Source organism: Arachis hypogaea, chromosome 12, assembly GCF_003086295.3.
Source record: "Arachis hypogaea cultivar Tifrunner chromosome 12, arahy.Tifrunner.gnm2.J5K5, whole genome shotgun sequence".
In the NCBI taxonomy this organism is placed as follows: Eukaryota; Viridiplantae; Streptophyta; class Magnoliopsida; order Fabales; family Fabaceae; genus Arachis; species Arachis hypogaea.
The window spans coordinates 73863358-73935446 of record NC_092047.1 but is presented as its reverse complement, the minus strand read 5'-3'; the positions used below and the strand labels follow the sequence as shown (position 1 = coordinate 73935446).

Here is a 72089-nt window from a genome sequence, read left to right as displayed (position 1 = left end):
CACATCTTTTATCAAGGTTCTTTTCTTTCTTTCCTTACTTTTTACTCTTCTTTTATTATTTTTATTTATGTTTTCTTCTTCTTTTTCTGTTCACTTTCATTATCTATATTTTCTTTTTCTTTCTTTTTCTTTTCTTTTTATTCCTTTAATTGGTGTTAGAAATTTAATTGGGTGATTATTTTCTTTTACATTTTGCTTGTGAGTTATTGTGAAATTGTTTGACAATTAATATTACTTCTTAAAGGGTTGCTTGCATGTCCAATTTAATACTTTCAATAACATATTCACCATGCATACTATGTGTTTGTGAAAAAGCCCGTATGGTATTGTGCATTATTTTTTTATATTTCTCTATTCTACTACTCTAATGCCTATTTTTCACAAAATCCCTTTTCACATTTTATTGATTAAATATAATTGTTAATACAAACAGATTGTTAGTTTGAAAGAGTTGATAATCTAACTTGGACATTTAATGCTTGATCTATGCTACTCATGCCTTTGCCAGCATGCCAATAAACATCTTGCATTAAATAGCCATCAAATGCACTTGCTATATTTCCATTGATGAACTTTTCACATGTAGTCATGACCATGTGCCAACGACATTCTTCTTTACCGTGTATTGATTATCACATATACCATTGATGAGCGGATAATTTATACGCTTTTTGGCATTGTTTTTAGTATGTTTTTAGTAGGATCTACTCACTTTTAGGGATGTTTTCATTAGTTTTTATGTTAAATTTACATTTCTGGACTTTACTATGAGTTTGTGTGTTTTTCTGTGATTTCAGGTATTTTCTGGCTGAAATTGAGGGACTTGAGCAGAAATCAGATTCAGAGGTTGAAAAAGGACTGCTGATGCTGTTGGATTCTGACCTCCCTGCCCTCAAAGTGCATTTTCTGGAGTTACAGAACTCGAAATGGCGCGCTTCCAATTGCGTTGGAAAGTAGACATCCAGAGCTTTCCAGAAATATATAATAGTCCATACTTTGGCCAAGAATAGACGACGTAAACTGGCGTTCAACGCCAGCTTTCTACCCAAATCTGGCGTCCAGCGCCAGAAAAGGATCCAAAACCAGAGTTGAACGCCCAAACTGGCACAAATACTGGCGTTCAACTCCACAAATGGCCTCTGCACGTGCAACACTCAGGCTCAGCCCAAACACACACCAAGTGGGCCCAGGAAGTGGATTTATGCATCAATTACTTACTCATGTAAACCCTAGTAGCTAGTTTATTATAAATAGGACCTTTTACTATTGTATTAGGTATCTTTGATCAGTTGTATGCTATCTTAGATCACGTTTGAGGGCTGGCCATCTCGGCCATGCCTGGACCCTTCACTTATGTATTTTCAACGGTAGAGTTTCTACACTCCATAGATTAAGGTGTGGAGCTCTGCTGTTCCTCAAAGATTAATGCAAAGTACTACTGTTTTCTATTCAATTCATCTTATTTCGCTTCTAAGATATCCATTCGCACCCAAGAACGTGATGAAGGTGATGATTATGTGTGACGCTCATCACCATCTCCCCTATGAACACGTGCCTGACAAACACTTCCGTTCTACATGAAATAAGCTAGAATAAATATCTCTTAGATCTCTTAACCGGAATCTTCGTGGCGTAAGCTAGAATGATGGCGGCATTCAAGAGAATCCGGAAAGTCTAAATCTTGTCTGTGGTATTCCGAGTAGGATTCAATGATTGAATGACTGTGACGAGCTTCAAACTCGCGATTGTTGGGCGTTAGTGACAGACGCAAAAGGAGGGTGAATCCTATTCCAGCATGATCGAGAACCGACAGATGAATAGCCGTGCCGTGACAGGGTGCGTGAGCATATTATTCACTGAGAGGAGGGGATGTAGCCACTGACAACGGTGATGCCCTTGCATAAAGCCAGCCATGGAAAGGAGTAAGACTGATTGGATGAAGATAGCAGGAAAGCAGAGGTTCAGAGGAACGAAAGCATCTCTATTCGCTTATCTGAAACTCTCACCAATGATTTACATAAGTATTTCTATCCCTATTCTATTAATTATTATTCGAAAACACCATAATTATTTTATATCCGCCTGACTGAGATTTACAAGGTGACCATAGCTTGCTTCATACCAACAATCTCCGTGGGATTCGACCCTTACTCACGTAAGGTATTACTTGGACGACCTAGTGCACTTGCTGGTTAGTTGTATCGAAGTTGTGAACCATGGTATTGGCATCATATTTTTGGCGCCATTACCAGGGAAAGAAAGAGCCATGAATTTTGCATAATTAAAGTGTAATCACGATTACGCGTACCAAGTTGCTCACGTTGCCAGGGATTGTTCGAGCCTGGACATCACAATTTCGTGCACCAACCATCCTCTTCCTTGCTCAAACCCTTAGCTTCACATATTACTTTCTTTTTCCTTTTTCAGGATGGCCACCAAGAAAGGTAAAGAGAAAGCTACTCCCAAACCACCAGCAAGGAAAGGAACCAAAAGAGCACTAGTGGCAGAGCCATCTTCAACAGCAGTAAAGCCCTCAACAAAACAAATCAAGAGGATCATCAAGGTCGATGAAAAAGAGAAAGCTTTTCCAACAAAGGACACTGCGCGATTCACTAACCGCTACTGTGAGTAGATGTTCCCCATCCTGGCTGAGAGAAACTATAACAATGAGCACCTTCTCATCCTCCCGACCAACATTGTTGAATTTGTTGAGCCGTGAATTAAACGAAGACAATGGGGATTCCTACAGAGACAGTCACGGCAGGTTAATCTTTCAAGGGTAGTTGAATTCTACTCCAATTTTCACATGCCAACCATGCAGTCTGTCTATGTCCGTCAGAAGCAAGTTCCCATAATAGAAGAGGCCATTCAACGAGCTTTAGATCTTCCCCCTGCGCCAGAAGGATTGGACGCATTCCAAGAAGCCTCATTCAAACGCCAGACATACCAATTTGACTGGGACACCGTTCTCAGAATTATAGCACAACCTGGCAACAGATGGATCTATAGATACCATCGATCTCGACCTAAGAGCATATTGGCTTCATCACTCACCTAGGAGGCTCGAGTTTGGGCACAGATTATGTCCCATTTACATCTTTCCGAGCACTCACGAGTCCTCCTTCACTGCAGACATGGCTGTTCTACTCCGGTGTATCCTTACAGACCAGCACCTCAATTTACCAAGACACATTCGGTATGCTATGGGACACATACAGATTGCGGGCAACCTACATTTTCCCGCCTTGGTTTCAGATCTAGTCTCAGCAGTCGGAATCTCCTACAGAGCTGGAGACACCAAGGCCATGATTCCACGGGATGATCAAGTCGTCCCTAATGGGAAATATATCAGACCTCCAGCAGCCACTACTAGCTGGCCTGCAGAACCGGCCGAAAATATTCCTACCCCTTCCACATCACAAGCACCTTCAACAAACTAACTGCTCCATCAGATAATTGAGAGATTAGACCGGCTTGACCGGAAAGAAAAGCAAAGAGAGCGCCGTAACAAGCGCCGATTCACATACCTCAAGGAGCTGCTTGTTGGTAACCACCCACCTCAAGATGACCCAGACACCCCGGACTCCACTTCATTTACCAGCACAGGGAGCCATGACGGTCCCGATTGTGGAGATGCTGCTACCAGCCCCCCTTTGTTCCTGACTAATGGCACTGAGGACAATGCCAAGCTTTAAGTGGTGGGAGGTCGGTCAGTACCTGACTTCCGGAGGTAATTTCTCTTTCTTAGCACCAATAGAATAGGATATCTATTTAATTTTTCTTTTGTTAGGATAGGATAAAATTATATAGTAATGGGTTATTTGCATGCATGTTCTAATTAGTTAAAAATCAATAAGCTTCTTTTTAAGACCCTATTTTTGAAAATTTTCACTAATTTAAAACTCTTGTGTTAAACTTGTTTGAAAGTTGTATTTGGAACATAGTTAAAAGCTAGAACACATAACCTGTGAGATTTGAGCCTAATGACATGGTTACATTATTTAACCATAAAATTTTATTCTTGTGTATTTGCTTCTCTATGATTGTGATCTATATTTTGTTCCATCCTATATGTCCAATGTTTAATGTGTTATATGCATACATATGATTGAGGCCATTATTTTATTAACTCACTTACCCCAAATAGCCTACCCTTCCATTTACCTTTGTTAGCCACTTTGAGCCTTTTAACCCCATTTATTCTATATTTTACCATATTACTAGCCTTAAGCAGAAAAACAAGTAATACCCCAAATTGAATCTTTGGTTAGCTTAAGATAGAAATTGTGTATCAATTAAGTATGGGAAATTGTGGGAACATTGGTTAACAAGGGAATGTGTTATGTTTTTAATTTGATAAAATGTTAGGAATTTGGGTACCTACTCATGTGAAACTAGAAAAATTATAAAATCCATGTACATTGATGAGTTATGTTTATTTAAAAAAATCCAAAAATATTCAAATAAATAAGTGATTAGATAAATGAATAAGGGGACAAAATTACCCCAATGCTAAGTTAAGTTTAATGAAAAATCAATGCATGTGTGATACAAGTTAAGAGAAAAGTTGATGCATGAGTATGTAATACAAAAGTGGGAAAAATTTTGGGTAGCTAAGGATGATTTAAGAAGAAAATAGAGTATGTATGTTAGGTGATAGCTTAGGATAATCAAGGATTCAATTTATAGCTCACTCAGTTATATATATATACCCTCACCTTTACCTTGGCCACATTACAACCTTGAAAAGACCTCATGATGTTTGCATTCGTACATTAAATACTTGTTTGATTGGTTAGGTGAAGAACAAGGTTAGAAAGCATGATTAGAGAAGAATAGAGTGATTACCCTATACACTAGAGAGACTAGAGTGCACATACACTATCAGTGAGGGTTCAATACTTAATTCTATGTTCCCTGCTTTCATGAGCTGTCTTCCTACAAGTTTACTTGTTTTTACTGTACAATTTAAATTAGTGAAATTTGAGTTATTTTTGTCTTGAAGAACTTGTTTATTTTGACTAAGTAGACAAAATCATTTTATCATATAATTGCATTCATATATATAGGTTGCATTGCATTGCATGAGTCTTACTTTTCCCTACTCATTTGAATTATCTCCTTAAGCTAAGCATGAGGACATGCTAATGTTTAAGTGTGGGGAGGTTGATAAACCACTATTTTATGGTTTATCTTGTGTTTTATTGAGTGGTTTCATCAAGTCTTCACCCACTTATTCATACTAATTGCATGATTTTACATTTTCCTTCCTAGTATTGTTTTATGGTTGAAAACTTGCTTCCTAAAGAACTTTAATTTATGTATTTTAATTCTCCTTTATACCATTTGATGCCGTGATCTGTGTGTTAAGTGTTTCAGGCTTCATAGTGCAGGAATGGCTTAGAGAATGGAGAGGAAGCTTGCAAAAATGGAAGGAATACAAGAAACTAAGGAGATGACTAGCGAACACTGACGTGCGCGCATGGCTCACGCGAGCGAGCAGAATGGAGAAAATTGCAGCGATGCTTGCGTGTGCCTGACGCGTACGCGTGAATTGGAGTCTTCACAAATGACGCGAACGCGTGGACGACGCGTATGCGTGACAAGAAAAATCGCTGAATTACGCGAACGCGTGGACGACGCGTACGCATGACTTGCGCGATCTGCAGAATTAATAGAAAACGCTGGGGGCAATTTCGGGCCGCGTTTTGACCCAGTTTTCGGCCCAGAAACACAAAATAAAACCAGGGAACATGTAGAGACTCAACACACAACTTTACACCTCTTTACCCAATTCTAGATACATTGATACATTCTCATTAGGATAGTTTTTAGGTTTTTAGATTTGAAACCTAGAGTGAATTACTCTTCCTCTAGGTTCTCTTTTCACATTCCCAGTTTATCGCTTTTGCTTTTGGATATTGAAGAGTCATTACCTCCGTTGAAGATACTATTCTAGTTTTTTTTCTTACTTACTCTTTTATTTATTCTATATTCTTAATTCTTGTTTAAAGTAGTAATTGGATTATTTTCATGAATTGTTAGTGCGAAGGTTTACTTTTATTTTTAATTAATTTTGAATCCCTATTTTATTTAATTTATCATGTCTTCTTCTATTATTTTTATGAGCGTTATATTCATGTCAATGGAGTAGACTCCATACTTGACATGGGGGTTGATTAAAAGGAGACACTTGAGTTGGAAGGCTTAAGTGCTGTTTAAACTGGAAATTGTTGGCTAGTTTTGTATTTACTAACGCTAGATCTTCCCAAGGAAGAGGACTAGGATTTGCGAATAAGAGTTAGCTCAATCACTTGACTTTCCTTTATTTAGTAAGGGTTAACTAAGTGAAAACAACAACCTTTTTAATACTACACTTAAGAGATCCCAACAAGGATATAACTTCCAATTAACCATTCCCCCAGTCAAGGCTTTTTATCTAGAATATTAATAATCATTCTTAGTTTTTGTTGCTTTAATTTACAATTATTTAATTGCTCCTTATTCAACTCTCAAAACTCTTGAAAATTCCTAATTAATAAAATAACATCCTTTCTCGCAACTCGTTGGGAGACGACCTGGGACTCATACTCCCAGTATTTTTCTATTCTAAATTTTTGTGACACTCTTCTAAATTGGTGAGGCGGATTTTAGCTGGTTAAGAGCTATACTTGCAACGCTGTTCTATTATATTATAATCTCTTAATTGGCCTAACTTCTGCCGCGCACCATAGCTGTACCTGGTATTTTTCATCCAAGATGAAAAATCCAATAGTTGATTAGCCGTGCAGAAATTGTACCTGGTATTTTTAATCCGAGAGGATCATACAGCTTACCATGGAAGGGAGCACGCATGCTTAGGAAGAAGACAATAGGAAAGCAGAGGTTCAGAAGCAACAAAGCATCTCCAAACGCTTATCTGAAATTCCCACCAATGAATTACATAAGTATCTTATTTTATTTTATGTTTTACTTATCTTTTAATTATCAAAACTCATAACCAATCGAATCCGCCTGACTAAGATTTACAAGATGACCATAGCTTGCTTCAAGCCGACAATCTCTGTGGGATCGACCCTTACTCACGTAAGGTATTACTTGGACAACCCAGTGCACTTGCTGGTTAGTTGTGCGGAGTTGTGAAAAGTGTGATCATAATTTCGTGCACCAAGAATCAAACACGGATTGAAGATAGAACAGTAATACTTTATTAATTCATAAAACTCAGCAGGAGCTCCTCCCCTCAACCTAGGAGGTTTAGAGACTCATACTGATAGAAAATACAATGTGTAATTCGAAAATATGTTGTGTTTCTCCTTAGAATGTAAAATTTCTCAAATAAATACTAAACTAATGAGTAAGGATTACATAGGAAGGGTAAAACAGTCTTTTAGTGCTAAAATCCACTTCTGGGTCCCACTTGGTGCATGTTTGGGCTGAGCTTGATTGAGATCCACATGCTAGGAGGCCTCTAAGACATTGAACAATGGCTAGGGGGTCCTTTTTGGGCATTGGACGCTGGTCTCTTCTCCTTTGGCCGTTGGACGCCAGAATAGCATAGGAAGCTAGCGTTGAACGCCAGTTTTAGGCCTTTAATTCTGAAGCAAAGTATGAACTATTATATATTTCTGGAAAGCTCTAGATATTAGCTTTCCATAGCCGTTGAGAACACTCCATTTGTATGTTTGTAGTTCCAAAAAAGCTCTTTCGAGTGAAAGGAGGTCAAATCCTAACAGCATCTGGAGTGCTTTCTCCACCTCTAAATCAGACTTTTGCTCCAGGTCCTCAATTTCAGCCAGAAAATACCTAAAATTGCATAAAAATGCACAAACTCAAAGTAGAATCCAAAAATGTAAATTTTGCACTAAAACCTATGAAAATATAATAAAACTTAAACAAAACATACTAAAAACTATATGAAAATGATGGCAAAAAGCGTATAAAATATCCGCTCATCGGTGGTGCGTGCTTCTAGGTACCCTGACCATTAGATTGCCATGTCAATTAAAGCTGGTTTTTGAAGGGCTGACCGGCTGAGATTTTGAAGATGCTTTGTTGATAATCGTTTGATCTTTCTTCGCGTGTATTAACTATGTTGTGATCCTTGCCTTAATTTTACACATTGTAGATTCCTGTGTGACTCCTTGGTTTGTCATAGAATGACTAAAAAAGGTGAGTGCTAATCTTTTCCTTTGTGCTTTTTGCTTTAGTTCTTTGTGTTTGAAAAATGGAAGAAAGTAAAGTAGTGATTGATGAAAGTGACCCGCATAACTGGGTTGATCCGAGAGTGAAAAGTTGTGTTTCTCAATTTGATGATGAGGAGTCCGTCAAAATGTTAGGTTTGGATATATGAATTTAAATCCTCTAAATTTTGAATTTTACTTTAGAGAGTAAAGTATGATCTCTCACCATTTATTTCATAGGTGGGACTAAGAGTAAATATGAGAGAGAAACTATTCAAGGGTAGAAGATCACACTTTACCCTCTAAAGTAAAAATTCAAAATTTAGAGGATCCAAATTCCGGATATATGGGCTAGGAAGGGGAGTCAACTTCGAATAGAGCTATTACCTTGTACAAAGGATGATCGTGTTTGTGAGCGTTCGTGTGATTGGTCTTACTTTTACATGTATAGTTGCATATTTACAAAGTTAGGAGTTAGACTTCCTTTTACGGATTATGAGTGTGGTGTGTTGTATGGTGCGAAATTTAGAATATCCACAACTGAACCGGCAAGTGCACCGAGTTGTACCAAGTAATACCTCAGGTTAGTGAGGGTTGATCCCATGAGGATTGATAGACTGAGCAACAATGGTCGAATAATTGGCTTAATTAGGCAGGAAGAAAATGGTGTGTTGAAGTTCAAAGCATTAAACAATAATTCAAAGAGAATAAGAAACGCAAATAGTAGGTTTAGTGTGAAATCAATGAGAGAAAACAGTTAAGGTATCGGAGATGTTTACTTTTTCGGATTAAGTTTTCTTACCAACTATTTTAATCATGCAAGATTCATTTCATGGCAAACTGTAATTGACTAAACCCTAATGTCTTAGTGATTTGTCTCCTCTAACCTTCATTAACCGCCAATGTTTTGGTCACTTAATTCCAATTAGAGAGTTAAGTTCAATTCTAGTTTATGGCCACAAAAATCTTAATTACCCAAAGCTAAGAGGATTATATGTCGCGTATCCTAATTAGTTCAAGTAATTAGCAATTTAGGAGGAATTTACTTTCAAGCTGTTGTTCAGGTGAGAGACCTTTTCCAAGGATCACAAGAACGCATATAAAATAAGGATCATACTTTCATTCCACCCAGATTCATAAAATGAAGAACGAAAGTAATCATTGAAACTGAATCAATACATTAATTAAAATAGAAAAGTAATAATCTTAATCCATAGAAATAAACAGAGCTCCTAACTTTAATCGAGGAGGTTTAGTGGCTCATGACTTATAGAGAAAACAAGGGGTTCTGAAAAGTGTGAAAGTGCGGAAGAGAGAGAAGTTCCCCTTCCGGGAGAAGTGAGCCCCCCAAGAGCTAAATCTTTTCCCTTTTATATCCAACCTAATTTTGATTTGAAACTAAAATAAAATAATAAATTCTAAACCTAAAAGATTTTGTTTGTAAATAAAAATTACAAAAAAAAAAAAGATAAGATAACAATTAAAAGTAAAGTTGGCTTTCCAACGTCGTTAGAACCGTGTCAATTGGACTTTTGTAACTCAAGTTATGCTCGTTGGAGTGCGGAAGGTCAGGGTTGACAGCATCATCCACTTTTTTCCCTTTTTTGCACAAAATTCTGCCAAATTGCTCCAAACTTCACCTGAAATAATCAAAACACTAAAACAACTCAAAGTAGCATTCAAAGAGGATTTTAACACTAAAATACTATAAAACTTAATAATTCTAACTTAAAATAAGTAGAAAATAAGAGAAAATAGGGTAAAGATACTCACACATCACAACACCAAACTTAAACAATTGCTTGTCCTTAAGCAACTGAAAATAATATAGGACTGAGAAGAGAAAATGCTTAAGACTTGAGTGTCCATTTAAGCTCATGTCCAATTACTGAGTGGGGCTAATGACACTCTAACTCTGAATAGGTTCGGCATCTCACTATCATTTGACGCTCAGAAGTGTTGATATCTCTCAGAACTAGAACCCGAATGATATTATAGATTCTCTTCTTTAGGCTCTGATTGATTCTTGATCACAACTTTTTCTTTTATTTTCTTTTGGTGCTTTGCACCTTGAGCCTAGCCGTAACTTTAAGTGTTTTGTCTTCAAACTTAACTTGATACAACAACACCACAAGCACTTAACTGGGGAACTCTTTGAGTTCTAATTTTTCTTTTTATTTCTCCCAGACAGTGGTGTTCAGAGCCTTTGGCATACTCTATAGTTACATTTGGTCACGACTCTTAGTACTCTGTCTCAAGGGTTACTTGACACATTCACACCACATGCATATGGTTTAGGAAAAACCACTCTTTTTGAGCTTTTGATCAAATTTGACCCTCCTAATCATTGATGCACAAAGCCTTGGACCTTCCTTTTTATTTTTCTTATATTTTTTTTTTGCTGTTTGTTTTGCTTCAAGGATCAATGCGTTACTTATTTCAAAGAATCCATAATACTTCTCTAAGTTCTTGTACCTCAAGAACTAACACTATTAACTTCAAGATCAAATATGCATTGTTCAATTCATACATTCAAAATCAAAGATAATACCACCACATCAGAGTAATCAGAACAACTCATAATATATAACTCATGCCTCATGTATTTTACTACTTCTTTTCTTTTTCTTTTGATTTTTTAGGCTCAGTGAGCAATACATGAGATATCTTTCAAAATAAGTATAAAATATCAAAATAAATAACTAAACTAGAAAGCAATAAAAGACTACTAATGATCATGCAAAGGACTTAAAGTAAATAACAGAAAATAGGAATTAATAAAATAAGAATGGAAAAGGGAAATAGAATGAAAGGAAGCTAAACCACCTCAGTCATCTTGGTGGCCATCTCCCTCCTCAGGCTGTGCTCCTCTGTGAAGATGATTCACCTCCCTTTGGTGCCATTGATGATAATATAAACAAAGGGCTCGCTCTGCAACACCAAACTTAAATGTTTGCTTGTCCCTAAGCAAAGAAAAAATGAAAACGGGGAGGGACATAAAAAGCACACGGATGAGTAAAAACAACCATAATATGCAAAGGAAGATAAGAGTGATACAAGGAAAAAACTGAATGCGAGGGCTCGGCGCTAAACGCCCAAGTCCACGTTTAGTGCCAAGTAAACGGAAATCTTTCACCAAATTGTGCCATCTTGGGCGCTTAGCGCCTGAGTATTCAAGCCAATTCCTCTCCAGAGTGTTCTGTTTTCCCTTCTGATTCCTCTTGTTCCTGTTCCAAACACTTTTTATGACCACAAACATAAATAAACCAAGAAAAACTATGAATAAATATTATAATTAAATAAAAATAAAAATGAACACAAAATCAAAGGATACTAAGGATTGGGTTGCCTCCCAATAAGCACTTCTTTAACGTCATTAGCTTGACACTTGATTGTCGAATTTTCTTCCTCTTCTTCCAGTTGATTAAAAGAAATAACTTCAAAGGAAGAGAGGAGAAAATTAGTGCCCCCAGACTTGAATTCCTCCTAAGAAGTTTTCTTTTATTGTTATTAGCTTGATTCACCTTACTTGTTGGGGTAGGGGTTGGATTGTTTTTTGCTGACCTTCTCTATTTCATGGATATTGTCTTTTGTTTCTTGATCATAATTTCCTTTTCAGTGCTTTTCTTGATTGCCTTCACCTCTCTGATTTCAAGACTTTGGTGTTGTGTGATGGGTGGAATGTACCCTTCATCAAGAACTTCTTGAATTGGTAGTTCAATGAACTCATCCTTTATGCCACTCTCTGCTTCATTGGAGTATAAATTTCCATAACTGTTTTTCTCCCTTACAACCTCCTTCTTCATTAGAATTTCACTTGATACATGGGCCTCTTGATCTTGCTCTTACACTTCTAACTCCTCCCTTGTCGCCTCAAGTTGACCTTCATTGTTCGTGCTCAGTACTATTCCACTCTTCAAGCTCACGGTCTTTCTCTCAGCAAGAGATTGTGTCATCTTAATCATTTGCACTTCTAGATTTCTTGTTCTGGACTCTTGAATGAAGATGTTGACATCTTGAGAGAATTGTTCTATGATTAGCTCTAGAGATGAAGGTTTAGAAGGATTTTGTGGATATGTGGATGCTGTGGTGAGAGTGAATTAGGAGGTATGAAAGGAGTTTTATGGGTTATGAAATAGATTTTGTGAATTTTAATAGAGTTGTGCTAAGGCAAGCTCATGTGGTGAAGATTTTTTATATGAGTAAGCAGGGGGGTGAGTTTGGAAATTTTTGCAAAATTTTATCTATTGTTTGCTATAGTTTTTGGTAGAAAAGATCAAAAGACGATGGTTCTTGGTACGAATAAGGAGGTGACGGGTCCTGATATGAACAAAAAGATAATGGTTCTTGATATGGATAGAGAGGTGGTGGTTCTTGGTGTGAATATAGAGAGAGTGGTTCTTGATAGATAGGATATGAGATATTGAAGTCTCTTTACTCTTGACCTTGCCAACCAAAATCCGAGTATTTCCTCCATCCACAAGAATATGAACACTTCTTGGGTGTGAGTAGTAACCCATGTGATTTCTCTCCATTATTTTTTCTCAACACTAAACACCAAACAAAATTAAATGCATCATGTGATAAATAGAAAAGCAAAGAAAAAAGAACAGAAAGAATTTTATATTTTTTTAAAAAAATAAAATAAAAAATAAAGATAATAAAAAAACAAAAATAAAATAACATATAAAGAAAAACAAAAATAAAAAAAATAAAATAAGGAAAATAAACTGTATAATTAGAAAAATAAAACAATTAATAAGCAAAAAGGATTATAAAATTCGAACTCAATAAATAAAATAACTAGGAAGAATAAGAACAGACACACACATAACAACGGCGTATCACTCATCAGCCTCGTCTCCGCGCCTCTGCTAGCAACTGTGCCTCGTCTCCCCGCCGCCAGTCGTTGTTCGCTACCTCTGTCTCCTCTGTCTGTGTTGAAGATACCATATTAGTTCCGTCGTGGTTCGCTTCTGCTTCTACGTGTCATGCCTCTTCTATTTCTAGTTCTCTTCTTCTGGCCTTGTTTGACTCCGCCTCTTGCTTCAATGGTGTTTTGTGTTGCATTTTATTTTATTTTATTTTTTAGTTATTGTACATGAATCTGTTTGTTTTCTCTTTTAGTGATCTTTATTTTTATTAATCTTTTAGAATTATAAATTAATCTTCAAATTTGGGACAACTCATAGTTGAAATTGCGAGAAAGTGTATTGGGAGATCCTTCGCTGAATTAGGGTTTAAGGGGGGTTTTCAAGTTTGGGACAACTCATGATCAAAAGTGTATTTTCCAGGTTGGATTGGGTTGTTTAATTAAAAATTACAAGGTATGTACATTAACAAGGCTGCGTAAAATACAGTGACCAACTCAGTAGCATTCTCGTCGGAGATGTGCTCAGAAACACACTTATCAAATTTTAAGTTTTTTTAAGAATTATTTTGTCAATAACAAAAATCAGATACTATTTTATTAGCGCCAAAATTTTTTGGTACCAATTTAATAATTACCTCTAAAAAGAAATGATAAGCATTAAAATCTAAAAATAAATATTATATATATATATATATATATATATATATATATATATATATATATATATAAAAGGATGAAATATTTCTTTAACTTAAAGTTGGTGTCAGCCCCGTCCTCGCAATCGTACAGCTTGGTTTGGTAAAGCTTTTTGAAGAAGTTCTTGTGCTTTTTAAAAGTTCAAGTTTTTTTTTTGTGTTTGGTAAATCCAAAAGACCATGTGCTTGTACTTACAGCTTTTAAAATATTAGGATACTTTTGAAAGTACCTAAGATAGAATTTTTCAAAGTCAACTTGTATTTTTTAAAATTTAAAAGTATAATATAACATCATATGTTAACTAATTTTCAAATTTAATGTTTATATTTATGTCTATTATAGTATTTTTAAATTTTTAAAAGTTATTTTACCAAACGCAATTGTTGTTGCTTGTGTTTATTGAAAGTTATTTTTAATTTAATTTACTAAATATAAATTCTATAATTTTTAAAAACCATCTTTTAAAAATTAACTTTTATAAACTATTTTTGAAAAATAAAAGCTTTACCAAACTAAGGCTTAGGCCCAGTTTGGGTAACCAACTTAATTAAGCTCCTTTTGATAAAATAACTGAAACAATAAATGACTCTGTTAAAAGTAACTTATAAATAAGTTATTTTGTGTTTGGATTTTTAACTCTAGAAGTACTTATTTTATAGAAATGTGATGAAAAGTAGAAGTATTATGAGAGAAGTCATTTTTTTAACTTCTCTATAAGCTCCAAAATAGCTTCTTAGAAAGTTACAATTTGGTTTTGAAAATTGCACCAGACATTAATACTACTACTTTTCATAAGTCAAAAGTTAAAAAAAGTTACTTCTAAAGTTTCCCAAACGGGCCCTTAGTTTGGTAAAGCTTTTATTTTTCAAAAGTAGCTTATAAAAGTTAATTTTTAAAAGTTGTAACATTTATGTTTAGTAAATCAAATTAAAAATAGCTTTTAATAAACACAAACAACATTAATTGCATTTGATAAAATAGCTTTTAAAATTTAAAAATACTATAATAAATATAAATGTAAGCATTCAATTTAAAAATTAATTAATATATAAAGTTATATTAGATTTTTAAAAACACAATCCAACTTTAAAAAGTTCTATTGTAAGTACTTTTAATAGTACTCCAATCTTTTAAAAACTGCTGCACATAGATCGGATAATATCCGCATATCTGCGGTAATTATCCGTATCCAATCCAAATTTTGCGGATATTATCCGATCTGCAGAACCATCGGATCGGATCAAATCCGATCCGCACTATGGTAGGATCGGATTGCGGATTCAGCAGTGATATCCGCGGATCCGATCCGCAAATCCGCATATCTGCACATCACATATAAATAGCATAGTTTAAGAAAGTAAACCTTAATGTGATATGAATTTTAATGTGTTATTTTATGAATTTTATGATATTTTGTTTTTAATTTTTTATGTTGTACTTTAACTTAGAATAATTAAACTTAAATCTTGTGTTATTATTTTGTTTTTGTTATTCAAAAGAACTATTATTGATAATATTTTAAGAATAAATAGGCTTAATCAGATAAAAAATGAATTTTTTGGATATTTTTTTGTAAAAACAGCCCAATAAAATCTTAAAATAATTTTTTTTAAATTATGCAGATATATCCGATATCCGATATCCGATCCACAAGTATGCAGATCGGATCGAATCCAACTTAAAAAAATACAGATATCGTATTTTATCCGATCCGATAATTACAGTGCAGATCAAAAAAAATTTTAGGATATATCCGATCCGATTCGATATGTGTGCAGCCTTAAAAACTGCAAACACAAAGCATAGTCTTTTACTCAACCAAAAACTTTGTCAAACCAAGCCTAAGCCATACTCAGCTAGCTTCGTTCTTCCACGGCAGACGTAAAAGCTAAAAGCCGTAATCCCAGTATACACCTCTCGCTTTCTCTCAGACTCTCGGTCGCATGCTCACATCTGTTATTGAAACAGTTATTTTATTTCCCCTTAGTTTTGAATCTTTCTTCTTTTATACTCTCAGCTTGAGTTCGTTGTGCCTGCTAGCTACGCTTCCACAGGAAGCTTCATTTCTCCATTGTTTTGTGGCTTTTCCAACTTCGATGGCTTCTGCAAAGCGATTCATCTAGAATTCCTACGGGTACAATTTCGAATTCATTATAATTCTTACTCTTCTCTTCGCACTCATTCTTGTGTAGTTCTGTATTCGAATTTTATTGAAGGATGTGACAATTATGCAAAAAGGTTCTCGCAATGAAAATGCTTTATTTATTTATTTAGTGACTAAGAAAAAGAGAAAATAAAATGGAAGGTTGAATGTTCTTAATTCTGCATTCAGTTTCTGATCTTTCCGAAGTAAATTATTTGCTTCTTTTTTTTTTTTTTTGTCTTGTTTATGCTGCAGGAGCTGTCGAGTGATAGATACACTTTCTTAGTTGAACATAAGCATTTGATTAAGATTTTACCCACTCTTTGCATATTTAGGGTTTTGAAATCTTAGTAGACTCGTGGGGTTTTTCTCTGCCTGTTTTGATTGTTTAGTTTCGTTTTGTTCAGGCGTTAGCCCCTTTTTATACAAAAAGAGAAGCAGATATGGATAATTCCCAAGGCCAGCCGCTCCCTCCAGGGGTTAATTCTTGGCCTAACTATTCATCGAACGTGCCTCAAAAAGTTATTTCGCAACCTGTTCCAGGAACTCAGTACCATTCAAGCTATTCTGGACCACAGTATCAGTTTCCTCTCAATGTTCCAGTTACATCTGATAATAACTTCCAAGAAGGATCCCTCCCCCAATATGGTGTTGTCACCGGTCAAGTCCTTACCTCAGAGGTCCCTCCTTTGGCCAAACAAAATAAGTTTTCAAACCCTGTTGCTGGAGGATATCAGATTGTTGAGATTGCTCCTTCATTAGTATCACAAGAATCCGGGTTTGCACAGAAAGTTGGTGATGTCATGGTAGATGTCTCTAATGTGTCTGCCACATGCTCCAATGTACAAATACAATTAAGCAGTGCCAGTGACATAGATGCTACTGCTCAGGATGCTATCTTACGAGAACAAGTATGTATCTCGACTCTTGTATTCAATTTTTCTTGTATTCTTCACATTTTTATTTAGTTGTTCTCAGTATTTTGGATTTTATCTTTGCTGTTAGGAAATTGCAACCCAAAATATCATAAGGAGCCAAAGGTATGGACTGTTTTCTCTTGAGTGATATACTTTCTTGATTCTGAAATATGTATTACTTGTTAAATACTCTGTTCTGTTCAAAATAAATGTTTTAAAACAAAAAACACACAGACTGACTAAGGAAAACAAACAAAAAAAATCTTCGTAATAATAGAATACTTATTCTAAAAGAGAGAAAGAGTATTTTAGGAATCTAAAATCACAAAGTTAAATATATTTATTATGTTGATGTAGAGAGGGAAAAATTGAGACTTCACCTGCCAAAGATAATTTGGACATATTCTCAGAACGCCGTGATCCCAATGCTTTGAAGGTGCGTGATAAACACATGATTTGAAATAATTTTATCCCTTTCAATATAATGAAATGAGTTCCATTTTTCGATTCATTAATTTTGTACTTTCCTTTTTACTAAACAGGAACATCTACTGAAGATGGCCACAGAGCACAGGGCTGAAATAGCTGTTAAGCGTGGGAAAGCTTCACATCCAGAAGAAGGTCTGTAGTTTAGTTACTTTAACCAAATATCATCTTATAACCTTTTTTTGTCTTGTACATTTTCTCATGCTCAATGATATATGTTGTTACGTTAATGGTTGATGTCGTTGGTGGAGTGATTATATTACTCTATTCTTACCTTTTCCATTCTCTTTAACTTGCTTTCTTTGTATATTGCTGTCTATTGTTGATTTGTTTCAGCATTTGTGACTGATGATACTGAAGGTTATGAGACTTTTATTTTCTTTTGTGGTGATTTTTGGATATGTTTACTCGCTATGGATGCCTTTTCGTTTGCAGTTTATTTACTGACTCTGCCATTTTGAATAGTCATATGATTTTAATATACTTGTCTATCAAATAAAGATGACAGTAAGGCTTTCTTGATACATATGTTGCAAAATCCGAGAAGGCTGTTTGGAGCGCTTTCACTTGTATACTTCTGTATTATTGGTGTAGTTTGGAGACAATTATGTAGTTTATTGTTGCTTGTTGGCTTCGTCCTTGTGGTATTAGTTGTTTACTGTATGTAGAGTCTAGAGAGGTTTTGTTTCTGAGAAATACTGATTCTTGTGAACTTCTTACTTCAGGCAAAAGGAAAACAAAGATTGCTAGTTAATGGATAAAAAATATGTTCTGATGAGATAAAAAGGGCAAACAAAAACCCAATTGAAAGAACTTTATGAGAAAGTTGCTTGGGTACTTTACACCTAGTGGTGGTATATATACGGGGAATAAATACATGTCATACTCTCATAACGGTTTCTATTCCGTAATTGTCTAATGTTGCCAATGGCACACATATTTATCATATAGCAGTTAGTTACTCGAATCGTATTTACCAGTTTTTCTCAAGATGAAGTTTACTAAGCGTTAAGCTTGTTATAAGCAAGCACTTAATAAGAAAAAGATGGAAAGAGATCTGCAAAAAAGATGGCTTGCAATAAAACTCATGGATGTTGGAGATGTCAGATTGGATACACCATAGAATTGAAGTGCTTAATAACAAGCACAAACTAGGTGAAGCAACTATGTATGACAGTGGCAGCATTGCTTGTATACTTGTATAGGCATCCAGTTGCACTAGATATATTTATTAGATATTAGACACATGTTTTCAGGAAAAAGGTAATTAAGAACTAGCTGTTGATTCTAATGTTCACCATGCTACATGTACTAGTGGCATGGTAGTTATACAATAGTCACAGGCATTATTTCATAAATGGTCCACAATGGGTTTGTCCGTTTGTCTAACCAATTAATCCGTCTGTCCTTGATCCTTGATTAGTCATGGGTTTGATTCTTTGATTTTCCTACTTATTTGTATGTGCTTGTTGATTCATGGGGCTTGCCCTGATCTTGGATTGGAGTGACTTTTTCTCGTCATCCTCTTTTTTATTAACATTTACCGATGATCCAAAATATCCTAACACTACACCGCAACTGTTCTAAAATTTTATTATATCTATGACGAACCCATATGCTTTCGTTGAAATCAATTTGGCTTTACTTTTATCAGGTAATTCAGAAATAGGTAATGGATATGGTGTACCTGGTGGAGGTGCCTATTATGATGCTCCCAAGCTTAATGCAACTGCAGGTATCATACATTTAATTTCGGAATTAGTTGAGTCATGCTGCATCACCCATTCACCCTTAGTTGGTTCTTGAATTCTGGAGCAGGTTATTCTGAATTAAAAGCTGATGGAGGTTCTGAGCAGAAACATGCAGCTAGAGAATTGCCTGAATACCTCAAGCAGAAGTTGAGAGCTAGGGGTATTCTTAAAGATGATACACATACTGAAGATAATGTAAGAATATTGATTTCATTTTATCTTTGTTACGATGAAACATTGCCCCTTCTCTTTTTTTAACTTGTTTCCATGGATTTCTGTTTTCGTTTTTTGTTTTGTTTCTTTTTGTTTCTCTCCTTTTTTTTTTGTTTGGGGCCATTATAGTAAAGTTTATTTTGCTGCAATCGTAATTTAGAATTCAATTTTCACTAATGTTCTTGGGTATTTTATGGTACATTATTTTCTGTCTGTTACTCTGTTCTGACAGACTGCCTGTTCTCAAATTTCAGAAAGTTACATCAGCTAAACCCATGGAGAATGAAAAGTTGCCCCCTGGATGGGTATGTATCATGCATAAGTTACTATAAATGTATACCTTTCATATAAATTTCTGCATATGATTTTTAACGTGGTTGATCTCCTTATTTTCATGGGACTTCCATAAATGAGATCCGGGATTTGATATGAGAAGAAAAAATTGGAATGATTCTTAGGTGATCATATCTAATGCATATTAGTAATCACTATAAGTTATATGTTCAGAAAATATTAGAAGAGTTAGCAATTCATAAGGGCTGCGAAAATCCTGGTACTTAGTATATGAATTACAGAACAATATAGCCAATATACCTATCTTATGTTTGAAAGATGGCTAGTTAGATGCCTTTCACTCTGATAATGTAATAACCTTTGTTTATAGATAGAGAAGTTCATGACTAGGTGTCTGGGTCTAAAGATATATAATTAATCACTTTCATTCTAAGCTCAAATGATTAGCAGACTTCCATCACTTATTTTTTTGTTCAGATCTGAATCACTTATTTTCATTTAGGTTTATATTTTCCATCGATTTCTAACTATTATTTAATACTACATTTTCCTTGTAGGTGGAGGCAAAAGATCCAGGAAGTGGTGCATGTTATTATTATAATGAAACCACTGGGAAGAGTCAATGGGAAAAACCCCATGAAGCAGCATTAAGTTTGCAATCGTCATCATCTTTACGTCTTCCAGAGAATTGGATAGAGGCATTGGATGAAACATCAGGTTCAGCAAAATATCACTTATTTGTGTTTGATCTTTCTATGGTTTTTACTATTATGTATTTCTAACTTCAAAAGGAGTTTGTGCCATGTAGTTGTTGGCAAGGAAGAAGTCTGACAAATGTTATATTTTTTTAGTAGTTTTGTTAGAGTTCATGCCTCCAAGATTTGTCAAAGCTTTTGGTTGCTTTTTTATTTTTTATTTTATTTTTTATATAGGACATTCTACAATAGTTATCATTATAAATCTCTGCTCCAGATTTGAGTGCCAATGCATTAATGTTGCAATTGCCTATGCCACTGTGAGCTGTTTGGTGAAGGACACAACAGCTGCAAATAAACACCATGCTTTAGCAACTTTTACTCCTTAGCACTTTAAAAACATCAAAAGTTAGTTAGGAAAAGATGCATGACAGATGTAGCATCCTTTCAATTCCTAATGCATTCTTGCTAGAATAGAATCTCATTCTTCCTTGATAGTTGATAAACCTTTTGGCAGTATATGTTCTGTCTAAGGTTAAGTGCTTTATTTGGACAGCGGTACTTGACAATATTAAGACCAATGATATATTGCCTAGCCACATAAGGCTTGATTTAGTTGTCTTATTCACCATTCATCATTAGAAGCCATTTAAAAAGTCACGTGTGTGTGTTATTTATGTTTGGTCCCATTTTATGAATCATAAAAGTCATTACATTTAATTCCTCCTTTATGTTGAAGGCCATAGGTATTACTACAATACAAAAACTCATGTCTCACAATGGGAGCGCCCTAATTCAAAACTGGAAGCTATGTCATATCACTCAGACTTGCACGCTGATGGCGGGGATGGCCAATCATCTAATTTTCCAAAATGCATGGCATGCGGTGGTTGGGGAGTTGGCCTTGTGCAGTCATGGGGTTACTGCAAACACTGCACTAGGTATAGCAATTACTCTTGCTTGTTTACGGCTTTATTTTCGGGATTTCTTCAAAGAATGCTTTTGCTGTTGAAATGTATACCTTATTACCTTGCTATGGCTTAATGATTTTGTTTTTAACTTTGTTTATTCTGAATATACATAGATTTACATTAGCCGTTGTATCTTAAAACAAGTAGAATGTGATATCACACATTTATATCAATATTGTGACCCGGTTTTGTATGGGGTCTCAACTTCTTATCTTGCAACGGGGTTATTCAGTGATAGCAATAAATGATTTTTCTCTAATGCTTTCTTGTTTTGGCCTTTTCTTGAAATGAACAAATGCAGAGTTCTGAATCTTCCACAATGTCAGTATCTGAATAATCAGCAAAGTAGTGCTGCGCACCCCAGTGAAACTTCTGATCATAAGGCTAGCAAACAGAGGTATATTTTATCTTTGTAAACATCCATAGTGCTGCCTCTCACAACTGAATTTGTTGTTTCTGTACCTGTTACATGATATCACTCAGATTGTCTCTTTGTCTACGTTGTAGTCTCTATTGAAAATTTTATGTGCTTGGATTTTAATCTGGTGTGAGAAGTATACGTTTTATTCTATAGTTCTCTTATGTCTGGGAAAATAGTGTGTAGAATAACAATTGTGGAATCTGCATTCCTGTTGAAAAGAGTTGGTGAAGATGAAGAAGCAGTTATCTTTTGAAGAGAAGCGCATAATGTCTGTTAAGTTCTCATCAGAGACAGAGGATAATGCAGATAACCAACTGCAGTCTGTGAAATGAAAATTGGACTGCAGTTACTCTGTATCTAAGTAATTTGAACTATTGGTTGAACTGCTATGCCACAAAATGATGAAAATCGAGTTATTTATTATTTCTTTATTTTTGTTTAAGATATGGCTTTGGATTTTATTATGGGTTTTCACAAAGCCATAATGGATATATCGATCTCAATTTCCCTCCAGGTCCAGTTGGAAACCTCCTTTTGATAAAGGAGGTAAAAAAGGGGGCAAGAAGCGTGCCTATGCAGAGGATGATGAGTTAGATCCCATGGATCCAAGCTCCTATTCGGATGCTCCTCGTGGTGGATGGTATGCTTTCCTTTTGAAATAAAAAAAAAAAATTAATCCCTTTTAAAATCCTGTTGCTGTTTGAATGGTTGTTTTATTGTTTATAAACTTTGTTTTTAGTTAGAAAAGCATGATTGATGAATTTGATTTTAATTTATGATCAATTTCAGGGTTGTTGGTTTGAAAGGTGTGCAGCCACGAGCAGCTGACACAACAGCAACTGTATGTACCTTCTTATTTGCTTCCTTTTCCTCCAAGCTCTTTTGCTCCTTGCTTCTTCTTTAGTTGCTTTTCTTATCTGTTCATTTGATATCTATTCAATTTTAGGCATTTTCAATAAAAAAGGTTTTCTTGAACCTGGTATCCTTGGATGTCTTAATACTCTAAACACCATTTTGTTTATTGGTCTGTTATTTTAAAGCTGGCCAAACTTATGGATTGTGGGTAAAATATTATGCCTAGAATTGGTGGATGAGGTGGTTGCATTTGATAAACAAAACTACCTCAAGTGTTGATATCAAGTGGAAGTGTTGCTCAGTGATGCCTGCATGAAGGAACAGAGGAAATGCATAGTGAAAGATACATACCAATCATAATTGTGATTGTAATTATAGGTTCAGCTTTGTTTGTGACCTTGGCCAAGACGCAAATTCAATTACAAATGTCTTTCGTGGTTTATTTCAGGGTCCTCTCTTTCAACAACGACCTTATCCATCTCCTGGAGCTGTTTTACGGAAGAATGCTGAAATTGCTTCCCAGAAAAAGAAACCAGCTTCTCATTTTACTCCCATATCCAAGAGGGGTGATGGGAGTGATGGGCTTGGTGATGCAGACTAAGACTCTCTTATCGACATTTGCTTTGTGCCAAGTGTATCAGCATCAGATCTGTTTCTCTAACAACTGAATTATCTAATGATGCCTTTCATTTGGCATAACCAGCTGTGTTTCCGTGCTATGCGCTTTTATTGCATATATCAAGGAAACTGGCATCAATGCTTTTGGCAAATGACTGCAGAAGCTATCTTTACAGTGCAAAATTGGAGTCAATATACTTGAAGTAGTATGACAAGTGAAGGTGAAACTTGCAGTTGAGCTTGACAGCAGTTGCCGGCAGAAACTACAGAACCTTAAATGATTTTTGCATCAAGGAAAGTTTCCGCAGAACCTGAGGATTAGAAAAGAACGGAAGTTCTGTCCGTTCCTGCATTTTGTACGCTTGTTTTTTCATGCAGAGCTTTTACAGTTGGGCCACTGTGCAATAACTGTAATCAATTTTAATTGTGGATTTGGAGGATTTTATTATGCCAGAAGAGTTTGTTTCTTTTTGGCATTTTTGAAATATATGTATACCCATGTATATGGATTGTAATTATTTGGTGGTGGTTCGTCTTGATTTAGTTTTCTAATCTAGGAGCAAAATCTCCCACATCACAATACGAAAAAGCATGTTATAAACTCTCCCTAGCTGCTGTTCCCTGTTATATCCGTTCCAGATTATTCCTCAAGCAACCTTAAAAATATACACGAAATGTCCCCACAGTACCGTATTATTAATCTAGTATTCCAAAGACGTTAATGATTATGAGTATAGGGGAAATTTGAGGGAGAAATATTTATGGAGTAAAAGTTAATCAGGTAAAAACTTATCCACTGTTGTTGAATTACTGTTAAACTCTAAGAAATAAAATTTACGAAGAGGTTCTGGTATGGCACTGTACGGAGCGGGACGTGATGTTTCAGTTTGTTTTGACCATGAAGATATAAATTAAAAGAGAAAGTATAGGGAGCCAATGGAATATTTGTACAATGTGTACAATGAAGGTTTAGGGATGTCTGATTCAGTATTAGAGATATAACCATTAGTGTTACCTTTTCCCATCAGCTGAAATTTTTGGGATGTATCATGACATGTTATCAGAGCTCTAGATCCGAAAAGCCAAGAGTTCGATCCTTGGTGAGCTCTAGATCCGAAAAGCCAAGAGTTCGATTCTTGGTGAACCCCAAGGAATAAGATTTACGAAAGACCTGGGTTTCCGCAGGTGTAAAATTTAGTTTAGCTGAGATGAAGGCGAGCTAAGCTGATTTATTGCTAGGCTTTTTCCTGTTTTTCCTTTTTGGTTATCATTTCCTGGCTTAGTTTGATTGTTCTATGAAGAAAGGATCCAAATTAGGCTGACGAAAATTGTTTTTATTAAGTGGCCTAATTTTTTAGAATGAGTTTAAGTAATAATTCCTGTAAAAAAGAAATAGTAATAATTTGTTATGTGAAATTATTATATATTTTATGTTGTTATGTGAAATTATTATATATTTTATGATAAATTAAGAGTAATGAATCCAAAAATTTTAAATTGTGAGAGTAAATATGTAATATATAAAAATAATAAAAAAAATTGTATAAATATATTAAAATATATAAAAATAAATAATATGGAAATATTAAATATTAAATAATTATTTATTTATTTATTATCAATATTGATATATTAATAAGTAATAATGTAGTTATTAAGTTAACTTTTTATAAATTAAATAATAATAATAATAATAATAATAATAATAATAATAATAATAATAATAAAAAAGTTGAGTAAAAAAAAACTCAAGGATATATATAAACTTTAACTAAATAAATTCATTAATTTATAATGGTATAGTAATGTTTTGTTTTTTGTTAAATCGACTTAATATTTATTTTTATCTTATACTTTTAGATATAAATTAGAGTTTAATTTTGATGTATTGATGGTAAAATATTTTATACAATTATTTAATTGTCAGTTAGTTTGGATGATCATTCATATAATCAACGTAAAAAATAGTTATTTTTTATGACATGATATTACGTAATTAGATGCACATGTAAATTTATTTGTATCAAAATTTAATTTTAAAAATGAATATATATATATATATATATATATATATATATATAAAATAAAAAAATTAGCTAATTTGTACTTTAAAAAAATATATTAAGAGAACAATAACAAAATATTTTTAAAATTTTTAATATATTTAATATATTAAAAATTAAAAAAAATAATCTTTCAATAATTTTTTGTCAAACCTTCCTTTTTTTTGGTGTTTTTAAAAGTACCCTTATGGCATAGGTTAGCAAAATTTTTAAAATATTTTGACAAAAAATTTAATAAATAATTTTTTAATATGAAAATAAATACAATTTTTCAGTGAGGATATATATATATATATATATTTAAAATATTAGTAGGAACACATATCCCAGTTTTTAAGGTAAATTCATCATGTGAATTAAGTTAACAATATTAGTTAAAACTATGTAAAATAAGCCTTTCTAGAATAAAAAATATTGTGTGTTATATTACTTTAGCTTATAGGAGCATAAAACTTAAGAAATAAAAATCCACAAAATAACAAAGTTTGAGAAAATTAAATAAAGGATGAATATTATAATATATATAACAGAATTTATATTAATATAGTTTATTTCAATTTCGAAATACACAATACCATAATATTGGTTATAGAGAAAAAGAAAGACTTAGAGGTCCTCACCACGCTATTAAATATAAGAATTTGTTTAACATTGATTTGTTTAATGTTTCGCAACCAAGGCTAATTTGGTCTTTTCCCAGTCACTAGCGGACAAATTAATATCAGGCTAAGTATCTATCTATTAATATATAATAGGAGAGTAGTAGTAGGTTAATTGTTTGACACGTGCAGCTGTTTACATTCGACAAGTGGTATATCTCATTAAGTGACATATGGCACTAAATTTCTACTGCCTATTTTGTGAGTAAACAACTAGTATATAACCCGTGCGGACCATTTGATGATTCAAACATAAAATCTGATATTTACTTTTTTCATAATAATCATTTTTCTTATTTCAAACTGATAAAATAATTTAGTGTAAGCAACGGATATACCAAAAATTTCTTTATTCCATCAGGAGACATATAATTATTGGATGAAGTCATCAAGTAATTAAAAAAATATATTTATATATGAAATAAAGTTTACACAATAAAATTTTAAACTAATTTAAGTTAATAAATTAAATTCTACGATGTGTTTTATTTAAATTTTGTGTTTTTTATTTTAAATCCACAAAATGCACAAGTTGATTGTTTTGTTAACAAAAAATCATATGGTTGTTACGTGATATTTGACAATTAATTAATTAACATCGAATAATTTAATATTTTATTTTATTATTTGTTTTTAAATCTTACAAAATAAAATTGATTAGATTACGTAAGCACAAAAAAATATACTAAAACATTACGATATAACAAATTATATAATTGGAGACTAAATTAAATTAATAAAACTAATATCCTCTCCATTAGTAATTAATATTAAATTTAAGAGCAAGACTTTTAAGGTGCACCAACCAATGAGAAAGAGTCATTTAAAGTCTACCAACCAATCAGAAGACATTTAGGTGCAATTAAAAAAACAGTATGTTTCTTTCCCAAAAAAGAGTATGAGTAATTCAAATTCTCAATGCCAAAACCATTTTTGCCCCAAAATAAGCTAAACCCGATTTATCTAAACTTGGTGTGCTGCAGCTACTGTTTGGTATCCAGTTCAACAGTGAAAAGAGGAGGGCTAAAGTATTAATCAATTATCATAGTAAGTATTTCACATATTAAAAATCTCAGACCTTGGCTAAGTTTAATTGTAAATTGCAATGTGCTCTCCTTATTCAGTTAACCAACGCTTGTTTAAATGACAATGTATTTGTTGTGTGATAAGGTGAGTATTAAAGTGCTGATTAACACATGTTGGCGCTGAAAAATTTTCATCCTTTGGATATTACTTCTAAAGTGCCCAGCCTAAAGCTTCATCCAGCATGAACAGACCAAGAAAATGGAGCATCTATATTGAAAGCTCTTTCTGCAGTTATGCTTTCAACCCAAGGGTATTCTATTATATGCTTTGTGATTTAGTTTATTGTAGTAGACAATGTTGTACCATATGGTTATCTATTCTTCATTTTGATATTAGAAAAACTTTTTTGTTTGTTAATTGATGCCTTTGCCTGGGATATTTCTCTCAAACAATTTTGAACTTTAGTTTCAAAAGAACCATACTTTGCAATTAATGGTTACTTCTTTCGTAACTGCAGAATGCTTTGTGGTGTGTAAATGATGTGGTATATTTATATGCTTACATTGTTTTATATTCTGTCTATAAGAAACAAAGAATATTATGGCATGTATTTATTCTAGAAATGTGTTTCTTCATCTGATTTCAGATATAAATTTAAAACCAATTATGAAGATTGGGTCAAATCCATCAAACCCGAATTAGGCCATGATGTTTTTGAGTGTGTTATTGGTGTTATTGCTGCTATTAATAGCTTAATGCTACTCATAATAATATAAAAACCTTGTATAAAGTCTGGACTGAGATGCGAGCTGCATTTCAAAGTCTACTAAATGTACTATAAAATGTGTATTTATTCTTTATTTATATCCATTGTGCTCTGTATTTAGTGTTATCAATATTGAAGGTTATAGTGATGTTAATGTTAATTCTATCATAGGAGACAGAAAATAAAATAATGTAGTAAGCAGTTCTTGTTATTTAATTTTTTGAATAAGTGGAATGACTTGTCATGGAATTTCATTATTTATGCCAAAATTACTTAGATCACTGATTTTTACAACGAAATGACCAAAAAATTTTGGCAAGTCTACTTTCCATCCCATCCAATTAAACACATCCTGATTTTGGTTAGTTGTCCATCAAGATGATGGAATACTCGTTATTCCTTCTGTAGCAAACTGTCCATTTAAGCTTAATACAAAGTAAGGGTTGTCTTCTGAGTTTCATGTCAGAACTTCTGCATTGTCGAGCATTGCTAGCGTGTCTGGATGTTGTCAAGTAATTTAATATTTTTAGGTGCTAGAGGTGATATTGTTCCTTTTCTCAGTTACATTCGTTCTGAAACGTTGCTTGAGCTGCTTGCTAACTTTTATACTGTTTGTTGCAGGTTACAGTTCCATTAGGTTCTCATAATGGTGGTTGTGTTTCTGTTTCATTCATCTCATTCCATAGGGCTGATAAATTTCTACTTGATACGGTGTTGGATATGTATTGCACTCTTCAAGAGCAAGTTAGTGTTGCCTCCTATTCTTTGCCATTACTAGATACCAATGGCAACATTGAAACTTCTGAGCTTCTAGAGGAGAAGGTTTGTTCTATCTTGCTACTTTAAGAGCAGCAGCTTGCATTATATGTGCAAGGTGGATAATATGACATAAGCTGATAAAAGGCGTATTCTTCAGGGAAATGCAGCCTTTAAAGGAAGCCAGTGGAATAAGGCACTCAATTACTACACTAAGGCTATCAAACTGAATGGCATGAATGCGACTTACTACTGTAACCGAGCGGTTGCTTACTTAAAGTTAGCCTGGTATGAGGTTTCTCCTAGTTGCCGATTGGTATTTTGTCCATTTCTTTCTTTAAACGGTTTCACATGAAATTATGCAGTTTTCAGCAAGCATAAGAAGACTGCAATAATGCAATTTTGATTGATAAGAATGTGAGAAGATAAGCATGTTACAGTAGCATTTTTTATAAATCTTGTTTTCTAATATGTGATTTGTAATTGGTTTCTAAACTTTGATAACCTATTTAAAGTGTTACAGTACCCTCTAATATGTTGAGAACTGCCGGTAACATCCTGTTACCTAATGCACATCTGTCTTTTGCAATTGCCAGAGAAGTTCAAATGGACTTGATTTCATTGCTTATATTCTTTTTCTTGATAATGATCATAATGTTCATTTCCATATTTCGATAGTTTCCTGGGATCTTTGAGGTTATGAAATTGCTTGTATTCTTTTTCTTGTTAATGCACGTTTGTTGGGCTGTGCGTTAACAATCTTAATATTTATACATCTATAAAAAGTATCCGTTTTGTCAAGTGTAGCTCATTTTATATTTTCTGCAGAATGTGAAGGCGTATCTAAGATGTGGAGCTGCTAAAGAATCACTACTACGCTACCAGGTAAATTCTGTTATATCAAATTAAGATTTAAGTGATACATGCCTGAGTTAGTTACTTAAATATCATAAATGTGTCTAAAGGTTGCATAATTAAATAGTCTACACTGGAGCAAAAGGAGTACCTATTTGATGCGATGATTTCGCTTCGGCAAAATTAACACGGAGTTAAGCAACTTTCTTGTTGTAAGATGCCCTCTTCAACAAATATTCCTAAAAACTTCTTTGAATACGACATTGTCTGTCTCTGTTCGGTTATTAGCATCATGGCACAATAGTATCTTCAGTCCTTGCCTATTTGTTACTCTAGATGCTGCGACATAAAGCTGGCCGTGAGTAAAAACAGGCTTTTTGAGTAATAAACTAACCTTTGACAATGATTGTCCTTGGCTCTTATTTATAGTCATTGCGTAAGACACCATTATAAGAAACTGTCTTCGTTGGAACTTGAATGGAATTCGATGATCTGATGGGCTTAGAGTCTTCCTAGGAATAAACACCTTATGACCTTTGTTCTTCCCAACCTTGCTACATGCTTCAATGATGTGTTTTCCAAGCCTAGTGACAACCAAGTGGGTACCATTGCACAATCCTGCATAATGGTCTATATTCCTCAGTAACATTATAGGGGTTCGAACCTTTAATTTCAACTCATGATTTGGAACTCCTGAACATCTGATTGTGTTTAGGAATTCTGGTGTGTGTATGGATGCCAATAAGTCATTGTTGGATTCTGTTGGGCATGCCTTGTCTGAGCTGTAATATGTTTGTGCTTCAGTAGGGTTTAAGCTCATCATGTAGTTGTTTATCTCATCAACTATTTTCAATGTTGGTGCTAGTATTGCTCTATCTTCAATATGTTCATCAATATTTTTCAATAGTTCTGGATATGTTACTGATGAGCGGATAATTTATACGCTTTTTGGCATTGTTTTTACATAGTTTTCAGTATGATTTAGTTAGTTTTTAGTATATTTTTATTAGTTTTTAAATAAAAATCATATTTCTGGACTTTACTATGAGTTTGTGTGTTTTTCTGTAATTTTAGGTATTTTCTGGCTGAAATTGAGGGACTTGAGCAAAAATCAGATTCAAAGGTTGAAGAAGGACTGCAGATGCTGTTGGATTCTGACCTCCTTGCACTCAAAGTGGATTTTCTGGAGCTACAGAACTCCAAATGGCGCACTCTCAATTGCGTTGGAAAGTAGACATCCAGGGCTTTCCAGAAATATATAATAGTCCATACTTTGACCGAGTTTAGACGATACAAACTGGCATTCAACGCCAGTTCCATGCTGCATTCTGGAGTTAAACGCCAGAAACAGGTTGCAAAGTGGAGTTAAACGCCAGAAACAGGTTACAAACTGGCGTTCAACTCCAAAAGAAGCCTCTACACGTGTAAAGTCAATGCTCAGCCCAAGCACACACCAAGTGGGCCCCGGAAGTAGATTTCTGCATCATTTACTTATTTTTGTAAACCCTAGTAACTAGTTTAGCATAAATAGGACTTTTTAATATTGTATTTAGATCTTTGGATATCTTTGGATTGTCTTTTGATCCTTTGATCACGTTTGGGGGCTGGCCATTCGGCCATGCCTGAACCTTCATCACTTACGTATTTTCAACGGTAGAGTTTCTACACACCATAGATTAAGGTGTGGAGCTCTGCTGTTCCTCATGAATTAATACAAAGTACTATCGTTTTTCTATTCAATTTAAGCTTATTCCGATTCTAAGATATTCATTTGCACCTCAATATGAATGTGATGATTGTGACAGTCATCATCATTCCCAACTATGAACGCGTGCCTGACAACCACTTCCGTTCTACCTTAGATTGAATGAGTATCTCTGGGATTCCTTAATCAGAATCTTCGTGGTATAAGTTAGAATCCATGGACGGCCATTCTTGAGATCCAGAAAGTCTAAACCTTGTCTGTGGTATTCCGAGTAGGATCTGGGAAGGGATGGCTGCGACGAGCTTCAAACTCGCGAGTGTTGGGCGTAGTGACAGACGCAAAAGGATCAATGGATCCTATTCCAGTATGATCGAGAACCGACAGATGATTAGCCATGCAGTGACAGTGCATTGGACCATTTTCACTGAGAGGACAGAATGTAGCCATTGACAACGGTGATGCATAACATACAGCTTGCCATAGAGAGGAGTATGAATGATTGGTTGAAGACAATAGGAAAGCAGAGGTTCAGGAGGAACGAACGCATCTCTATACGCTTATCTGAAATTCTCACCAATGAATTACATAAGTATCACTATCTTTATTTTATGCTTATCTTTTAATTATTAAATCTCTATAATCAATTGAATCCGCCTGACTGAGATTTACAAGATGACCATAGCTTGCTTCAAGCCGACAATCTCCGTGGGATCGACCCTTACTCACGTAAGGTTATTACTTGGACGACCCAGTGCACTTGCTGGTTAGTTGTGCGAAGTTGTGACAAAGAACTAAGATTATGAACGTGCGTATTGAGTTTTTAGCGCCGTTACCAAGGAATGGAACCATCACGATTTCTGCGCACCAAGTTTTTGGCGCCGTTGCCGGGGATTGTTTGAGTTTGGACAACTGACAGTTCATCTTGTTGCTCAGATTAGGTAACTTTATTTTAATTTTAACCTTTTTGTTTTTATTATTCTTATTTTCAAAAAAAATAAAAAAAATATTTTCTTCTTTTTCATTTTTCCCAATTAATTCTCGAAAAATACAAAAAATTTTTAAAATCATAAAATCAAAAATATTTTTCTGTTTCTTGTTTGAGTCTAGAGTCAAGTTTTAAGTTTGGTGTCAATTGCATCTTTTTAATTTTCTAAAAATTATTTTCGAAAAATTCATGCATTGCATTCTTCATGATCTTCAAGTTGTTCTTGGCCAGTCTTCTTGTTTGATCTTCATATTTTCTTGTTTTGTGTCTTTTGTTATTTTTCATATGCATTCTTGAATTCTTAGTGTCTAAAAATTAAAAATCTTTAAGTTTGGTGTCTTGCATGTTTTCCTTTCTTGAAAATCTTTCAAAAATAAGTTCTTGGTGTTCATCTTGACATTTAAAGTGTTCTTGGTGTTCATCTTGACATTCATAGTGTTCTTGCATGCATCACATGTTTTGATCCAAAATTTTCATGCATTATGTCTTTTTTGTGTTTTTCTCTTTCATCATTAAAAATTCAAAAATAAAAAAATATCTTTCCCTTATTTCACTCATAATTCTCAAAAATTTGATTTGATTTAGTCAAAAGTTTTAAAAATTTAGTTGTTTTTATGAGTCAAATCAAATTTTCAATTTGAAAATCCTATCTTTTTCAAAATCTTTTTCAAAAATCAAATCTTTTTCAAATCCTACCTTCAATTTTCGAAAATTCCTTCCCTCTTTTTCAAAATTTCATTTTAATTAACTAATTGTTTTAATTTTAATTTAATTTTAATTATTAATTTTCGAATTTTAAATTTAATTTTAAAATATTTTTATTTTATTTTGTTTAATTTTCGAATTCCCCTCTCTCTCATCTCCTTCTATTTATTTATTCATCTACAAATACTTCTTTTCATCTCATATCTCTGCTCCTATCCTCACCCTTGTGTTTGGATTATCCATTCTTCCTCACTCTTATTCCCTTTCTTCTTCTACTAACAATAAGGAACCTCTTTACTGTAACGTAGAGGATTCCTCTTCTTTTCTTGTTCTCTTTTCTTTCATATGAGCAGGGACAAGGAAAAGGGCATTCTTGTTGAAGCTGATCCAGAACCTGAAAAGACTCTGAAGAGAAAACTAAGAGAAGCTAAAATACAACAATCCAAAGACAACCTTACAGGAATTTTTGAACAGGAAGAGGAGATGGCAGCCGAAAATAATAATAATGCAAGGAGGATGCTTGGTGACTTCACTGCACCTAATTCCAATTTACATGGAAGAAGCATCTCAATTCCTGCCATTAGAGCAAACAACTTTGAGCTGAAACCTCAATTAGTTTCTCTGATGCAGCAGAACTGCAAGTTTCATGGACTTCCATCTGAAGATCCTTTTCAGTTCTTAACTGAATTCTTGTAGATCTGTGATACTGTTAAGACCAATGGGGTTGATCCCGAGGTCTACAGGCTTATGCTTTTCCCGTTTGCTGTAAGAGACAGAGCTAGAGTATGGTTGGACTCTCAACCTAAGGATAGCCTGAACTCTTGGGATAAGCTGGTCACGGCTTTCTTAGCCAAGTTCTTCCCTCCTCAAAAGCTTAGTAAGCTTAGAGTGTATGTTCAAACCTTCAGACAGAAAGATGGAGAATCCCTCTATGAAGCTTGGGAGAGGTACAAGCAACTGACCAAAAAGTGTCCTTCTGACATGCTTTCAGAATGGACCATTCTGGATATATTCTATGATGGTCTGTCTGAGTTATCAAAGATGTCACTGGACCATACTGTAGGTGGATCCATTCACCTAAAGAAAACGCCTGCAGAAGCTCAAGAACTCATTGACATGGTTGCTAATAACCAGTTCATGTACACTTCTGAAAGGAATCCTGTGAATAATGGGACACCTATTAAGAAGGGAGTTCTTGAAATTGACACTCTGAATGGTATATTGGCTCAGAATAAAATATTGACTCAGCAAGTCAATATGATTTCTCAGAGTCTGAATGGAATGCAAGCTGCATCCAATAGTACTCAAGAGGTATTTTCTGAAGAAGAAGCTTATGATCCTGAGAACCCTGCAATAGCAGAGGTAAATTATATGGGTGAACCTTATGGAAACACCTATAACCCCTCATGGAGAAATCACCCAAATTTCTCATGGAAGGATCAACAAAAGCCTCAACAAGGTTTTACTAATGGTGGAAGAAACAGGTTTAACAATAGTAAACCTTTTCCATCATCCACTCAGCAATAGACAGAGAATTCTGAGCAGAATCCATCTAGCTTGGCAAATATAGTCTCTAATCTATCCAAGGCCACTCTAAGTTTCATGAATGAAATAAAGTCCTCCATTAGAAATCTGGAGGCACAAGTGGGCCAGCTGAGTAAAAGAGTCACTGAAACTCCTCTTAGTACTCTCCCAAGCAATACAGAAGAAAATCCAAAGAGAGAGTGCAAGGCCATTGATTTGACCATCATGGCCGAACCCAGAGAGGAGGAGGAGGACGTGAATCCTAGTGAGGAAGACCTCCTGGGACGTCCAGTGACCAATAAGGAGTTTCCCTTTTGAGGAACCAAAGGAATCTGAGGCTCATCTAGAGACCATGGAGATTCCATTAAACTTCCTTCTGCCCTTCATGAGCTCTGATGAGTATTCTTCCTCTGAAGAGGATGAAGACATTACTGAAGAGAAAGTTGCTAAGTACCTTGGTGCAATCATGAAGCTGAATGCCAAATTATTTGGTAATGAGAATTGGGAAGATGAACCTCCCTTGCTCACCAATGAACTAAATACATTGGATATGCAGAAATTACCTCAAAAGAAACAGGATCCTGATAAATTCCTAATTCCCTACAAAATAGGCACCATGACCTTTGAGAAGGCTCTGTGTGACCTGGGGTCAGGAATAAACTTAATGCCACTCTCTGTAATGGAGAAACTTGGGATCTTTGAGGTGCAAGCTGCCAGAATCTCATTAGAGATGGCAGTCAACTCAAGAAAACAGGCTTATGGACAAGTAGAGGACGTGTTAGTAAAGGTTGAAGGCCTTTACATCCCTGCTGATTTCATAATCCTAGAAACTGGGAAGGAAGATGATGAATCCATCATCCTTGGAAGACTCTTCCTAGCCACAACAAGAGCTGTGATTGATGTGGACAGAAGAGAATTGGTCCTTCAATTGAATGAGGACAACCTTGTGTTTAAGACTCAAGGATCTCCTTCTATAACCATGGAGAGGAAGCATGAAAAGCTTCTCTCACTGTAGAGTCAACCAAAGCCCCACAGTCAAACTCTAAGTTTGGTGTTGGGAGGCCACAACCAAACACTAAGTTTGGTGTTGAACCCTCATATTCAAACTCTAAGTTTGGTGTTGGGAAGTTCCAACCTTGCTCTGATTATCTGTGAGGCTCCATGAGAGCTCACAGTCAAGCTATTGACATTAAAAAAGCGCTTGTTGGGAGGCAACCCAATGTTATTTAATCATATCTATTTTATTTTCTTTTTGTTATTTCGTGTTTTATTAGGTTGATGATCATGTGAAGTCACAAAAACTACTGAAAAATCAAAAAACAGAATGAAAAATAGCATTGAAAACAGCACACCCTAGAGGAGAGCAGTCTGGCTTTTAAACGCCAGAAACAAGCATCTGTCTGGCGTTTAACGCCAGAAACAAGACCAAGCTGGCGTTTAACGCTAGAAACAGGCTACATTTGGGCATTTAACGCCAGAAAAGGCAGCAGTCTGGCGTTAAATGCTAGGATTGCACAGCAAGGGCGTTTTACACGCCTAATTGGAGCAGGGATGTTAAGTCCTTGACCCCACTTGATCTGTGGACCCCACAGGATCCCCACCTACCTTCTTCTCTCCTTTTCACACCTTTTTTATAACTCTCTTCCCCAAATACCCTTCACCAATCACCTCAATCACTCTTTTTCATCACTTCTTCAACACTCACATCCATCCTCTCTTCCCCATAAACCCCACCTACCTTCAAATTTCAAACTAATTTCCCTCCCAAACCCAACCCTAATGGCCGAACCCTACACCCCCTCACTCCTATATAAACCCCTCATTCCTTCTTCATTTCCACACAACACAACCCTCTCTTCTTCTCCTTCGCCGAATACATCTTCTTCCCCCATCTCCTCCATTTTCTTCTTCTACTAATTTCTTTCTTCTTTTGCTCGAGGACGAGCAAACATTTTAAGTTTGGTGTGGTAAAAGCATAGCTTTTTGTTTTTCCATAACCATTTATGGCACCTAAGGCCAAATCCCTGAGATGCCTCAGGGGATGCACTTTCCTCCACAAAACTATTAGGAGCAAATCAACACTTCCCTAGGAGAATTAAGTTCCAACATGGGACAACTAAGGGTGGAGCACCAAGAGCACTCCATCATCCTCCATGAAATTAGAGAAGATCAAAGAGCTATGAGGGAGGAGCAACAAACACAAGGAAGAGACATAGAGGAGCTCAAGAGCACCATTGGTTCTTCAAGAAGAGGAAGACGCCACCCTCACTAAGGTGGACTCATTCCTTAATCTCCTTGTTCTTATTTGTCTGTTTTTCGTTTATTATGCTTCATGTTTATCTATGTTTGTGTCTTTACTATATGATCATTAGTGTCTGAGTGTCTATGCCTTAAAGTTATGAATATGAATCCATCACCTTTCTTAAATGAAAAATGTTTTAATTACAAAAGAACAAGAAGTACATGGTTTTGAATTCATCCTTGGAACTAGTTTAATTATTTTGATGTGGTGACAATACTTTTTATTTTCTGAATGAATGCTTGAACAGTGCATATGTCTTTTGAAGTTGATGTTTATGAATGTTAAATATGTTGGCTCTTGAAAGAATGATGAAAAGGAGAAATGTTATTTGATGATCTGAAAAATCATAAAAATGATTCTTGAAGTAAGAAAAAGCAGTGAATACAAAAGCTTGCAGAAAAAAAAGAGAGAAAAGAAAAAAATGGCGAAAAAAAAGGAAAAAGAAAAAGAAAAAGTAAGCAGAAAAAGCCAAAAGCTCTTTAAACCAAAAGGCAAGAGCAAAAAGCCAATAGCCCTTAAAACCAAAAGGCAAGGGTAAATAAAAAGGATCCAAGGCTTTGAGCATCAGTGGATAGGAGGGCCTAAAGGAATAAAATCCTGGCCTAAGCGGCTAAACTAAGCTGTCCCTAACCATGTGCTTGTGGTGTGAAGGTATCAAGTGAAAACTTGAGACTGAGCGGTTAAAGTCAAGGTCCAAAGCAAAAAGAAGAGTGTGCTTAAGAACCCTGGACACCTCTAATTGGGGACTTTAGCAAAGCTGAGTCACAATCTGAAAAGGTTCACCCAATTATGTGTCTGTGGCATTTATGTATCCGGTGGTAATACTGGAAAACAAAGTGCTTAGGGCCACGGCCAAGACTCATAAAGTAGATGTGTTCAAGAATCAACATACTGACGTAGGAGAATCAATAACACTATCTGAACTCTGAGTTCCTATAGATGCCAATCATTCTGAACCTCAATGGATAAAGTGAGATGCCAAAACTATTCAAGAGGCAAAAAGCTACAAGTCCAGCTCATCTGATTGGAGCTAAGTTTCATTGATATTTTGGAATTTATAGTATATTCTCTTCTATTTATCCTATTTGATTTTCAGTTGCTTGGGGACAAGCAACAATTTAAGTTTGGTGTTGTGATGAGCGGATAATTTATACGCTTTTTGGCATTGTTTTTACATAGTTTTCAGTATGATTTAGTTAGTTTTTAGTATATTTTTATTAGTTTTTAAATAAATACGATATTTCTGGACTTTACTATGAGTTTGTGCATTTTTCTGTGATTTTAGGTATTTTCTGGCTGAAATTGAGGGACTTGAGCAAAAATCAGATTCAGAGGTTGAAGAAGGACTGCAGATGCTGCTGGATTCTGACCTCCCTGCACTCAAAGTGGATTTTCTGGAGCTACAGAACTCTAAATGGCGCGCTCTTAATTGCGTTGGAAAGTAGACATCCAGGGCTTTCCAGCAATATATAATAGTCCATACTTTGACCCAGTTTAGACGACGCAAACTGGCGTTCAACGCCAGTTCCATGCTGCATTCTGGAGTTAAACGCCAGAAACAGGTTGCAAAGTGGAGTTAAACGCCAGAAACAGGTTACAAACTGGCGTTCAACTCCAAAAGAAGCCTCTACACGTGTAAAGCTCAATGCTCAGCCCAAGCACACACCAAGTGGGCCCCGGAAGTGGATTTCTGCATCATTTACTCATTTCTGTAAACCCTAGTAACTAGTTTAGCATAAATAGGACTTTTTACTATTGTATTTAGATCTTTGGATATCTTTGGATTGTCTTTTGATCCTTTGATCACGTTTGGGGGCTGGCCATTCGGCCATGCCTGAACCTTCATCACTTACGTATTTTCAACGGTAGAGTTTCTACACACCATAGATTAAGATGTGGAGCTCTGCTGTTCCTCATGAATTAATACAAAGTACTATCGTTTTTCTATTCAATTCAAGCTTATTCCGATTCTAAGATATTCATTCGCACCTCAATATGAATGTGATGATCGTGACAGTCATCATCATTCCCAACTATGAACGCGTGCCTGACAACCACTTCCGTTCTACCTTAGATTGAATGAGTATCTCTGGGATTCCTTAATCAGAATCTTCGTGGTATAAGTTAGAATCCATGGAAGGCCATTCTTGAGATCTGGAAAGTCTAAACCTTGTCTGTGGTATTCCGAGTAGGATCTGGGAAGGGATGGCTGCGACGAGCTTCAAACTCGCGAGTGCTGGGCGTAGTGACAGACGCAAAAGGATCAATGGATCCTATTCCAGTATGATCGAGAACCGACAGATGATTAGACATGCAGTGACAGTGCATTGGACCATTTTCACTGAGAGGACAGCATGTAGCCATTGACAACGGTGATGCCTAACATACAGCTTGCCATAGAGAGGAGTATGAATGATTGGATGAAGACAATAGGAAAGCAGAGGTTCAGGAGGAACGAACGCATCTCTATACGCTTATCTGAAATTCTCACCAATGAATTACATAAGTATCACTATCTTTATTTTATGTTTATCTTTTAATTTTTAAATCTCTATAATCAATTGAATCCGTCTGACTGAGATTTACAAGGTGACCATAGCTTGCTTCAAGCCGAAATCTCCATGGGATCGACCCTTACTCACGTAAGGTTATTACTTGGACGACCCAGTGCACTTGCTGGTTAGTTGTGACAAAGAACTAAGATTATGAACGTGGGTATTGAGTTTTTAGCGCCGTTACCAAGGAATGGAACCGTCACGATTTTCGCACACCAGTTACCTTATAGATCGCCTCTATTGGGTCATCCCAATTCTTAACCAGGATGTCTTCTGGGATTTCAATCCTCTCACCACAATCCCTTGGTGTTCCGTGGCTACCATCACCAATACCTAGTATCCAGTCAGCAAACTCTTTTAACTCAGATGAGTTTGTGTGGGAGTCACCTGCTTTCAATCGCATGTTTTTGGTCAATGACAACAGCTTGCAACTATCCCATATGTACGATGAGTTTATAGTGGCGTTAACAATTTCTTGTCTAGTCCCTTTAGGAATTACTGGGAGAATCTGTTGAAAGTCACCGCCGAAGACCACTGTCTTCCCTCCAAAAGGCTTATCAAGGCTGTCTGGATTGCTGAATCTTAATATATCACGCATTGTCCTGTCAAGTGCTTCAATACAAAATCTATTCACCATAGGAGCCTCATCCCAAATAATTAGCTTAGTCTTTATTAACAAATCAGCTAATGCGTTGCCCTGTTTTATAGTGCATGTTGAGAATTCATCTAAATTGAGTGGGATTGTAAATCGTGAGTGTGCTGTCCGTCCACCAGGTAGTAAAAGAGATGCAATCCCACTTGATGCAACAGTTAGTACAACTTGTGATCTTGATCTCAGTGCAGATGCTAATTTCTTCCAAAAAAAATTTTTTTCTGTTCCACCGTAACCATACAAAAAGAATACGCCCCCTTTGCCACTTTGAACTGCTTGTATGACTTCCTCATACACAACTCTTTGCTCGTCAGTTAGTTGTTGCATGTAAGAAGCATGATCTAAAGCTAGCTGTCTTCTATCATATCGGAGCTCATCACAAATTAACCTGTTCATCCCATCAACATACACTTGATTATTAAGTTGACTCATATCGGAATTGGCATCGGTGGAAAATCCCTAAGACTCTTGTTGTAGCTGTTTAGAATTTTCTCAATTTCTATTAGTGTCAACTCCTTCAACTCATCTTCAGTAAGGACTAAATCTATGGTAAGCCAGAAAAAATTAACATGATCAAATAAGTGGTTGATCTATTAGAAATATCCTAATTTGTCATAACTCAACAGCATACCGACAATTTATTTTCTTGTTATACTAAAATCAAATACGCATTCTTCCCCTACATATAGTGGCGGAACCAAGGTGGGCAGTGTAGGCCACAGTCTCCCCCTTTATATTTTTTAATTACATAAAAATATTCAGTTATTAATTATTTATTTTTAGGTTTTTGAGTTTGTTAAACATATTTTTGTTATAAATTTGTATAATAATTATATAGAGTATACTAATTTTTTTATTAATGATTGAATATTTATTACTAAAAATATATTATTTTAATTTTGTTAACTATTATAATAAGATTAAGTACTTCTCTTCATTTTATGTCCACAATAATATTTTTTTAAATTAGAATTTGACTAAATAATTTATTTTATTATAAATTAGCGAAGATACATATTTTTTGTCTGTCAATGCTTTGAAAACATAATACAGTATCTACAATTTTTATTATTATAATTTTAGAAAGTGCTTTTAGAATAAGTTAATTATAAAAAAAAAAAACAAAACTAAAAAATGTTGTAGATTTAGCATGAGTTTTAAGAACTTGCCATCCCTAATTATAAAATTCTAGTTCCGTAACTGCCTATATAAAATATTGACACAAATTCATGTGTTTTAGTTTATTATGATGTATTATGGCATATATTTTAACCACTTAAAAGAAGACATAAAATCTACATATACTTGTCAAAAATGCAAGTTATTTGAAAAAGCTAAATCATAGATCATGCCTAGCTGACATATTTAAAAATATGAAGCACCATTTCAATTGAGATATTTGAATTAACTAATATAGTGGCAATACTGACAATTGTAATATTATAAAAAAAACTTCATTGGTGCATTTAAACCATAAAAATCTTTCTAATGATAATGTAACGAAATGACTTTTCTCATGCAAAAAATACTACATATATGGCTTTAGTTAACATCTTCGTCATCTAATTATCCCAACATATGGACATCATGTGATGCTTTGTTTTAGCCTATTATACAAATTGTTAATTTTTTTCTCCCTGTAAATGTATTAAATCAATGGTCTACTTGTCATAACTTATTATGCCAATGTGACATAGCCAAGTTAACCAAAATATTCACGTATTTAAAAAACTGTCCCACAGTGAGTATAATATGCATAATTGGAGTAAAATAAATTTCATGCTACCTGAATTGTCCAGAAGTGTTCGTTCCCTATGAAGTATGTCATCACATAATAGAGTCCATGTCTTTTGCCAAACATGTTCTGGTGTATCCATCGAATTTGAAAACAAAAGTGTCGCAAAGAGTTTTCTCAAATATGTTCCTGAACCCCAATGGCTGGCTTCTTCAATTGCCTCAATATATTCCTTGTCATCTTCTAAAAGGCCATGTGCATAACAGGCATCTTTGAAAGTAGCATAGACCACATCATCTATAGTCCTGATATCCTCAAAAGAAGTTGGTCCCTTGACGAAATTGAGTAGAAGCCTTAAGTAATATCTTTCACCTGATCCTGGAGGCACATAGAAAATTCTTCCAATCACAAAATGTGTTTTTCGGGGCAACCACACTCTTTCTTTTGCCTTCCATACAAACTTAGTGGGGAGCTCTGCATACGTCAGTGTTCTTGCTTCTGTATAATCCTTGTTTGCTTGAAACCATCCTAGAAACATGGATTCCCTCATAGATGTTTCTCTCAGCACATCATCAAGGTTTTATGGTCTTTAAATACCACGTTCTGTTCGTTGGGTAAGTGAAACCCTAGTCTTACCACTGATGGATCTCTATAATGTATGTTATAACCAAAGATCCTCCAGGCGGCCTCACAGGGAGATATGTACCTGCAATCATAGTACATGCTGACTTCGTCGTGTTCGTCCAGGTTAGCATTCTCTGTGGCACTCTTGTAGAACGAAGCTGTTACACGATCATGGCCTTTATTAACGTACTTGAACAAATACTTAATTGATCTTGATTGGTTACACCACTCAACATTTATGTGAGCCCCATATCTCATCAATAGTAGCCTGTTATGTGGAACCACATATCGATTATCAAGTCAACTCCAGACTTGTTTATAGTCCTTCCATCTTCCCTACGTCTATAGACTAGATACCCATCATCATCGACAGTTGAGCACTCAACGAAAGCGATGTATGCACTTACCATTCTCCATACATGGTGAATCTTTCCTAGCCATCCCACATGGACCGTGCATCATGTGCTTCTCCACATCTTCATAGTATTCAGGATCTAGCTCCTTATCCGGTATCTCAGTGGAGATGATTTTATCAATGTCCTCAGCAGTTGGATACTTGTCATCTTTGTGTAAGAACAATAGTATATGTGCATGTGGTAGTCCTCTCTTTTGAAATTCGATGGTGTATACAACTGCGCGAATAATAATTTATCCATCAGATACACACAATTACATCTCGGGGCTCGAACAAAGAAACATGTAATTATTTGTTTTTCAATTTGTATAATTAAATACCTTGTAATTTCGAATATCAACATTACCTGCACAAACTTTGCCAAAAATTTTGTTTGCTCGGATGTTTTTAATCAATATATCCAGTTTAGCCTTGAATGCTCTGCAAACTATATCAGGTCTATCTTCTGCATTTAATTCTCTATTCTTAAGGAAGTCTTCCACCTCAGGCCACTTAGGATTGCATGTGAATGTAATAAAGAGGTCTGGGTAACCCACCGCCTTACAAATTTCCATTGCATCCTGATAGTTTTGAATCATGTACCTTGGCCCTCTTGTAAATGATGAAGGCAATACAATACGTTTGCCGCGCGATGACGGTGTTGTTTCCCCACTCAAAACTACTTCCTTTATTCCTTTGTACATCTCACATATGAATTTCTCCTGTTCAAGCCTTATATAGTTTAACCGAGAGGATTCGATCATCGAATACCCATCAACCAAAAATTGCTGGAAGAGTCGCCTTGAATATAACAACGGAGAACCATCAAATAACCTTTCTTGTATTCTAAATGCAAAGAATTCTCTCATTAACACCTCCTGGCGCCCCTTCCCACCATTTTGATAACGTTTATTGAGAGGTATATTGGTGTGGAATTTATAATCCACAAACTAACTGGCAAGTGCACCGGGTCGTACCAAGTAATACCTCAGGTGAGTGAGGGTCGATCCCACGAGGATTGATAGACTAAGCAACAATGGTTGATTAATTTACTTAGTTAGACAAACAAAAAAGAGTGTTTTGGTATTCAAAATCATTAAACAAAAGACAGACAATTAAATAAGTAGGGAATAAAATATGGAGAGGCAGTTAAGGTTTCAGAGTTATCTATTTTCTGGATTGACTTTTCTTATTAACTATTTTAATCATGCAAGATTTAATTCATGGCAAACTATATGTGACTAGACCCTAATTCCTTAGACCTTTCTAGTCTCCTCTAAAATTCATCAACCGCCAATTCCTTGGTCAATTAATTCCAATTAGGGGGTGAAGTTTAATTCTAGTTTATGTGCCACAGAAGCTCTAATTACCCAAATATAAAAGGATTATATGTCATGTATCCCGTTAAATCCAGATAATTAGAAGTTTAGGAGAAATTGTTTTCAAGCTATTGTTCAAGTAAAGAGCTTTTCCAAGTTATACAAGAACTTAACTAGAAAGAGGGTCATACTTCTTTTCCACCCAAATTCATAAGATAAAGAACAAAAACAATTCTTGAAATATAAATCAAAACATGAATTAAAATAGAAAAATAATAGAATCAATCCATACAATAGACAGAGCTCATAACCTTAACAATGAAGGTTTAGTTGCTCATGGTTCAGAGAGAAAAATAAGGATTCTGATAAAATGTATTTTGGCTGAGGTGGAATCTCCCCCCGAAGGGAAGTTTATTTTCCCTTTTATATCTAATCCTAATTAATTTAAAATCTATTTTCTAAAACTAAAATAATATCTTTTCCTATTTTTAAAATAAAAATTAAAGTTTAAATCAGAATTAATAGGAATCAACATTTTCTACACTTCGCGCTTGTCACGCGTACGCGTCAGTCACTGCGTACGCGTCAGGTACGCGCACGCGTCGCCATGGAAAGCTCCAAATCTCGCGCACGCGTCAGGCACGCGCACGCGTCGCTCCTCGCTGTCATCTCCTTTGGTTCTTGTGCTGATTCCATTTGTGCAAGCTTCCTCTCCATCCTCTAAGCTATTCCTGCCCTATATAGCCTTCTTCTCTTTTTCTGCGAAAGCTCCACCAAATCCAACCAAATGCTACCTGAAGTAAACAGAATTACACAAGACTCAAAGTAGCATCCATAGTGGCTAAAGGATAATTAATTCTTGATTAAACTCAACAATTTAAATGCAAATTCACTAGGAAAAGATAGGAAAGATGCTCACGCATCACAACACCAAACTTGAATTGTTGCTTGTCCTCAAGCAACCAAAATAATATAGGCTTAGAATGTGAATTTGCATGAGAATGAGAGTTCGATTAAGCTCATGTCTCTTCTTATAGTGGGGTTTACAACTGCAATCTTGAATAATTTTGGCATCTCACTCTCCTTTGAATCAGAAGGATGTCACTGTCATTCGAAATTAGAATCCGGATAATATTATGAATTCTCTGATATTTTGTAACTCAATTTAACCCTTGAACACAACAATTTTTCTTTTCTTTGGTGCTTTGCACCTTGAGCCTAGCCGTGACTTTAAATGTTTTGTCTCAAGCTTTACTTGACACAGAAACACCACAAACACTTAACTGGGGAACTCTCTTTAAGTTCTGATTTTCCTTTCAGTTACTCCCAGACAGTGGTGCTCAAAGCCTTTGGCATACTCTGTTAATTGCAATTGATCTCGACTCTAAATGTTTTGTCTCAAGGATTACTTGACACAAGAACACCACAAGCATGTGACTAGGAAAACAACTCTTTGAGCTTTTAATCATGTCTAACCTCCCTAGTCATTGATGCTCAGAGTCTTGGACCTTGCTTTTATATCCTTTTTTTTCAATGCTGTTTCTTTTGCTTCAAGGATTAAACTTTTACTTATTGCAGAGACTTCATAATAGTTCTTCTAAATTCTTATTCCTTGTATATCAACATTCGTTGATTCAAATTTAAATATGCACTGTTCATGTCATGTATTCAGAGTCACAGAAAATACCACCACATTTAAGTAAATAAGACTACTCTTCAATATAAACTCAATTTCTCATGCAATATATCACTTCTTTTTTTCTTTTTCTTTTTAGATTCAGGTTCAGTAAGGGGTACATGAGACAAATAGCAGAATGAAACTAATTTTAAGAACTGAAAGTATTAAAGACCATGCAGGCAATCAAAGCAACAGAAAACAGAAAACAACAAGATAAGAACGGAAGAAAAATAGAATGAAAGGAACTCAACCACCTCAGTTATACTAGTGGTCATCTCATTCCTCCGGCTATGCTCCTCAGTGAAGATGATTTGCCTCATAAGCAAAGCAACAACACCAAACTTAAGGGTTTTCTTGTCCTCAAGCAAAGAAGAACTGAAAACAAAAATAATTAGTATGATGAAAGAATAATAAAAGGATAAAAGAACAAGAGAGAATTAGGATTGGGGGGGTAGATGAATTGAAATCAGGCGCTGAGGGGTTTAATTTGGGCATCGCATGCGACGCGTACGCGTAAGGCACGCGTACGCGTGTGTCGTGCGAATTTCAAGTGAGCGTACCCGTCTGGGACGCGTATGCGTGGATGGCCAGGATTGGAAAACGACGCGCACGCGTCAGGGACGCGTACGCGTGATGGGACTTGTGCTTCCAGCACCATTCCAGCCCCACACCATCGTAACTCTCTGGCCATGCACCCATTTACGCCATTTTTCAGGGTCACGCGTACGCGTCAGGGACGCGCACGCGTGGGTGGCGAAAAGCGCAAACGACGCGCATGCGTCAGGCACGCGTACACGTGATGTGACTTGTGTGCCCAGCACAGTTCCAGCCCGACTCCTGCTCAACTCTCTGTCTAATTTTATTTTTCACGCACACATATATGACGCGTAAGTGTCAGTGATGCTTGCGTGTCGTGTGCTCGTTTTTTTTGGGTCACGTGAAGTGTTCGGTTCCTGTTATAAAATGGCTACATGATCAGAAAAATAGTAAAAACTCAATAAAAATCAAACAAGTAAGAAAACTACTACTACAAAAAATAACTAAGGATACGAAATCATCGGGTTGCCTCCCGACAAGCGCTTCTTTACCGTCACTAGCTTGACGGTCAGCTCCGCTAAGGAGGAGGATCATAGGGGCTCAGCTCTTCACCCCTTTCTTTGAACTTCTTTCCTGTGTCTTCAAAAATCAGCTCAATATGCTCCAGAGAGAGGATTCTGTTTACTGTATAAATCCATACTGGATTTCTAGTCAACACCACCTTCATTCTAGGGGAGAAACCTTCAATGGGGATCATTTTGTTTCTCCATCCCCTGGGTACTTTCTTCTTTTTGGGAACCTCCTCCTTAGTGGATGATGCATTCCCGACACCAAACTTAGGTTTGATGTCAGGAGGAATTTTATTGGTTGTCTCTAAAGGAGGTTTGAGCTGCAGATTCTGCTGTCCGTCATCAGGGGATTCTTGAAGGTTTGGATCAATAAGCTCAGTCTGCATGCACCTCTCTTCTTTACCTGCTGAATGTATCTCTTTGAAGACATGAAAGACCAGTTGCTCATTATACATTTTGAGCACTAATTCACCCACTTCTACATCAACTAGAGTTCTCCCAGTGGCTAGGAAAGGTCTTCCTAGGATTATAGAGGCATTCTCATCCTCCCCTGTGTCAAGAATCACAAAATCTGCTAGGAGGAAGAACTTACCCACTTTGACCAAGATATTTTCCACTAATCCATATGCAGGCTTCATAGATTTATCTGCCATCTGTAATGCTATCCCTGTGGGTTGTGCCTCCTGGATTTTCAGCTTCTTCATCACAGACAAGGGCATTAAGTTGATGCTTGCTGCAAGATCACATAATACTTTCTCAAAGGTTGTGCTCCCAATGGTGCATGGAATTTGGAAGCTCCCTGGATCCGGCATCTTCCTTGGCAAGTTATTCTAAATGATGGCATTGCATTCTTTAGTCATGACCACTGTCTCATCTCCCTTTAAAGGCTTCTTCTTTGACAACAACTCCTTCATGAATTTAGCATAGAGAGGTATTTGCTCCAAGACCTCAGCAAAAGGAATATTGATTTGCAACTTTCTGAAGACTTCCAGGAACTTTGAAAACTGCTTGTCCTTGGTCTCCTTTTGAAGTCTTTGAGGATATGTCATTTTAGGCTTGTACTCAGGAGCTTTTGGCAGTGTAGGATAAGTGTCTAGAGAGTCTGGGAATGGGTTGTCTGCACGCTTTGGAGGGACGTGCTCTACATCTTCCTTCTTTTCTTCTGGAACTTCTTTTTCAACTAACTCTCCATTGACCTTGGTCTCAGAGCCAGCTACTTTACCACTTTTCAATTGAATAACCTTGCAATCTTCTTTTTCAACTGGCTCCCCATTAACTTGTGATTTAATACTTGCTACTTGTCTACGTATCAAGGTGACAGCCTTGCATTCCTCTCTTGGATTTGGAATTGTGTTACCAGGAAGGCTATTAGGGGTCCTCTGATCAATTTCATTAACTCTTGTGGCTATTTGACCCATCTGAATCTCCAAATTCTTGATTGATGCTTTGGTTTCATGCACAAAACTCTTCATCATTGGTGCAGAAATTATAATCCATAAAATAACCGGCAAGTGCACCAGATCGTACCAAGTAATACCTCAGGTGAGTGAGGGTTGATCCCACGAGGATAGAAGGACTAAGCAACAATGGTTAATTGATTTACTTAGTTAGGCAAACAGAAAGTAGTGTTTGAGAGTTCAAAAAGCATTAAACTGAAGGCAGGCAATTAAATAAGTTGGAAAAATAATATGGAGAAGGCAGTTAAGGCTTCAGAGTTATTTATTTTCCGGATTGACTTTTCTTATTAATTTATTCTAATCATGCAAGATTTAATTCATGGCAAACTATATGTGACTAGACCCTAATTCCTTAGGCCTTTCTAGTCTCCTCTAAAATTCATCAACAGCCAATTCCTTGGTCAATTAATTCCAATTAGGGGGTGAAGTTTAATTCTAGTTATATGCCACAGAAATCCTAATTATCCAATTATAAGAGGATTATCTGTCACGTATCCCGTTAAATTCAGATAAACTAGAAATTTAGGAGAATATGTTTTCAAGCTGTTGTTCAAGTAAAGAGCTTTTCCAAGTTATACAAGAACTCAGTTAGAAAGAGGGTCATACTTCCGTTCCACCCAAATTCATAAAATAAAGAACGAAAACAATTCTTGAAATATAAATCAAGACATGAATTAAAATAAAAAATAATAGTATCAATCCATACAATAGACAGAGCTCCTAATCTTAACAGTGGAGGTTTAGTTGCTCATGATTCAGAGAGAAAATAAGGATTCTGATAAAATGTATTTTTGGTTGAAGTGGAATCCTCCCAGAAGGGAAGTTTCTTTTTCCTTTTATATATAATCCTAATTAATTTAAAATCTATTTTCTAAAACTAAAATAATATCTTTTCCTATTTTTAAAATAAAAATTAAAGTTTAAATCAGAATTAATAGGAATCAGCGTTTTCTGCACTTCGCGCTTGTCACGCGTACGCGTCAGTCACGCGTACGCGTCAGTCATGCGTACGCGTCGATGGTCTTCTTCGCGTGACACGCGTACGCGTCAGATACGCGTACGCGTCGCTGTGCAACTTCGCTTTTCACGCGTACGCATCAGGTACGCACACGCGTTGCCACGGAAAGCTCCAAATCACGCGCACGCGTCGCTTTTCGCTGTCATCTCCTTTAATTCTTGTGCTGATTCCATTTGTGCAAGATTCCTCTCCATCCTTTAGGCCATTCCTGCTCTATATGGCCTTCTTCTCTTTTTCTGCGGAAGCTCCATAAAATCTAACCAAATGTTACCTAAAATAAACAGAATTGCATAAGACTCAAAGTAGTTTCCATAGTGGCTAAAAGATAATTAATTCTTAATTAAACTCAACAATTTAAATGCAAATTCAATAGGAAAAGATAGGAAAGATGCCCACGTATCACAACACCAAACTTGAATTGTTGCTTGTCCTCAAGCAACGAAACTAATATAGGCTTAGAGTTTGAATTTGCATGAGAATGAGAGTTCGATTAAGCTCGTGTCTCTTCTTACAGTGGGGTTTACAACTGCAATCTTGAATAGTTTTGGCATCTCACTCTTCTTCGAATCAGAAGAATGTCACTATCATTCGGAATTAGAATCTGGATAATATTATGAATTCTCTGATCTTTTTATAACTTAATTTAACCCTTGAACACATCAATTTTTCTCTTTTCTTTGGTGCTTTGCACCTTGAGCCTAGGCGTGACTTTAAATGTTTTGTCTCAAGCTTCACTTGACACAGAAACACCACAAGCACTTAACTTGAGAACTCTCTTTAAGTTCTAATTTTTCTTTCTGTTACTCCCAGACAGTGGTGCTCAAAGCCTTTGGCATACTCTGCTTAATTACAATTGATCTCGACTCTGAATGTTTTATCTCAAGGATTACTTGACACAAGAACACCACAAGCATGTGACTAGGGAAATGATGAGCGAATTTTCTTTGATGGTATAGAATTTCCTCAAATGAATGAATTCTCGTTGCAAGTATAGTTCTACACCAACAAACAATCCTCCCAATAAAAAATTTGGTTGTCACAAATAACAAACCCCAAATAAGAAATAACCGAAGTATTTAGACTCCGGGTCGTCTCACAAGGAATTGCAATGAAGTGGTCAAATATTGGCTATAAAGGGGCAAAGGGGTTTTGGTTTATAAGAGGAACAAGAAAAAGTAAATTAAGCAAGTAATTAAAGAAAGCAAGATAAAGAACTCTTGGCTAAGACTTAGGTAACTGAGATCACTATCCTTGTCAACAATTCAAATATTGATAATTAAGAGGAACCGAGCTCATTAAGTCTACTCACTAAAGCCTTAAGTATGTAATGTCTACTCCTAGGCTTGGATCAATTAAGTATTTGTTCAAGTACATTAATAAAGGCCATGATCGTGTAACAGCTTCGTTCTACAAGAGTGCCACAGAGAATGCTGACTTGGACGAACACAACGATGTCAGCATGTATTATGATTGCAGGTACATATCTCCATGTGAGGCCGTGACGATCGATTTTTCTATCGGTAAAGAAATATGAAAATATGATCGCATTGTAAGTATAGCTTCTAAACCAACAGAAAATCCTTTCGTACAAACGTTTTGTTTGTCACAAGTAACAAACCCCTTTGAAATTGATAATCGAAGTATTTAACCTCGGGTCGTCTTCTCAAGGAACTGCAGGGAGGTATGTTCTTATTATTGGTTATGAGTTTTGTAAATTGGGGGTTTTGAAAGTAAGAAACAAGTAATTTAAATGGCAAGTAAAATAAATAAATAACTGTAAAATAAACTCTTGGCAAGGTATGAAAATTCGAAAGTCCTATCCCAGTTATTCCTATGAGAATGCAAGTTAATTCCACTTAGTTAACCTTTACAAAAGCAAGGGTAAGTCAAGTGAACTAATTAGTTAGATTCCCAAGTCCTAGCCAACTCCTAAGGAAAGACTAGAGTTAGTGGAATTCCAGTCAATTAGCAGACATAACAATCAATCACGATAAGTTTGATAACTCAAGAGCTTCCAGTTAATCAATTAGATCCAAGAAAAAAAAGCTAAATAAGAATCATAAACTGAAATACCTCAAGTTATATTAAATAAAGAAAATCAATCTAAACATAAAGAGTTCATAAGCCAATTTGGCAACATAAGTAATTAAACGAGAGCATTAAAGTATCTGAAAGTAAAAGAAAAATATAAAGTAAAAGGAATATTGAACCTGATAAAGAGTTGAAATACTAAATCCTTTAAGAGGAATCCTAATCCTAAAACCTAAGAGATAGGAGAGAACCTCTCCCTCTAAAAACTAAATCTAAATTATGAAAAGTGAATGTATGAGCTGATGATTATGAATGAATGGATTCCCCCACTTTATAGCCTCTAATCTGTGTTTTCTGAGCCAAAAACTGGGTCGAAAACAGCCCAGAAATCGCTGGAGAAGAAATCTGCCACGCTGATTTCTGTCACGGTGACGTGTCCGCGTGGAGCACACGTTCGCATCACCTAGTGTCAGAGAAACTATGGCATATTATATATCAAATCAAAGCTCCGGACGTTAGCTTTCCAACGCAACTGGAACCGCATCGTTTGGACCTTTGTAGCTCAAGTTATGACTGTTTGAATGCGAAGAGGTCAGGCTAGACAGCTTAGCAATTTCTTCAACTTCTTGTATTCCTTCTACTTTTGCATGCTTTCTTTCCATCCTTTGAGCCATTCCTGCCCTGTAATCTCTGAAATCACTTAACACACATATCACGGCATCGAATGATAAAAAGAGAGGATTAAAGTTAGTAATTTAAAGGCCAAAGAAGCATGTTTTCAATCATAGCACAAAATCAGGAAGGAGAATGTAAACTCGTGCAAATAGTTTGAATAAGTGGGTAAAGAGTTGATAAAATCCACTCAATTGAGCACAAGATAAACCATAAAATAGTGGTTTATCAACCTCCCCACACTTAAACATTAGCATGTCCTCATGCTAAGCTCAAGAGAAGCTATAAGAGAGTGAGAGGAATGGTAAAATGTATGAAATGCAATCCTATCTATATGAATGCAACTAAATGTGAAATGCTTCTACCTACTTGGTTAAAAGCAAACAAGTTCTCCAAGACAAATACAAACCAATTTCCACTAATTCAAATCGTACAATAAAAAGCAAGTAAACTTGTAAAAAGACAGCTCATGAAAGCAGGGAACATAGAATCAAGCCTTGAACCCTCACTAGTAGTGTATATCACTCTAGTCTCTCAAGTGTATAGGGTAATTCACTCTACTCTTCTCTAATCATGCTTTCTAAACTTTGTTCTTCATCTAACCAATCAACAAATATTTAGTATACCAATGCAAACATCATGAGGTCTTTTTAGGGTTGTAATGGGGCTGAGGTAAAGGTAAGGATATATGTATGGCCAAGTGAGCTTTATAAAGTGAATCCTTGATTAGTCTAAGATCTCACCTAACATATACATACTTTATACAATTTTAAAATACTTTACCTAGCTACCCAAATTTTTCCTACTTTTGTATTACATGCTCATGTATCAAACTTATTTTTAAATTTTATCCCATGTGCATCGATTCTTTTTATTTTGCATTTGGGGTAATTCATATATATATATTTTCGTATCCCCTTATTTAATTACTTAAATTTTTTTTTCAATGCACATGGTAATTTAATTATTTTGATTTCACATGAGCATGCTTCCCAAATTTTCAAATAACTTATTCAATTTAATTCCCTACCTTTTTTTTTATTCCATGTTCCCATAAAATTCCCCATACTTAAATTATACACAATATCTATCTTAAGCTAACCAAGGATTCAACTTGGGATTTTTAATTTATTTTTCCGCTTAAGGCTAGTAATGTGGTTATAAAACAGGAGGGGATTAAAAAGCTCAAAGTGGCTAACAAGGGTGACATAAAAGGGTAAGCTTATTTGGGATAAGTGAGTGAAAACAAGTAATGGCCTCAATCATATGCAAGCACGTAAATACACTAAATAATGGACATATAGAGTGGAACAAAGTAAAGATTGCAATCATAGAGAAGAAAACACACAAGAATAAAATATTTATGCTTAAATAATGTAACCATGTAAATAAGCTCAAAATCTCACAGGTTGTATGTTCTTTGGCTCAAAAACCATGTTCTAAATACAACTTCAAACAAATTTAACACAAAAGTTTTGATTTAAATTAGTGAAATACTATAAAAATTTCTTGAAAAAGAAAATATTACTTCAACCAAGTAGTAACTAAATGCATAAAATCAAAGAAACATGCAATTAAATATGCAAATGTAACAATGAACAAACAAAGAAAATAAAACAATGGTGTTGAAAAGAAAAATAGCTAACCCATGGAGATCGGTATCGACATCCCCACACTTAAAGATTGCACCGTCCTCGGTGCATGCTGAGATGTGCAGGTGGACGGGTTGTTCCAACTGATGCTTTTCTTCAAGGATTGTGCAGATGGACTTGTTTTTCTCCCCTTTTAGAAGCTTTTTCTCTCCCTTCGTGGTGGCCATCCTGAAAGAAGAAGGAAAAGAAGAAAAGTGACCCAAAATAAAGATAGAAAATAAATAAAATATGGGTGTTAATGCCAGATAATAAGGGTCTCAATTACATGGTAGCTACAACATGCAAGTGAGAAAACAGTAGAAGTACATGGCAAATCAAGAGTGCAAAAATTTGCAGCAATGGGGAAGAGAGTGGCTAAGGGAAGATAATATAAATTCATGTCAATGCAAAAGTAATACAGGTATAAAAGATTGGCATTGATTTAAATAATATTACCTAACCAGAATAACACAAGTCACTAAGCACCCAAAATAATTTAAGAGAAGATGCAACAGGTAAATAAGAAAATTTTAACACCAAAGGAAAAATAATGAATTTAGAAAAGAAAATAAAAATATGCACAAAATTAAGACGCAATGAATGAAGTATGCAAATAAATTAAGTAAAATAAAATGAAAGATAAGAAGAATGAGAAGGGAAAGAAATAAAGTAAGAAAGAAAGAAGAAAAGATGATTAGAAAAGAAAAGAGAAGATAATTGGCGCTGATTTGGATGAGTTGTGCAGCGCAGGCGACGCGAGCGCGTGGGTTACGCGTTCGCGCGGATAGCGCTTTTATGAAGTGATGCGGATGCGTGGGTCACACGTTTGCGTGGAGTGATTTGTGCCATTAGCGCGAGGGCAGCCTCGCGGTCGCGCAACTCTCTGTTTTAAATGCATTTTGCCAAAAATTTGGGTGACGCGGTAGCGTGGTTGACGCGATCGCGTGGATGGCCATACTTTGAAAAACGACACGGACGCGTGGGGTACGCGTTCGCGTGGTGGGGCATTTTTCCCACATTCCAGCCACGTTCCAGCCCAACATTCTGCCATATACCCCTTTTTAAGTCGATTTTGGAGCACGCATTCGCGTGGGTGACGCGGACGCGTGGGAGGCATTTTTCCCACATGACGCGGACGCGTCAGCGACGCGGTCGCGTGGAGCAATTTGTGCCAAAGGCACGCCTCCAGCCATGCTTTCGCGTGACTCTCTGTTCACTTTTCTTTTCTTCCTAATGCACCGGTGACGCGGACGCGTCGGCGACGCTGTCGCGTCGCGTGCGATTCTTTTTTTTTATATGCAAAATGCAGAATGCAGTATGCAGATGTTATGAATTATTCCAGGTTCAATGAAATAAAATAAAACTCAAAAACAAACAAAACTAAATAAAATTATAATTGGAAAAGGAACGATCATACCATGGTGGGTTGTCTCCCACCTAGCACTTTTAGTTAAAGTCCTTAAGGTGGACATTTGGCAAGCTCATTTGTTATGGTGGCTTGTGCTTGAACTCATCCAGGAATCTCCACCAATGTTTGTAATTTCAGTAACCTCCGGGGTCCCAAACTAGGCGCAGAAAGTCTTCAAGCAAGTTGAAGCAAGTGACAAGGCCCCAAGAGTGGTGATTGGTAGAATGGATTCCGGGGTCCCAAACTTTGCTTTTGTACCCATCTTGTTGTTGATCATCATGATTCCATCCTGGTAGCAAGCAATCTGAATTCTCACTAAAGCGGCCAAACAACTTCCTAGACCCATTCAGTTGAGCTTTACACCAACCTTTGCATTTAAACCTTGAGCTTTCCACTATATTGAATCTTGCATGACGACTCCTACCACTAACCATCTTCCTCTTACGCTTAATGCCACAAAGAGCTCTAAGCTGACCATCTGTTTCAAGTAAAGCATATTCAAGTGAGCTAATTAAGCTTAGAGATGAAAGATTTACCCACTTGAATGAAGGAATGGATGGTGATGGCTTTGGGGGAGAGGTCTCCAACAGCATTGGCAAGGTGATTTCCAGCTCCATTCTCTTGAGTTCTTCCTTGACAACTTCCATCTCTATGCAAGCTTCTTCAATATCAACCTCTTCCTCTTGGTAGCTTTCTTCCAATTCAATATCTTCTTCATTACTTACCAAGGGCATAGGAGGTTGTGCTTCTTCTTCTTGAATCTCCATCTCAAGTCCAATGGGAGAGGATTCAAATATAGATAAGAATTCATTAATGATTGAATCCATCTCTTGATCATCCCCTTCAAAGTCTTCAACGAGGCTATGCCTTGGAGGTTGTACACCCTCCTCAACACCAAATTCAGACTCCTTAGAAGGGGGCTCTATGATTGGGCTTTCCCATGGACGTTCTGCATCTCCTAAGTCTTCGACCACTTCTTCCTCTTCAATGATTACGGCTTCCTCCAATTGTTCCAATACAAATTCATGCTGCTCACTGTCCACCAGAGTTTCTAGCTTCTCCTTCATGCTGCGTTCTTCAGTAGATTCTCCACATGAAGCCATGGGAGTTCCTTGAGTGTCCGAACGTTGGGAAGCTAATCGATTTATTAACTCGCCTAAGGCGGCTGCGAAATTTAGCACACTCTTATTCATCTTTTCTTGCCCTTGAAGAATAACACTGAGGGCGTTGTTATCCAATGGAGGTTGGGGTGGATAGGAGGGTTTATTATTTTGGAAAAAGGGTTCATAATAGGAAGGTGGTTCTTCTTGATAAAGATATGGAGATGGTGAATATTGAGGTGGTGGTTCTGGGTGTGGTTCATATGGTGGTTGGTGTGGTGGATAAGGATTAGGGTCATATGGAGGTGAATGGTTGTAGGTGGCTTGTGAGTATGGTGGTTCAAAGCTGTGTTGAGGAGGTGGTTTATAGGCGTATGATGGGGCTTGTCGGTAATTACAAGGGGGTCCACCATAACTATTGTCTCGACATGCATTGGTAAATGGTCGTTGTCCATGGTAGTTTGGAAGGTGTTGTTGCCTAAAGGGTTGATCAGATCCTCGTGGCTCCATCCATCTCTGATTGTTCTGACCTTGATGCATGTTCCTGTTATAGCTTCCATTCCTTTCAACAGCATTAGAACCAAACTCAAAGCGATGGGGGTGAGAACTCATAATAAAAATAAAAAATTAAAAACGAAAATAAAAATAATTTTAAATTAAAAGGTTATTGAAATTTAAATTTTGAAATTTGAAATTTGAATTTTAAATTTTGAATTTTGATTTTTGAATTTTAAATTTTGAAATTTGAAATTTGAATTTTGAATTTTGAATTTTGAAAAAGTCAACAATATAAGATAAAAATTTGAAAAAGATTTAAATTTTGAAAAGGTTTGATTTTTAAAATTTTAAATTTAAAATTTAAAATTTGGATTTTGAATTTTGGAATTTAAATATTGAAATTTGAAATTTGATTTTGAAATAAGATAAGATAAGATTTTGAAAAAGATATGATTTTTGAAAAAGATTTGAATTTTGAAATTTAAAACTAAGATAAGATAAGATAAAAATTTTAAAATCAAAATCTGAAATTTTTTTTTATGGAAATTTCGAAAATTCAATAAAAATAAATAGAAAAGATATTTTTGAATTAAATGAGGAAAGAGAAAAACAATAAAATGACACCAAACTTAAAATTTTTAGATCAAAACGAAGAAAACAACTAAGAACAACTTGAAGGTCAAGATGAACACGACGAACAAATTTTTGAAAAAAATTTTAATAACTAAATAAAAACCAATAACCTCTTAATTTATGAAAAAGCAAAAATAAAAACAAAAATAAAAACAAATAAACAAACAGAAAGCAAATATTTACAATAACCAATAATAAGGCACACGTTTGCAATTCCCCGGCAACGGTGCCATTTTGACGATCAATTTTTCTATCGGCAAAGAAATATGAAAATATGATCGCGTTGTAAGTATAGCTTCTAAACCAACAGAAAATCCTTTCATACAAACGTTTTGGTTGTCACAAGTAACAAACCCCTTTGAAATTGATAACCGAAGTATTTAACCTCGGGTCGTCTTCTCAAGAAACTGCAGGGAGGTATGTTCTTATTATTGGTTATGAGTTTTATAAATTGGGGGTTTTGAAACTAAGAAACAAGTAATTTAAATGGCAAGTAAAATAAATAAATAACTGTAAAATAAACTCTTAGCAAGGTATGAAAATTCAGAAGTCCTATCCCAGTTATTCCTATGAGAATGGAAGTTAATTCCACTTAGTTAACCTTTACAAAAGTAAGGGTAAGTCAAGTGAACTAATTAGTTAGATTCCCAATTCCTAGCCAACTCCTAAGGAAAAACTAGAGTTAGTGGAATTCCAGTCAATTAGAAGACATAACAATCAATCACGATAAGTTTGATAACTCAAGAGCTTTCAGTTAATCAATTAGAGCCAAGAAAAAAAAAAAGCTAAATAAGAATCATAAACTGAAATTATATTAAATAAAGAAAATTAATCTAAACATAAAGAGTTCATAAGCCAATTTGGCAACATAAGTAATTAAACGAGAGCATTAAAGTATCTGAAAGTAAAAGAGAAATATAAAGTAAAAGGAATATTGAACCTGATAAAGAGTTGAAATACTAAATCCTTTAAGAGGAATCCTAATCCTAAAACCTAAGAGAGAGGAGAGAACCTCTCCCTCTAAAAACTACATCTAAATTATGAAAAGTGAATGTATGAGCTGATGATTATGAATGAATGGATTCCCCCACTTTATAGCCTTTAATTTGTATTTTCTGAGCCGAAAACTGGGTCAAAATAGCCCAGAAATCGCTGGAGAAGAAATCTGCCACGCTGATTTCCGTCACTGCGATGCGTCCGCGTGGAGCACGCGTTCGCGTCACTTAGCGTCAAGGCAACTATAGCATATTAAATATCAAATCGAAGCCCCAGATGTTAGCTTTCCAACGCAACTGGAACCGCGTCATTTGGACCTCTGTAGCTCAAGTTATGACTGTTTGAATGCGAAGAGGTCAGGCTGGACAGCTTAGCAATTTCTTCAACTTCTTGTATTCCTTCTACTTTTGCATGCTTCCTTTCCATCTTTGATGCACGGAAAACATGTCTCTCAACAAATCTCCCTTCGGCAAGTCTACCGAATTGTCGTCAAGTAAAACCCACAATAGAGTGGGGTCGAATCCCACAGAGATTAACGGATTAAGCAATCAATGGTTAATTGATTATCCTAGTTAGACGATTCAGATTTGGATGATGAGCAGCAGGAATTGTAAATTTACAGAAAAGTAAAGAAAGCAATAAAGTGCAGAAAAGTAAAATGGCAAGAAAAGTAAATGTAAGAACTAAAAATAAAATGAACATTGGGATCAAGAGATATTGCAATCCTCCGGATCAAGTTCATTCCCATCTCTTCCTCAATCAATGCACTCATTGATCTCCTTGGCAATCTTAAGTGATTGAATTACAATTTCTTGTAATTCAATCTCTCAAATCTTAATCAATAGCCAATTCCTTGGTCAATTGCTCATGAGAAGAGATGAAGTATGGTCACTGATTATACCACATGCATTTCCCAAATCAAGTATTGAGAGGGTTATAGTCACATATCCATCCAAACCCAATTTGGTCCAGCATGAGAAAGCATTTCTAGCTTGATCTCTTCATTCCTCTTCCAAGGTTCAGAAGAGATCCAAATATGAATAGTTTTTTTTCCAAGATCACTACCCAATTGGATGAAGATCGAAAGCTTTCAAGTAAAATCAAGAGAAAAGAAAGAAGAAGAAGAATAAGAACTACACTTAATCCATTGAATCACAATAGAGCTCTCTAACCCAATGTAAAGAGTTAGTTGATCATTGCTCTACCAAAATAGAAAAGAAAGAAAGTGCAGAAAAGTAAAGATGAAGATTGAAATTGAAATTGAAACTTCAAAATTCATAAATGAAAATTACAACTAAAATGAAACTACTCCTAAGGAAGAAAAGAAGAGAAAAGGAAGAAGAGTGGTTGAGGGGAGGGGTCCGAAGACCCACTCCCCTTGGAGTGTGCCAATTCACAGAAGTTTGAATTGGTCTTCACTCTCTCCCCCTTCCTTCAATTCTCCAGAATTCCAGAATGACTTGAATGTAAAAACTAAGGCCTTTATATAGGCTCTCCTAAATTACCAAATGAAATTAAAAGCAAATTACACTTAAATGAAAATTCCTATTCTAGATGCTTCTTGTGGCCTTGGTTAACAATTGTGGGCTTGCTTGCTTGAGCTTTGAAGTGGATTTGAGAGAGAAGTGAGTTAAGTTAAGGTCCAGGTGCTAAAGTTAGTGCTAAAGTTAGCCACACTAATGCTACAAGTGTGGCGTTAGTGCTAAAGTTATTGTGGCTAACGTTGCACTTGCTACCCAATTGGTGTTTTTGGGGGCTTAAAAGATGCCTCTTGTTTGTGCTCAAATTTCATGCCCACTATAGATATTATATATCGTTGGAAAGCTCTGAATGTCATATTTCTAACGCAACTGGAATCACCTCAATTGGACCTCTGTAGCTCAAGTTATGCTTCTTTGAAGTGGACATGGTCGCTGGCATATATGCCAACGTTACTGGAAATGTTGATTGCCAATAACGCTAGCGATCAGGGCTTCATTATTGCCAGTTTCTGAAGCTCAAACTTAGTGTCCACTCCATACTATTATACGTTGTTGGAAATCCCTGGATGTCTACTTTCCAATGCCTTTGGAAGCGCATCATTTGGAGCTCTACAACTCGAGTTACACTTCTTGGAAGGTGAAGAGGTCAGTTGACCTTAATACAGGTTGATACCATGTTCATCATTGCACTTTCGGGGCAGGTTTTCTCCCTCAAATTTAGTGTCAACCATGTAGTGCCATATATGCTTGGAAAACTCTGGAATCCTACTTTTCAATGCCACTGGAATCACCTCATTTGGAGCTTTGTGGCTCAAGTTATGTGTGTTTGAAGAAGGCATGGTCAGGCTGCCAGGTGCCACGTTAACTTCCACGTTAACTAAGTTAACGTGGGAGTTAACGTGGCTCATGGTGGCATGTGTGGCTCCTTCCAACGTTAGTGACAATGTTGGGTGTCACTAACGTTGGCGATCACCTTCTTTTTTCACACGTTAGCCTCCACGTTAACTAAGTTAACGTGGAAGTTAACGTGTCTCCTTGGGGAGTTGTGTGGTTGCTTCCAACGTTAGTGACAATGTTGGGTGTCACTAACGTTGTCGACCACTTTGTTCCTTCACGTTAGCTTCCACGTTAACTAGGTTAACGTGGGAGTTAACGTGGCTTAATGTGCTTTGGCCAACGTTAGTGACAATGTTGAGTGTCACTAACGTTGGCTTCCCCCCTTCCTTCTTAACGTTAGAGGCCACGTTAACTAGGTTAACGTGGACTCTAACGTGGCCACTCATGAGCTTGGTCCAACGTTAGTGATAATATTAAGTGTCACTAACGTTGGCTCCATTTCCTTTCTTCAAAGTTAATGCCACTAACTTTTCTCACTAACGTTGTGGCTTTCCTTCCTTCCACGTTAGTGCCCACGTTAGTGTAACTAACGTGGCTCTTCTCTTCTTCTTTTGGCCTGAAATCAATCAAACAAAGTGCATCAAAGTCTTGCTCTTAATCATGGGATCATGCATCATTCAATTTATCATATAATTCATGCAAAAAATCCTCATGAAATCATGTAAAGTGCACAATATATGCTTGAATCATAATGTAAGTGAATATCTACCCAAAACTAGCTTATTTCCTAAGAAAATGCATGAAACTACCTTAAAAACAGCAAAGAAAAGGTCAGTGAAACTGGCCAAAATGCCCTGGCATCACAACACCAAACTTAAAGCTTGCTTGTCCCTAAGCAAGTACTGGAACAAGAGAATGATGAATGGAATGCCAAGAGAAATGAGTCATTCTTGTGGAAGTCATGTCCCTGGTTTTATGGTGGTTTCATGCATAGCAACTTAGGTTCATTCCTGGCTTTCAGACCTTTATCATGTCCTAAAACACTCACTTTGATTGCATCCCATGAGACTTTTATTCATTGATCCTTTTATTGTCATTTCAGGGCTTATTTTTGTTCTTAAGCTAAGTGCTCTGTAAGGGGGCAACTCTTTAAAATAAGCTTTCAGCCAACACTCCCGAACCAGTTGGTTCAAGGTGCTAGGTGTTGAAGCACCCCTAAGGACTTACCTGCTCAAGTCTCTCCCCCATACATACGCACCACATGCATATAGTTTATTTATTTTCTTTTCTTGAGACCTTGGTGTCCAGCACCTCTTTGGGTTACTAAATGCTCTATAGTGAAGGTTACTCTTGATAGTGGACTTTCAGCTGATAATTCTGAGTTAGTTAACCCAAGTTACCAAGTGATAAGGCACCCCTAAGAGCTTATTCATCCAAGTAGATCCCTCACACAGGAGCACCACAGACACTTGCCTCAAGATTAAAACCATTGGTGCCTAGCCTTATTGCTTACTCTTTTTCTTTTATTTTTTATTTATTTATTTTTTTTCTTTCATTGTTCTTTCCCTCTTTCTTATTAGGATCTTCTTATTTAGCTAGTCTCATGGGGTGTGTCTCAAGCATAGTATTCATGACAGATAGTTGTCTTCCCACCCTTGTGGTTGAACCAACTTAGCTAACTTATGACCACACCACAAACTCATGAACTCATTCCATAGTATGAACTCTACTCTGGTCTTTTAAAAACACTCATTCTCCTTTCATTTGATTCAAAAGGGACAAGCATACAAGTAAGCAAAGTAAGGATGCAATAATGACATTCAGACTAGAAAACACAGCCTTAATCAATAAAAAGTTTAAAAGACAGAATTGACATGCTTATTTACATACAAACAAAGAACTTAGAAGACAATCATGCAATTGAATTTACTGGAAATAAGTAAGAGGAAAAAGGAACTTTACCACCTTGTAGTTCATCTTTATTGTTATTGCCCTTCTTCTCCTACTTTTCTCCCTTCCCACACCAATTTAGACTAATTGCTTGTCTTCAAGCAGCAAATAAAACAGTGGTGGTGGGGTCTATGATGGGTCATGACGTCTTACATACTGAAATGTAAGTGATGTATGTGGTTAAGCAAGCAAAAATTAAGGATAACACTGCAAGCCTAAGAAGCAAAGGCATTATGATTATACAAACAAGTGGTGTTGCTGGATACATTGCATAGAAAAATAAGTGGCACACCAAACTTAGTGTGACACCTTCTCTTAGAATGGATGCAAGTATCCAGAAAGATTGAAAACAGATTGTTGCAGGGCAACACCAAACTTAGAATGTGATCATATGCCAATTTTATTTGGAAAGAAGCTGAGTAAAGAACTGTTGTATTAATAACAAAATCATCAAGAGCCAAAGCTGTCACGAACAGGGGCTTCTTGGTGAGGCATTAACACAAACAGTTAGAGAGCATTGAAAATAAAGAACTAAAGCAATTACATGAATAAAGCAAAACAAAAGAAAATGTCTAATCTAGGTAATCAACCAACCGGTAGTTTGTTAATCACAATTAATCCCCGGCAACGACGCCATAAACTTGATGCACGAAAAACTTGTCTCTCAACAAATCTCCCTTCGGCAATTGTATCAAATTGTCGTCAAGTAAAACCCACAATAGAGTGGGGTCAAATCCCATAGAGATTAACGGATTAAACAATCAATGGTTAATTGATTATCCTAGTTAGACGATTCAGATTTGGATGATGAGCAGCAGGAATTGTAAATTTACAGAAAAGTAAAGAAAGCAATAAAGTGCGGAAAAGTAAAATGGCAAGAAAAGTAAATGTAAGAACTAAAAATAAAATGAACATTGGGATCAAGAGATATTGCAATCCTCCGGATCAAGTTCATTCCCATCTCTTCCTCAATCAATGCACTCATTGATCTCCTTGGCAATCTTAAGTGATTGAATTACAATTTCTTGTAATTCAATCTCTCAAATCTTGATCAATAGCCAATTCCTTGGTCAATTGCTCATGAGAAGAGATGAAGTATGGTCACTGATTATACCACATGCATTTTTCAAATCAAGTATTGAGAGGATTATAGTCACATATCCATCCAAACCCAATTTGGTCCAGCATGAGAAAGCATTTCTAGCTTGATCTCTTCATTCCTCTTCCAAGGTTCAGAAGAGATCCAAATATGAATAGTTTCTTTTCTAAGATCACTACCCAATTGGATGAAGATCGAAAGCTTTCAAGTAAAATCAAGAGAAAAGAAAGAAGAAGAAGAATAAGAACTACACTTAATCCATTGAATCATAATAGAGCTCTCTAACCCAATGTAAAGAATTAGTTGATCATTGCTCTACCAAAATAGAAAAGAAAGAAAGTGCAGAAAAGTAAAGATGAAGATTGAAACTGAAATTGAAACTTCAAAATTTATAAATGAAAATTACAACTAAAATGAAACTACTCCTAAGGAAGAAAAGAAGAGAAAAGGAAGAAGAGTGGTTGAGGGGAGGGGTTCGAAGACCCACTCCCCTTGGAGTGTGCCAATTCACAGAAGTTTGAATTGGTCTTCACTCTCTCCCCCTTCCTTCAATTCTCCAGAATTCCAGAATGACTTGAATGTAAAAACTAAGGCCTTTATATAGGCTCTCCTAAATTACCAAATGAAATTAAAAGCAAATTACACTTAAATGAAATTTCCTATTCTAGATGCTTCTTGTGGCCTTGGTTGACAATTGTGGGCTTGCTTGCTTGAGCTTTGAAGTGGACTTGAGAGAGAAATGAGTTAAGTTGAGGTCCAGGTGCTAAAGTTAGTGCTAAAGTTAGCCACATTAACGCTACAAGTGTGGCGTTAGTGCTAAAGTTATTGTGGCTAACGTTGCACTTGCTGCCCAGTTGGTGTTTTTGGGGCTTAAAAGATGCCTCTTGTTTGTGCTCAAATTTCATGCCCACTATAGAGTATTATATATCGTTGGAAAGCTCTGAATGTCAGCTTTCTAACACAACTAGAATCACCTCAATTGGATCTCTGTAGCTCAAGTTATGTACCTTTGAAGTGGACATGGTCGCTGGCATATATGCGAACGTTACTGGAAATGTTGATTGCCAATAACGCTAGCGATCAGGGCTTCATTATTGCAAGTTTCTGAAGCTCAAACTTAGTGTCCACCCCATACTATTATACATTGTTGGAAATCCCTGGATGTCTACTTTCCAATGCCTTTGGAAGCACATCATTTGAAGCTCTACAACTCGAGTTACACTTCTTGGAAGGTGAAGAGGTCAGTTGACCTTAATACAGGTTGATACCATGTTCATCATTGCACTTTCGGGGCAGGTTTTCTCCATCAAATTTAGTGTCAACCATGTAGTTCCATATATGCTTGAAAAGCTCTGGAATCATACTTTTCAATGCCACTGAAATCACCTCATTTGGAGCTTTGTGGCTCAAGTTATGCGTGTTTGAAGAAGGCATGGTCAGGCTGCCAGGTGCCACGTTAACTTCCACGTTAACTAAGTTAACGTGGGAGTTAACGTGGCTCATGGTGGCATGTGTGGCTCCTTCCAACGTTAGTGACAATGTTGGGTGTCACTAACGTTGGCGATCACCTTCTTTTTTCACACGTTAGCCTCCACGTTAACTAAGTTAACGTGGAAGTTAACGTGGCTCCTTGGGGGGTTGTGTGGTTGCTTCCAACGTTAGTGACAATGTTGGGTGTCACTAACGTTGTCGACCACTTTGTTCCTTCATGTTAGCTTCCACGTTAACTAGGTTAACGTGGGAGTTAACGTGGCTTAATGTGCTTTGGCCAACGTTAGTGACAATGTTGAGTGTCACTAACGTTGGCTTCCCCCCTTCCTTCTTAACGTTAGAGGCCACGTTAACTAGGTTAACGTGGACTCTAACGTGGCCACTCATGAGCTTGGTCCAACGTTAGTGATAATGTTAAGTGTCACTAACGTTGGCTCCATTTCCTTTCTTCAAAGTTAATGCCACTAACTTTTCTCACTAACGTTGTGGCTTTCTTTCCTTCCACGTTAGTTCCCACGTTAGTGTAACTAACGTAGCCACTAACGTGGCTCTTCTCTTCTTCTTTTGGCCTGAAATCAATCAAACAAAGTGCATCAAAGTCTTGCTCTTAATCATGGGATCATGCATCATTCAATTTATCATATAATTCATGCAAAAAATCCTCATGAAATCATGTAAAGTGCACAATGTATGCTTGAATCAAGATGTAAGTGAATATCTACCCAAAACTAGCTTATTTCCTAAGAAAATGCATGAAACTACCTTAAAAACAGCAAAGAAAAGGTCAGTGAAACTAGACAAAATGCCCTGGCATCAATCTTCTGAGCCATTCCTGCCCTGTAATCTCTGAAATTACTTAACACACATATCACGGCATCGAATGATAATAAGAGAGGATTAAAGTTAGTAATTTAAAGGCCAAAGAAGCATGTTTTCAATCATAGCTCAAAATCAGGAAGGAGAATGTAAACTCGTGCAAATAGTATGAATAAGTGGGTAAAGAGTTGATAAAATCCACTCAATTGAGTACAAGATAAACCATAAAATAGTGGTTTATCAGGCCGCCTGGAGGATCTTTGGTTATAACATACATTATAGAGATCCATCAGTGGTAAGACTAGGGTTTCACTTACCCAACGAATAGAACGTGGTATTTAAAGACCATGAAAACCTTGATGATGTGCTGAGAGAAACATCTGTGAATGAATCCATGTTTCTAGGATGGTTTCAAGCAAACAAGGATTATACAGAAGCAAGAACACTGACGTATGCGGAGCTCCCCACTAAGTTTGTATGGAAGGCAAAAGAAAGAGTGTGGTTGCCCCGGAAAACAAATTTTGTGATTGGAAGAATTTTCTATGTGCTTCCAGGATCAGGTGAAAGATATTACTTAAGGCTTCTACTCAATTTCGTCAAGGGACCAACTTCTTTTGAGGATATCAGGACTATAGATGATATGGTCTACGCTACTTTCAAAGACGCCTGTTATGCACGTGGCCTTTTAGAAGATGACAAGGAATATATTGAGGCAATTGAAGAAGCCAACCATTGGGGTTCATGAACATATTTGAGAAAACTCTTTGTGATACTTTTGTTTTCAAATTCGATGGATACACCAGAACATGTTTGGCAAAAGACATGGACTCTATTATGTGATGACATACTTCATAGGCAGTGAACACTTCTGGACAATTCAGGTAGCATGAAATTTATTTTACTCCAATTATGCATATTATACTCAATGTGGGACAGTTTTTTAAATACGTGAATATTTTAGTTAACTTGGCTATGTTACATTGGCATAATAAGTTATGACAAGTAGACCATTGATTTTAATACATTTACAGGGAGAAAAAAATTAACAATTTGTATAATAGGCTAAACAAAGCATTGCATGATGTCCATATGTTGGGATAATTAGATGACGAAGATGTTAACTAAAGCCATATATGTAGTATTTTTTGCATGAGAAAAGTCATTTCGTTACATTATCATTAGAAAGATTTTTATGGTTTAAATGCACCAATGAAGTTTTTTTTATAATATTACAATTGTCAGTATTGCCACTATATTAGTTAATTCAAATATCTCAATTGAAATGGTGCTTCATATTTTTAAATATGTCAGCTAGGCATGATATATGATTTAGCTTTTTCAAATAACTCGCATTTTTGACAAGTATATGTAGATTTTATTTCTTCTCTTAAGTGGTTAAAATATGTGCCATAATACATCATAATAAACTAAAACACATGAATTTGTGTCAATATTTTATATAGGCAGTGACGGAACTAGAATTTTATAATTAGAGATGGCAAGTTCTTAAAACTCATGCTAAATCTACAGTTTTTTTAGTTTTGGTTTTTTTTTATAAGTAACTTATTCTAAAAGCACTTTCTAAAATTATAATAATAAAAATTCTAGATACTGTATTATGTTTTCAAAGCATTGACAGACAAAAAATATGTATCTTCGCTAATTTATAATAAAATAAATTATTTAGTCAAATTCTAATTTAGAAAAATATTATTGTGGACATAAAATGAAGAGAAGTACTTAATCTTATTATAACAGTTAACAAAATTAAAATAATATATTTTTAGTAATAAATATTCAATCATTAATAAAAAAAATTAGTATACTCTATATAATTATTATACAAATTTATAACAAAAATATGTTTAACAAACTCAAAAACCTAAAAATAAATAATTAATAACTGAATATTTTTATGTAATTAAAAAATCTAAAAGGGGGACTGCGGCCTACGCTGCCCACCTTGGTTCCGCCACTGTATGTAGGAGAAGAATGCGTGTTTGATTTTAGTATAACAAGAAAATAAATTGTCGGTATGCTATTGAGTTATGACAAATTAGGATATTTCTAATGGATCAACCACTTATTCGATCATGTTAATTTTTTCTAGCTTACCACAGATTTAGTCCTTACTGAAGATGAGTTGAAGGAGCTGACACTAATAGAAATTGAGAAAATTCTGAACAACTACAACAAGAGTCTTAGGGATTTTCCACCGATGCTAATTTCGGATATGAGTCAACTTAATAATCAAGTGTATGTTGATGGGATGAACAGACTAATTTGTGATGAGCTCCGATATGATAGAAGACATCTAGCTTTAGATCATGCTTCTTACATGCAATAACTAACTGACGAGCAAAGAATTGTGTATGAGCAAGTCATACAAGCAGTTCAAAGTGGCAAAGGGGGCTATTCTTTTTGTATGGTTACGGTGGAACAAGAAAAACTTTTGTTTGGAAGACATTAGCATCTGCACTGAGATCAAGATCACAAGTTGTACTAACTGTTGCATCAAGTGGGATTGCATCTCTTTTACTACCTGGTGGACGGACATCACACTCATGATCAATCCCACTCAATTTAGATGAATGCTCAACATGCAATATAAAACAGGGCAGCGCATTAGCTGATTTGTTAATAAAGACTAAGCTAATTATTTGGGATGAGGCTCCTATGGTGAATAGATTTTGTATTAAGTCACTTGACAGAACAATGTGTGATATATTAAGATTTAGCAATCTAGACAGCCTTGATCAGCCTTTTAGAGGGAAGACAGTGGTCTTCGGTGGTGACTTTCGACAGATTCTCCCAATAATTCCTAAAGGGACTAGACAAGAAATTGTTAACGCCACTATAAACTCATTGTACATATGGGATAGTTGCAAGCTGTTGTCATTGACCAAAAACATGCGATTGAAAGCAGGTGACTCCTGATGGGTTGGAAACGAAATTCCAACACCTAAACTCACCAGCAAGTATACCGGGTCGCATCAAGTAGTAAAACTCACGTAGAGTGAGGTCGATCCCACAAGGATTGATGGATCAAGCAACTTTAGTGGGTGATTAGTTTAGTCAAGCTAACATTGGTGAGTGATAATTGATGCAGCAGAAAGTAAATGACAAGAAAATTTAAAGTGCAGAAAGTAAATTGGACAGAAACTTAAAGAGCAAGAAATGTAAATTCACAGAATCTTAAATGACAAGAAATGTAAATTGCATAAAAAGTAAAGGGGATTGGGTACAGAAAATTTAAAGGAAAGCAATAAGCAGCACTTAGAACAATTGCAGAATAATTAAATTGCATGAAAAGTAAAAGGGATTGGGTGCTGGGAATTAAAGGAAAGCGATAAGCAGCACTTAGAACAATTGCAGAATAATTAAATTGCATGAAAAGTAAAAGGGATTGGGTGCTGGGAATTAAAACTTCAACAAGAAAATGTAAAGTGCAATCAAGCAGAGAAGTAAAAGATGAAGTAAGTGCAGCAGATTCAAACAGAAATGAAAAATTGCTTGAAGAACAAGACAGAAAGAAACTTAGCTCAATTGTAAAATCTAAAAGAGAATTTGAGGATCCAAGAAGAGCAATGAACTCTGGAAGCAGATCTGGATCTCAATTCTCCTTTGTTCAGTCAGAAAATATATTGCAGAAGAAAATGAGGTTTAAAAATAGCAGAGAAGATTAAAACCCAATCCTTAGATCAATTGAGAGGAAGAGTGGAAGATGATTCTCAGAATTTGAATCAATGGAGCTCTTCAACCTCAATTCAAGATCCAAAACAGAAAAGTTAAAATTTTAGAAGAAGAAGATTTAAAACAACAAATGAAATTTGAATTATCTAGAAGAAGAACAAACAGATTTTAGATTGAGAATTGAAACATAATTCCTTCAATTCTCCAATTCAAGTTAAGATGTAAAAGTGAGCTCTCTATTCTCCTTGCTCCCTATTGGAGCCAACCTCCTCTTTTTCTAGAATGACAATGATGCCTTATATAGGCTTTACAAAATGAAAATGAAAATTAAAAACAAATTACAAAATAAAATAAATTCCTAAGCTAATTGATCCTTGTTCCTTTGAGTGATGATAATGGGCTTAGCTTGCTTTGGATTTAAAGAGTGGGTTGATTTGGATTTGGCCTTTTTCAATTTGGTGAAGAATTGAATTTAAATGGAATTTTGGTTGAATTTTTAGCCCATGGGTGTTGCTCCCAGGGCAATGCTCAGCTCATGGGGAGAGCGCAGCATTCCCTGGGAATTGACCGTGTCAATGTTGCGTGACAAGCTTTTTGTTGGACAGCTCTTCAATGTAGCGCTCAGCTCTCCCCAAGAGCACAACATCCTTGCTTCCTTGGTGAGGTATCCGTGTTCAAGCCTTGGGGGTTGCACTCTTGCCCAATTTCCTTGCATTTTCTTTGGGAGAGAGCACGACAATGCTCTCCAAGAGAGCGCTATGCTCTCCAAGTGAGCGCTACTTTGCTTTGGAGTGAGGCTCCAGCTTCGAACCTTGGTGGAAGCATTGGCTGATTTTTTTGCTTGTTTTTGGCCCTTAAAGATGTATTTTACTCGTGCCTCAATTTCATGCCAAATATGGATTGTCATATATCGTTGGAAAGCTCTTAATGTTAGCTTTCCAACGCAACTAGAAGCACATCAATCGGACATTCGTAGCTCATGTTATAGCCCTTTGAAGAAGGCATGGTCATGTTGTGAGCGCCCAAGTTTTAACTTAGCGAAAATTTTGTTTCCGAGCTCATTTTTGCATCACGATAATGCTCTGCTCTTAGCAAGAGCTGAGCTTAGTGTGCTGATTGCCAATCTCCTTTAATTTGGTCATGGGCCACGCTTTTGCTCCAAAGTGTGCTCCAACTTCAAAGTGTGTCCCAAAGCTCTTTTTTTCTCCTTTTTAGCTTATTTTGTGCTTCTTTGCTTCTTTTTCTTCTTATTTCCTACAAGATTTATAAAATTAAAAGATCAAAGAAATATACCAATTAAGCACAAAAGCATTCAATATTTAAGCACAAATCATCAATTTCTTGTATGAAAAAGCATAGAAAAACATGACATGATGACATGTCATCACAACACCAAACTTAAACCTTGCTTGTCCCCAAGCAAGAAAAGAATCATGCAATAAAGATTGACAATCCAAGGTAAAAAGAATAGCAACTCAATGTTCATGGTTAGCTAGTTTTCTATGCATGCTACAATCACAAAAGAAATGTAAATGATTGATGCTTCTATCTAGCTCATTTTATGAAATCTTTTCCTTATAATTTTTCCTTGAAACAAGCTTTTGATTTTCTTATTAGCTTCTCCTTTTGGGTGCTTTGCCCCATGAGTTGATAACAAAACTACGACTCTAAATGCTTTATTTTCAAGTATTACCACTTGATATATAAGCACCACAAGCATTTAATTAGAGGACTTCATTAAGCCCATTTGTTTCTTTTCTTGACTCTCTAATCATTGATGCTCAGAGCCTTGAGCTTTGAGGGAGTGCTTTTTGCACTTTGAGCATAACCTTGACTCTAAGTGTTTTGTTTTCAAGCTTTTTTGCTTGATACATAAACACCACAAGTACTTAACAAATTAATTGTCATTGGTACTCAGAGCCTTCAGCTTTTTCATTCTTTCCCTTTTGCTTTTCGTGCCTTAATTTGCAATTGCTTCTTCAAGGTTTTCATTATTTCAAAAGATTTCACAAAATGTCCTAGATGAAAACTTCAATTAAGTAAAATCCAATGCAATTGAGCAACAATTAATCATACTAGCTTTCCAATACTTGTATGCACATGCTAAGTTCTTCTTTAATGCCTTGTTTGTTTATGATCATGATAATTTATTGCTTTTAAACTCACAGAATTCAAGTTGATAGTCATAATGCCACAGCAACATGTTATCATTTAGAAATCAGACGATGCTTATTCATACACACATGCATACAGAGAAGATAAAGACAATCATGCAAATTATAGTGCTAGAAACAAATGAGAGGAAAAGGAACTTTACAACCTTGCAATTCATCTTCTCTATTGTTGTCCTTTTCCTTCTATTCTTCCTTCTTCCCATACCAATACTCAGAATGCTTTCTCATCCTCAAGCAACAATTAGAACAATGGCTATGGGGCTAAGATGGATCATGAATGTCTTACATAATGAAATAATAGTAACACATGTGTTTTAAGCAAGCAAAATTAAAGATAACAATCAAGGCACAAGAGACAGAGACATTTTGATTGCATAGATAAGAAGGTGTGCACAATACATTGCATAAAAGATAAGTGGCACACCAAACTTAGTGTGACACTTTCACTTGGAAGTAATGCAAGTATCTTGTAAGAATTGGAACCAAATTTTGTTGCATAGCAACACCAAACTTAGAATGCAATCATATGTCAATTTATTTGAATTAAAACTAAGCAAATGAAACTGTTATTTGTTAAGT

General features: G+C 35.8%; 4 protein-coding genes and 1 non-coding gene across 8 annotated transcripts; 2 read left to right on the top strand and 3 right to left on the bottom strand.

Moving 5' to 3' along the window:
- Positions 1-15564: 15564 nt before the first annotated feature.
- Positions 15565-23634, top strand: LOC112727530 (uncharacterized). 3 transcript variants are annotated; one of them, XM_025777313.3, is made up of 15 exons: positions 15565-15658; positions 15770-15886; positions 16303-16806; positions 16901-16935; positions 17170-17248; positions 17355-17433; positions 18953-19033; positions 19117-19244; positions 19517-19567; positions 20114-20273; positions 20991-21192; positions 21524-21619; positions 22158-22283; positions 22433-22484; positions 22947-23634. In XM_025777313.3, exons 3-15 carry the CDS (start codon positions 16339-16341, stop codon positions 23097-23099), a joined length of 1710 nt encoding a protein of 569 aa, XP_025633098.1. In that variant the 5' UTR covers positions 15565-15658; positions 15770-15886; positions 16303-16338; the 3' UTR covers positions 23100-23634. The 3 variants fall into 3 exon arrangements, with proteins under 3 accessions (XP_025633098.1, XP_072065484.1, XP_025633097.1); XM_072209383.1 differs by having other exon boundaries at positions 22725-23634; XM_025777312.3 differs by having other exon boundaries at positions 15656-15886.
- A 3102-nt stretch (positions 23635-26736) lies between these two features.
- LOC112727529 (outer envelope protein 64, mitochondrial) lies at positions 26737-30981 on the top strand. 2 transcript variants are annotated; one of them, XM_072209381.1, is made up of 6 exons: positions 26737-26885; positions 27009-27174; positions 28252-28452; positions 28547-28674; positions 29215-29271; positions 30316-30981. In XM_072209381.1, coding segments are annotated over exons 2-5 (399 nt in total). In that variant the 5' UTR covers positions 26737-26885; positions 27009-27105; the 3' UTR covers positions 29216-29271; positions 30316-30981. The 2 variants fall into 2 exon arrangements, with proteins under 2 accessions (XP_072065482.1, XP_072065483.1); XM_072209382.1 differs by lacking the exon at positions 26737-26885 and having other exon boundaries at positions 26972-27174.
- A 2534-nt stretch (positions 30982-33515) lies between these two features.
- LOC112731211 (small nucleolar RNA R71) lies at positions 33516-33623 on the bottom strand. The gene has a single exon (XR_003166999.1). It is a non-coding gene; the product is annotated as a small nucleolar RNA R71 (small nucleolar RNA).
- A 5593-nt stretch (positions 33624-39216) lies between these two features.
- LOC140176758 (uncharacterized) lies at positions 39217-40101 on the bottom strand. Its single transcript, XM_072208304.1, has one exon. It carries the CDS (start codon positions 40099-40101, stop codon positions 39217-39219), a length of 885 nt encoding a protein of 294 aa, XP_072064405.1.
- Positions 40098-43291, bottom strand: LOC140176757 (uncharacterized). The gene is made up of 5 exons (XM_072208303.1): positions 42790-43291; positions 42436-42660; positions 42041-42186; positions 41456-41735; positions 40098-40213 (listed from the first exon to the last, which is right to left on the bottom strand). Exons 1-5 carry the CDS (start codon positions 43289-43291, stop codon positions 40098-40100), a joined length of 1269 nt encoding a protein of 422 aa, XP_072064404.1.
- Between the last annotated feature and the right edge of the window lie 28798 nt (positions 43292-72089).

Excerpts from the sequence above, each read along its gene's own strand:
- LOC112727529 (XM_072209381.1), top strand. The coding sequence starts at position 27,106 with ATGAACAGACCAAGAAAATGGAGCATCTATATTGAAAGCTCTTTCTGC. Across the intron at positions 27,175-28,251 it reads GTTATGCTTTCAACCCAAGG|GTTACAGTTCCATTAGGTTC; the intron begins GTATTCTATTAT and ends TGTTTGTTGCAG. Across the intron at positions 28,453-28,546 it reads CTGAGCTTCTAGAGGAGAAG|GGAAATGCAGCCTTTAAAGG; the intron begins GTTTGTTCTATC and ends CGTATTCTTCAG.
- LOC112727530 (XM_025777313.3), top strand. The coding sequence starts at position 16,339 with ATGGATAATTCCCAAGGCCAGCCGCTCCCTCCAGGGGTTAATTCTTGG. Across the intron at positions 16,807-16,900 it reads ATGCTATCTTACGAGAACAA|GAAATTGCAACCCAAAATAT; the intron begins GTATGTATCTCG and ends CTTTGCTGTTAG. Across the intron at positions 21,193-21,523 it reads TACTGCAAACACTGCACTAG|AGTTCTGAATCTTCCACAAT; the intron begins GTATAGCAATTA and ends GAACAAATGCAG.
- LOC140176757 (XM_072208303.1), bottom strand. The coding sequence starts at position 43,291 with ATGAGAGAATTCTTTGCATTTAGAATACAAGAAAGGTTATTTGATGGT. Across the intron at positions 42,661-42,789 it reads TTTTGGCAAAGTTTGTGCAG|TTGTATACACCATCGAATTT; the intron begins GTAATGTTGATA and ends TTATTCGCGCAG. Across the intron at positions 42,187-42,435 it reads TTCACCATGTATGGAGAATG|CTTCGTTCTACAAGAGTGCC; the intron begins GTAAGTGCATAC and ends ATCGTGTAACAG.
- LOC140176758 (XM_072208304.1), bottom strand. The coding sequence starts at position 40,101 with ATGAGTCAACTTAATAATCAAGTGTATGTTGATGGGATGAACAGGTTA.